A 72,089-nucleotide genomic window follows, 5' to 3' on the forward strand; every position below is an offset into this window, starting at 1 on the left:
AGAAATAGAAGGTGAATGTACCTATGTGGGAGATTCTACAAAAAGGGAAAGTAATACTTATATTGAGAAAATCCATGGTTATAAGCCATGCATATTATAGAGAATTTCTTCCAAAAATGGATTGAAGAAAGGTAACTTTGCATGGGATCATGGTGAATTTGTTTGAGGAATTTATAGTTGAGATTATGGGACTTCCCTTGGAAAGACTAAAATTTAGCAAGGAGACAAGTATCTCGACTGTGGCCTTTAAGAAATTCCTAAAAACTAATGAAGAAGAGAAAAATATGGAGAAAAGCAATGACTTCTATGACCTAAGATAGATCAAGGTAATTTGGAGGGATGTTTTGTCATGCATTTGCAAGTATTTTATCCTTAATGGTAGAGCTAAGAGGGCCCATAAGTTTAACTTTATTTTCCTAAATTATTTTAGGTATAAAGACAGAATCGCTTTCCTATTTTACTTGAAATATGTTCTCCTTCAAAGCCTTCATGCCCATAGGAAGAAGGAGTCTCATCCTATGCTTCATGAGGGCTTAATATTACTAATAGAGAATTCATTTAAAATAAAGGCTATTTAAACCCTCTCTAGTTAAGGTGAAGAAGTGGAAAGTGTCCAAAAATGATCCCCATTCTAAGAAAATTAAGGTCAAAAGTGAGGAAGGAACTAGTGATAGTAAGAGTATCAAAAAGTGTAGCTAATAGGAGAGTAAAAAGAAAAATGTGGAGGAAGTTATAGATTCTAAGAACTCTATGGACAATGATAACAAAATGGAAATGGGGGACTTCAACTCCAACTTGGATGGATATTTAGGGAGTAAAGGAATTTCAATAGGCAAGGATAGAACAACTAAGTCTAAGGCTAGGTCGAAAGCTTTAGGGGATGATGAGGAGAAAAAAGTGTTCAACCTCCTCCTCCTAAGTGGAATGACAATGAGGAGAAAATGGAGAAGGATACTAGAATGGAAAATTAGGGTAATGTCGTTTCATGATGAAAAATCCCGAGTAAAGACAAAAAAGAAGAGAGTACAGAGAAGTGGGATGTTAAGACTGGAATCCAAATCAATATAGAAATAACTATTATTTATTTTAAGATTAGGTTAGATGAAGGGTTTAGGGAAGAGTCTCATGAAGTGATATTATCCTTCCTTTATACTCCCAAGCTTAAAGTAGAGGCACCCTTTCAAGGTTATTCCTAGCTTTACAATGAAATCATGGTGCTCAAGAAACAAGTTGGGGTAAAGCAAAAAGAGCTAGACCATGATCAAGCTATGAGAGCACAACTAGAAAGAAAATTTGATAACATCCATAACAAACTCAAGGAGTATGATTTGGAGCTTCATTACTTAATCAAGGGAAGTGGGCAAAGAATGGAATAAGTTAGTTCTAGTTTGTGTACTATGGCAACTAGTCTGGGTAAGAAGAGTAATATGGAGATTATGTCTCTAGAAAATTTTGGGGTGGCAAATCGAGGAGGACCATGTAAGAGAACCAGGTAGAGCATGAAGAAAAAGATCACTGAGGCTCTAGAGGCTCCTTTTAGCTATGATTGATATTATCTAGAGTACTACAAATTCATGTAAAGAGGAGGCGAATATCATTAAAGAGTTTTTGTAGGTGCTGGTTGTGGGTGTTGGTGTGTTGGTTTCTGGTCCATGTCATTTTTTGTGGTTTTTCCTTCATTTTCTATCTCTATTTAAAACTTTAGGTTCCAAGTCCTTGTAAAACTTTGATTCTTTTATGTATGGTTTAAACTTGTGGTTTTAGGTCCCTATAAAACCTAATTTTTGTGTGTTTTTTGCTATAACTTTAGGTTTCAAGTCCTTGTAAAAATTGGTGGCGCTTAATACTTATCTCTAGATTTTGTTAAAGGGTTTAGGGTCCCTTCAAAAATTGTTTTTACCCTAATCTAAAACAAGAAATAAAGAAAGATTGGTATGCAAAGGATATGCTCAAGAAGGAGTTGATTTTGGAGAAATTTTTGCTCCTATGGTAAGACTTGAAGGAGCTCTTCTTGCATATTTAGCCTACAAAAATTTCAAGGTATATCATATGAATGTAAAATTTGTATTTTTGAATGGTATACTTGAGGAAGAAGTGTACATTGACTAACAAGAAGTATTTGTAGATCCAAATAAGAATAATATGGTATGTAAACTAAATAAAGTTGTTTATGGATTGAAACAAACCCCAAGAGCATGATGTAAAATATTACATAATTATTTGGAAAAGATTGGTTTTAGAAGGATAAGTGATAATGGTAATCTATATTTGAAGAATGGGAAGAACAATGAAGTACTACTATCTGAAATATTTGTTGATGACATTATCCACAAATCATTTGCTAATGAAATGAAGAAAGAATTTGAAATATCTATGTTTGGTGAAATCAAATTCTTTGTTCAGTTAAAAGTATGTCAAATGAAGTCTAGTATTTTCATTATACAATCCAAATACATCAAGGAGATACTAAATACTTGTGGTATGGAACATTCAAGACCAATGAGCACACCTATGTCAACAGGACATAAGCTATCTAAGAATGATGAATCTATTGATGTGAACTAGATCTTATATAGATCCATGATTTGAAAATGGGAATATGTTGTTCATAGTAGACCTACTATTATATTAAAAGTTGGGATAGTTGTTAGATTTTTAGAAAACCCTAAGGAGATTCACATGATGGAAGTGAAAAGGATAATGAGATATATGAAAGATACAAAAGACTATGAATTATATTACAACAAAAGTGATGGATTTGAACTGAAGGTATTCACTAACTCAAATTGGGTAGGAAATATTGATGATAGAAAAAGAAAAAGTGGAGGTACATTCTTTCTATGAAAGAGATTGGTGTCATGGACAAGTGAGAAAAAAAAACTATATTTCCTAGTTAACAACTAAAGTTGAGTATGTGGCAGTTGCAGTGAACTATTCAAACATTATGTGGATAAAGCAATTACTAAAAGGTATGAAAGAGTAAATTACAAATCTAGTAAAAATTATCTATTGTGATATTATGAGTGTTATTAATATTTCAACTCTAGTGATGCACACTAAGACAAAGCACATTGCTATCAAGTATCACTACTTGAGGGAACTAGCTTAAGACAAATAAGTAAAGCTAGAATATGTGCAAACCAAAGAACAAATTTTTGACATATTCAAAAAAAAATTACTTAAAGAATCTCATGAATATCTTAGAGGTAAATTAGGTGTGATTCCCCTAAATAAAGCTACTTAAAGAAGCAAGGTGCATTGCATCAAATATGCTAATCAGAATATCTTACACATTGATGCAACACAACTCTACTTTGGGAAATACTTAAGGTAGATAGTCTAGTATAAAATAATAGATTAGTCATAAATAGATGACAAAAATCAGCCAGATATGAAAAATCTACATAATTTAGATGCATGAAGAGATTGAAACTAAGAAAGATAATTTTCTTTGGCATTTTTGTCAAAGAGGGAGAGATATAAAGAATATCCAATAGAAGCAATTGTTAGGATTAACCATAGACAAAAATAAAAATTACATGCAAATATAAACAATATCATAAAATATTGAATTGCACAAAATAGAATACAAGATACAAAGAGTTAATGTGGTTCACCAAATCTCTAGGCTATGTACACCAAACAACAAGTCCAATATTATTGTGATCCAATGATTACAACTTGATTATAATTTGTAATCCCTTACAGCTCAATACTACCACAAGAAATGTAGTTCCTACCCCTAGGTCACATATTTTGTTATCTTTGTCGAGCGAACTCTTTTAGGGCTAGTTCTATGTTGATGATTATTAGTAACATTGTTTTGAGACTATCAGATATTGTGCTATGGATTCAGTTGATATATGATGAGATTACTTAGACTCTACATTTCATATATGCATGATGATTATTATATTATTCTAGTTATTGATGATGATTAGTTAGATGGTTTATTATCACAAGTATTTTATTATGGATATTTACCCCATACTTGCATGTGTATGGTGTGCGTGTTTGTTCTTATGTATAGCATTTTTGATGTGGTTAAGGAAGGGAGTCATAGTCACCTGCTAGAATTATCACATCACACCTTATAAAAATCCCTAACCCTAAGCACTTTTATACAATTATTTTTGCCCCAAACAATTATGAAGTATTTATAGTACTTCCTTGATCAATCACCACAAACTAAAAATCTCCCACTTGGGGACTGATCAGGCTCCACACTAAACAACAATCTCACACTTGGAGTCTAATCTTGTAGCAATATCGCTACCACATGAGGCCCCCACTAGATGAAACCACTCTAGACTCTATTGTTATATTATTATATTATGTTTAGAAGACCAATTGAAGCTGAAGAGAATTTTAGCTTCTCCCTTGTCACTACCTTTCTAAACATATATGTTAGATTTTCATTTGTATGTATCTTCTCTAGCTTTAACTATCCATCATCCAAAATTGACCAAATGAAATGGTACCACAACCTAATGTATTTTGTCTTTAAATGCAAAGAAGAATTCTTCACAAGAAGAATGGCACTCTGGCTATATATAAAAAAATAATTATCCCTTTGTGGGTGTCCCAATTCTTCGATGAAGAACTGAAGCCATATCATTTCCTTGGAGGATTCCTCTATAGTAGCAACACATTATGTCTTTGTAGTGGATAAAACATCAACCTTCTACAATAAAAAAACCCATGTCACTACTACCCCACCAATAGTAAATACATAACCTATAGTACTCTATCTAGTAACAATATCCCCTGCCAAATCTGAGTCAATATAGCCTTATAAATTAGTATTAGAGCCCACAAAATGTAAATATTTACTGGATGTTCCACTCAAATATTTGAGAATCCATTTGATTGCATTCTACTACTCAATTCCTCGATGACTCATATACTTGCTAATGACTCTCACTGCATGTGCAATATTTTGCCTCATATATACCATAGTATACATCAAGATTCTTACAACTACAGCATAAGGTACCTTCAGCATATTATCCTCTTCTTGTGTCTTTGTACAAATATTCTTAGTCAACTTAAAATGACCAGGTAAAGGTGTGCTAACAATTTTAGCATTCTCCATAGAGAAACATTGAAACACCTTTGCAATATAATTAGCCTGAGATAATTTCAATTTCCTATTCTTCCTATCTCTGGAAATATTCATACCAAGGATTTTTTTTTCTACCCTGAAATCCTTCATAAAAAATGAACATTCTAACTATTCTTTTAACCCTTAATGTGATCCATGTTAGACCCAACTACAAGCATATCATCAACATATAAACATAAAATAATGTATTTGTTATCATCCAACCTCATAAAAATAAACACAATGATCTAAATGACACCTACTATATCCACACTCATCCATAAAACTGTCAAAATTTAGATACCATTGTTGAGGTGCTTGCTTCAAGTCATATAAATGTTTCTTTAATCTACACACTACGTTTTCCTTACCTTTGACCTCTCTATGGTTGTTCCATATATATATATGTATATATATATATATATATATATATACCCAAATCACCATGAAGGAAGGCTACTATAGCATCAATGTGCTCCAAATGTAAATCTTCAATAGCCATAATACTTTAAAAAGTATGAATAGAAGTCACTTTAACAATAGGAGAGAATATCTCATCAAAATCAATGCCTTTTTCTATGCAAATCCTTTTGAAACTAACTTGGCTTTAAATATTTTCTTACCTCCATCCTCCTCTTTCAACTTGTAAACCCATTTATTTTGTAAAGCTCATTTACCTAAAGGTAACTTGCTTAAATCCCAAGTCTTATTTTTTAGCAAGGAGTCCATTTCATCTACCGTTGTAGACTCTCACTGAATCTTAGCATCCACCTGCACAACTTCATCTTAACATTTAGGTTCACTAGCACTTGTTAGTAAAATAGAGTACAAACAAGGAGAAATATTTTTGGAGGTCTACTTAGCCTTTTTGACCATCTAACATTCACTAAGGAGTGTGCTATTTTCTATTAAAATTTTTGCTGATCATGAGGAATTGTTGGAACATCATCTTTTGGAGTATCATCTAGCACTACATAATTATCTTCTTTCTTCTCATGTTGCTGCAATAGATCTTTTCACATCACTTTCTCATTGAATATGACATCCTTGCTTTTTACAATTTTATGATTTTCAAAAATCCCAATTCCTATAACCAAATCCATCAATGCCATATCCAAAAAAAAACACATTTCTTTGACATAGCTTCGAGTTTGGTTCTATATTCGAAATCTATATAAAAAAATGCTTCACAACCAAAGGTTTTGAGAAAAGAATAACTCACCTTCTTACCAGTCCATGCTTCCTCTAGAATAGCATAGCCCAAAGGGGTAGAGGGACCTTTATTAATTAAATATACAATAGTATTGATAGCCTCTTCTCACATTTTTAAGGGCAACCATGCATGCAACCTCAAGCTCCTTGCACGCTCCATTATAGTCATACTCATGCATTCACCTACTCCATTTTTCTATGGAGTCCTTGGAATAGATTTTTGTCTATGAATACCATTAGTAGAGCAATGATATTCAAATTCATGATGGCAATACTCATCACCATTATTAGATCTAATACATTATTATTTCTTACCAGCCTCATTTTCAACCAAGTATTTACATTTCATAAAAATTTGAAATACATTAGTTTTCTATCTAAGGAAATGAAACCATAGTTTTCTAGTTGCATCATCAATCATTGTGACATAATAATAAGAGACACCAAGGGAAGATGCCTAAGCTGGTCCCCATACATCTATATGCACAAGCCCTAATCTCTCACTTTTGTTTTCCTTTCCACTCTTCACAAAACTCACTCTCTTTTGTTTTCCATATACACAACTTTCACAAAAATCCATATTAACATATTTTAGACCTAATCAAAATTTATTTGAATGAAGTAATTTCATGCATTTCTCACTTTTATGCCCAAGTTTATTGTACCATAGCTTTTTATTAGAATCTACAACAACTATCTGTTCTCCCTGCTCAACTACAACAACTATTCCTAAACATTCAATTTTCTTTGAAATAATTAAAGTAGAAGGAATATTATGACTTGTACAAAGATATAAGGTGTCTACATTCATACCTTTTTCTACTACAAGGGAACCTATTGAAACCTTCCAATTTTTATCATTAATTGTAGCTACACAACTCTCATCATTGGGTTGCCTAGCTGAAATTAAATTCTTACTCAGCCTCAGAACATGTCTTACCTCATATAGTAGCCAATGATTTCTATTTTACAACTTAATCTTAACTTTTCCCTTTCGAATAATCTAACAAGGTTCACTATCCCCCAAATAAGAAAGCACAAAATCCCCTTGGACATAATCAATAAAATAACCTCTATGAGTTGTAGCATGAAATGAAGCACCATAATCTAAAACCCATGAATCATCAACACTTTCTAAAGAAAGAAGCAAAGCATCCTCTTCAAATATTTTACTTACCACATTAGCCTCCTTGTTCCCTTCTAACTTATCTCCTTTATTGTTCTTTTAAGTCTAAAAATATTTCTTCTTATGCCTTGGTTTACCATAGTACCAACAATCTCTTGGTCCTATGGATTGAGACCTCTTTCCTTTTAACTTTCCTTTTGATTTTCCATGATTTTAGAATTATTTCCTCTTAGTTGTTTTGGCTCTGCTTTGTGTGTTTAAAGCACTTCCTAATGTAGATCTATCTAAGGTTTTCCTATGAGTTTCCTTTAAAAAATACCAACCACATCATCATATTTTAAGGTGTTAGATCCAGAAAGATAATTACTCATAGTCATTACCAAGTCATTCCAGCTTTCAGGCAAAGAACACAAAATCAAGATAGCCCTTTAATTTCTTCATCAAAATTAATATCAATAGAAGGTAACTGACTATTAATAGCATTAAACTCATTTTTAATGATCTATAATAGATTCACCTTCTACCATCTTCATATTAAATAAATGCTTCATGAGAAATACCTTATTTGGAGTGGAGGGCTTTTCATAAAATTTTGCTAGGTTTTTCATCAACTCTTTCATCATCTTAACTTTTGTAATGTTAAATGTCACTGATGATACCAAGCATAACTAAATGCTTCTAAGTGTCTTTCTATCTAAAATCTCCCAGTCCTCATCTGTCATACTTCCTTGTTTCTTTATTTTTCCTTCCAATGACTTCCATAAGTCCTTTTTGATAATAGTAGTCATCCATTTTCATTTTTCATAACTAAAATTTTTGCCCTTTAAGCTTCTCCACCTTCAACTTACCCTTGTCTACTATCACTCCCACTCAACTGTGAGACTTTTCTATAGAAGATAACTAAAAGAAAACCTTACTCTAATACCACTTGTTAAGATTAACCACAGATAGAAGTAACAATTACATGAAAATATAAACAATATCATAAAATATTAAATTGCACAAAAGAGAACACAAGACACCAAGATTTAACATGGTTCACCTAATCCTTTGGCTACATCCACCAAATAGGAAGTCCAATATTATTATGATCTAATTATTACAACTTGGTTACAATTCGTAATCTTATATAGCTCAATACCACCATGAGAAACAATTATTGCATCACACCTTATGAAAATCCCTAACCCTAAACACTTTTATACAAGTATTTTTTCCCAAAGAATTATGAAGCATGTACAATGCTTCCTTGATTAGTCACCAAAAACTAAAAATAGCATAACATGGATGGAGACATAGGCAAAAGAAGGAAAACTAGATACAGAGAGAAAGATGTATCTAAGAGGGAGATTTATTATCGTAGAGGGAGAAATTCATTAAAGAGAATAAAAAAGATAGTAATCTTTTAAATTTATATTGTATGGTAACAAAGTGAGATACATTTGATACATTGAGATATTTCTAATATTAACAAAGTAGAGATTTTTCCACTAATGCCAAAGAGGGAGATTTTTGGGAGCTTACAATTAGGGTAAAAAAAAAATTATCAGTAATGTAAAATCTATTTATAAGACATATTTCTACCTAATCTAAATGTCATATCTATTTGATTAATGAAGAGGATTTGAGTAAATTCTCATAACGATAGCACCTAGAGGAAAGTTTGAATTATGAAAAGGAAGCTACAATGGACATTTGATTAGTTATATTTTGATAGGACAAAGTGATTGTTTATATCAAGAAACTTAAGCTAAGACAAGTAATATAGTAAAAGGTTAAGGAATGTCAAGTGATGCTATTGTCAACCAAGCCATAGTAGGTGCTAAGAAAATCTAGTGTTGACCAAGTATCAGTATTGACTGAGGAAGATAATTGATGTTGAGCTAGAAGATTTATAGTGACCAAGTGTTAAGTCATGACCAAGTTTTAGAACATATTTATTGCCGAATAACACTATTGAGAATGAATTTGAGGAAATCATGATCCCCAACCAACTCAGTTGATTTCTTTAGAGATGTAAATTGTGCTAAAGATAAGATTGATGAGTTGGATCATTAAATTCAAGGTGATTATTACGTAAAGACCTAGTAGAAGGATTCTAGAGAAGTTTCTAGAGGAAGATCAAGAAGATGGACAAATATAATGATTTATGTTGAACCTGGTTGTAAACCCTAAGATCTACGATTATCATGGAAAATGGTAAAGCAATAATTTCCTATTTAAGGAGGTATAGAGTCAAATGAATAAGTGCTAGTGCATGTGTGAATGTGCATAAGGAGAGTACAAAATAAGATTGATTAGAGATGCACAAGTTCAAGAGTGAATGTGAGCCTAAAGGACTTTGCTTATGCAAAGGCTACTGATATTGATAAGTAAAATCTAGGAAACATGACTTAAGTGTTATTTAAGGAAGAACATTGATTTCTTGAAGAGTTTCCAAGAAAATCAACAATAGATATGATAGTGGAGAATTTATTAGTGAATCAACACATGAACCGAACAAAGATCAAAACTTGCAAAGTGAGTTGTAATCATATAAATCAAAACCCTACTATTTTCTTTATAATCATTCTAAAAATATTCTATTCATATCCTTTTTTAAAAGAATGATCACTTAGCAATCTATGTAAATCCTTTAACAAGGTGACATTCTAAATAGAATGATCAAAGTCCTCTGACAATGTTACTCCTAATAGGGTGATTAAATCCTTTTCCTAGATCACATTTAAAAGTGTGTACTATAAATCTTTAACAAGGTTGACTCCTAATAGAGATCACTTTGAAAGAGTGAAAAAGTTGTGACATGTCACTGGTGGTTTTTCAAATATTGGGTTTCTACATAAAATCCTAATGTCAAACTTGTATTCAATGCTTTATATTCTTTACATTTTATAATCAGAAAAGTATGTTATGTTTGGGATAGTAATTTTTGTTTATAAATACAATAGAGATCAAGCAATAGTAGGATACATAGAATAGTAAGAGTTGTATATTTAATTTTTCAAATGGTACTTATGGACCTTAAGTAATTGATTCACACCCCCTACCCCCCATCTTAGTTATTCTAAACATTTGTAATAATATATGCACTAAATACCTTTTCTAGGTATGAGTCCTAGCATAAAGACTATCATACTAGAAATAAAATGATAGAAATAGAATTATTCTAAATTCTATTGTAGAGAGTGAAAACTAATATCATCTTTGAGGAAACGAACTGCTCCATCATTACTATCTACAAGAGTAAAAAATAACTGTATGATTTTGTTGGCTATAGGAATAGAGATGTTGAGATGCTAGGAAAATAATAACAGAAAATAGAAATTGTTTAGGGGAGAAAGGGAGACACTTTAATAGGACTATGTCTTCATAATTTCTTGCCTCTAAGTCATTCAAATATTTATGAAAGGGAAAGATGAGAATTTCCAAATATGATTCCACTTATGACCCAAACTAGATTAGCTAGGACCTAAAGAAAGAAGGGTGCTAATACTTAATTTCAATTATAAAGAGGAATATAATACAAGTAAATGTACTATTTTTCCCTTGATAGGATAATGTGAATTGGAATTCAACTAATTACTTAAACAATGTAAATCTAGATTTTATGTAAACATATTTAGCCAAATTAGGATATAGATCTAGGGTAAAGATATGAAAGGAAATAAAATATTAAAGACTCACCTTAAAATATGTAGAGGAAGATTTATTTTAGCTCCAAACCTCGTAGATTTGAATAATTTATAAATATCTATCCACAAATCTTAGAATAAAATGTCAAAAGAAAGAAAACCCATAAAACTTCCTTGAAATGGACACTAAAGGTCGAGGTCAACTTAAAAAGGATCTCTTCTACCAGGTTGACATTGTCTGGCAATCTACAGCTTAATTCTCTAAAAAGCTCCTAAAAAATGGGTTTCAAATTTGTAAGCTCTGACCAATTTATTGCATCTAAACATAGTAAAGAAGAGTTTTGTGGTTGGGGTTTGATGAGGGTTTACCTAGGTTAATCCTAGGTTAAAGAATTAACTATAATTGAGAAATGTCAATGTAAATGACTAAAATATAAGATAAATGTTAGGATTGACCTTTCTTGAAACCCTTGTCAATAAATATTTTACATAAATGTATTGTAGGTTTTGAACTAGGAATGTAGGTTATCTCCATACTTTGAAATGGATTTACCATAATCCCATCATGGTGCCATGGATATAAAAGTGCATAAATAAATGATGAATTATTCAATGTAGACCTCCTCCCTCGATGGACAATAATAAGCTAGATCTTGAAGAGGAAATTCTCACAAAGGATCATTCAATGCTAGATAGAAATATCTTTTCTTAAATGACTGAAAATATTGATTACTTTAACTCCTTGGATGCAAAAGAAATAAATCTCAACTTGATAGCAAGATCTTAGATTACTTTAGTACATGAATGAATGATATATCAAAATTAATCCTTCAAGTCTCCTTATATATGAGTTTTTGAGTAGGAAAATGATACAAAGTAACGAGATGGGTAAAGAAAACTAATTAAACCCTCAAGGAATTTTGGGCCCCAAGCCCCAAAACCTTTAGGAATTTGACCCAATCCTAGCTTACGTTGAACTAAGAGGACTAGATTGACCTAGGTCAACTTGGTCCTAGAGGTTAGGTTAGGTGAGCCATTGGAAGCTTAGGAAGATACTAGGATAAATGAGGTGAAAACAAGGAGAAAAGTGGAGAAAAGGTGATCAAGCATAGAAACATCCATGGTCTAAAGAAGGAAGTATGAGGAGTGAGCTAAAAGGTTTTAAAAAGGAAAGTGCATCAATTTTAAGACTATACATTTAGCCCCCACATTAGTGAGGGTATGAGTTTCCTCAAACTTAGGGTAAATTGGATCAAGACAAAAAGAAATCATCAAGCACCCATGAGACTTGAATATTTGTCACATCTAGATTAATAATAAGAGAGATTGGTGCTACAAAAAAGGGGTTCATTTACTTTCCCAAAAATATTTATGTGCCTTATTGTGAACCACACAAGAAAAAGTAAAAAAGAAAGGGAACTAGTCTCTACAAAAAGGGATTGTGTTGAATGGTCTAGAAAGTGTGTGTGGGATGCTAGTAAGCCAATTATAGATTAATCAAATTGTCTAGCAAGTGCGTATGGCATGCTACTCAGTCCATCAAAGGATTCAACTTCAAGGGAACTCCATGTCCCAAAAAAAAGAATCCAAAAGTGACCTAAGCATAAGGATGTGTGTGATCTTAAGGGGGGAAAACAATTACAGGCTTCCCTAACTATTAGTTGTTAAAAGAAGGGCCAAAACAAGAATCAGGCCTCCCAAACTATTAGTAGTTTAGAGACAGATTCAAAAAGAGACTAAACCCCTATGAATTGTCAATGATTCCTTGAAACTAAAAGGAAAAAGTGAGAGAGCATAAACATGAAATAAAAATGCATAGATTTTGGTATACCTTAGAAGTCATACCAAACACTAAAGGTTGAAGCATCCAATTTATGCACAACATTTGTATGAGTATTTCATGGTCAAGGATGAGCAGTGTATATACCCCACATTAAAGAGATTATAAATACCTTAATCGAAGAAGTGACTTTAATGAAAGCATACATGAATCCATTGAATAACATTTCCACTATGATATGCCCAAGAAGAGAAACATATGAAGCAAATGAGCACATAACAAAAAAGAGAGCATGAATAGATCCACTAACTTTTGGGATTAGTAAGATCATATAATAATATGTAATATTATATTAGGTATGAAAATATAATCATTCCCAAAGGGAATTAGAACTATGATACTATAGGAAATTCCATGTAATAGTTATGAAGAAAAGTCTTTTTGGGCCAATAACATGGAGAACCAAAAGAGTCGATCTTATTATATCATAAGAAACCAAGAAGACTATGCAAGATTACTAGTATGGAGAATAGCAGAAGTCTAACATAAAATAGAACAACATGTAGAGGAAAGAGATACAAATAGAATAATATATATGATAGGGTAATTACTTTATCCTCTTAAGATCAACAAAGCAACTAGGATCGTCTAAATAAATCAAAGAAAAACATATAATAAAAGAACAACATGGAAAAAAATGAAACATGAACACAAAGAATATCATGATGAATGAAGTCCACATCAAGTGTTTTTCCTACTCCCTCCCCCCACCTTGGTCCAAAATGATAGGCAAAGGATGATGACTTGCAAGAGGAATGATATCCATTATAGTAGGAATCACAATGAGCTCTAAGAAAGGACTTTAGGAGTCACTATGTTGATTACTAGAAGTATCAAAAATGTAGAAAGCATGTTAGGAAATTTATTATCCATCTCAATTAATTCTTCATTAATATTAACATGTCCTTTATCTAATGTATCTTCCATATCTATATTAATATAATGTACAATATGAACAAAATATCATGTTTATCTAGTGTTACCTTTCTTAGCTTCCTCCAAAGACTCACACATGGTTTGATCAAAGGAAGGTAAAGGTTGAGATGAAGATGTAGGTTGAGAATCAAGATAACAAGCTTTAGATTTATCTTTAGCTTTATCTTGATGGTTCTTACGATGCTTTCAAGCATGTTTATTACAAATAGTCTTATGAGATACACTAGAAGTATTTGGATTAACTACCATAGGATACAAAGAAGGAACATCAACGAGGCTAGATATAGTGGCTAAAGGGATAGATGTTGTAAGTAAGATAGGTTTAAAAGTAAGATAAGATCAAATAGGCTAGACTAGTGTAGGGGAATAGCCCTTAGGAAGACCAAGTTCCATGATCTTGACCACTTTATGCTTTTGATAGTTTCTATAGAGATGATCCATACAAGTATGTGGTTTTTCAAAATGTGATGACCAATAGGAATCAATCTCAACATAATCTCTAGGATCTAATGGTTTATAAAGAAATTGAGAAATAGTAATAATGTCTCCATCACGAGGAAATTTAAGAAATTTATGAATAGGAGAAGCTATAATTTTTATGGAAGAAGTGTATGTGCACCAAGTTGTGGTGTCAAAAACATGACACATAATTTTTTTTACCTTTCAAAAGTGTGTACATGCTATAGTGCACACACACTTTTTAAGAGTAAGAATTTTTATAAATGGGCTGCAAACCAATGGTCCATTTTATAACTATTGCATTTCTTCTCACAGTGTGCACGTGGATTGGAGAAATTGAAATTTTTTATCTCTCACCTCCTCAAAATGCCTCCTCATCACTAAATTTCAAGATCAAGACCATGTCGTATGTTTTCTACTCTTGTTTTTACATTATTTTATATGTTTTTGCATTTTTTTGTAAGTTTTTAAATTGTTTTGTAGGTTTTTTTTGAATTTTTCTTTAAATTTGTTTATTTATTTAGATTTCAATTGGTTTCTTAATAAGAAATGTGAATAATGAACCACCAAATCCCTAGCTAGATCAACAAAATCAAAATGAAAACCCTCCACAAGATGAAAATCAAAACCTTCCACAACAAGAGTAATAAATTTCACAACCTACATCAATTGGAAGACCTCCTCCTAGCACCCAAGACAACATAATGAATGAAATAGAAAGAGGAAAAAATGAATTAGAAGCACTCATTGGTAAGTTCAAAGCTTGTGGACAAACCAATCTAATGAGAGCACAATTGGCATCCTCCCTCAAATTCATTATGACCCATGTAGCTTCTATTAGTGGTTAGTTGGATATTTGGAATGTTAATAGGGATGAAAAAAGAAGATATTATGCAAACAAATTATCATATCAAGATGTAAAAAAAAAGAAGAAAAAACTAAAAGGTAGCATTTGTGCATTGTTTAAAAAGCCTAGAGAACAAGATATTGTGAAACATACAACTAAAAGGTTCCCCATCCATTGTTGCATACATGGTGGTATTAGAAATAACTTCTGGGATAGATGGTAGATGGTCTTTGATGCCCATCCCTGCAATAATCATGAGGTTCTAATGTATTTCTTAAATAAATTGTATAGTGAATTTGTCCTTGGGGAAATCCCCAATTATTTTGATATATTAGAATCTTAGGGTAGAGGTGGGGGGTCATCATTTGAGAGGCTGGGAGCACATCATGAACCTAATGTAGTTAAGGTACCTATTGTCAAGCTACAAGGTGAGCATGTGATTATTCCTTTAGTTATGAAGGAACATGTAGAAACCAGCACTCTAGGGACTATTAATGCTTTGATGTAGACCCTCATTTATTACATGAGTCCATTAGTTGAGGAGGAGCATTCTATGTGTCATAGTCACATGTGCACATCATGTGGATCCTTATGCACATTTGGTAGTCATGATGGAGATAGTATAGATGATGGGCTATTCATTAATGATTTTCTAACTGACACATTTGGCATTGACACATAGGTAAATCACAGTTATAATAAACTAATTTGATCACATTTCATATGTATAGTAAATGACTAACTAATTAGCATGTATTGACATTGTTCAAAATTTAGAGTAAGAGTGTTGGTAGCCCTAGTACAAATTCCCTTGCCCCACTTTTTGTCCAGCCAATGAGTTGAGAGGTATGTATCAATTTAATCATTTAAATTAATACATATATTTATTTAGTAATCATATGAAGGATTGATAATAAAAATTTATGCATGTGCATCAGTTCTCTACTAGACCATTGACATCCACAAGGAACTCTAAGCCTAGGCATGATATGAGCTTCATAGAGGTACATTTGTTTCATGTTAATTTAATTAGTTTGATTATATATGCTTCATGTTTCATGTTACATGTAAATTGTATTATTTAATATGCAATTGTTGACATCTGAGACTCCTTCTCATCTTCACCAATCCATCGATCATGGAGTTACCATAGTGATGGCTAGTTCAGAGCCATTGATTGATGTATGAAAGAATTTTGTTTTTTTTATTTGTTGTTTATAATAGTTAGTATTGAAATTTATAATGTTATTTATAAGTGATTATATTGATTAAATTGTTGTAGGGCCTTATTACACCCGATTGTCTGCAAGCCTTTGAGGTGGATGTACAGAATGACTATTCGACAATAGTAAGAAAATAATTAATTTTGTGTGTACATATATTTTATTTCAATGTATATTAATTATTGATTCATATCTACTTTGTTTGTATCAACTCGAGTTAGAAAAGAGCCTAAACAAGAGGATGAGCAAGCATGTGAGGAAGACCCCATCATCTCATCATTTCCCTTCACACAATGACAAAAGACCTCTAGGGATTTGTTTCCTTCCCCTCATGGGAAGGAGAAGATATAGTTGATAGACACACATGTTTAGGCATTAATGGACATATAAGTTGGATTTTATGTTAGTGGACATATTTGATATATATTTGATGTATATATGACATTTTATATTTGATGTATGACATATATTTGATGCATAACATTATTAGACATATGACATTATTGGTTAATATATGATATATTTTTTCATGTATGAAATTATTGGTTATCATAATATATTATATGTTTGTTAATGTATGGCATTATTAGTTATCATAATATAATATATGTTTGTTCATGTATTATATTATTGGTTATCATAATATATTATATGTCCATTTATGTATGACATTGTTGGTTATCATAATATATTATATGTTTTTCATGTATGACATTATTGGTTATCATAATGTATATCTTTTTTTTCTTTTTTATGTTTTAAGTACATTTCATGTATTTCATTTTTATATAAATTGCATCCAAAATGATGTAGAGTGCTCACACTAAAAGCTAGTGGATTCTCAACAAGAATACTTTTAAGGAAAACAACATTTCCCACCTTAGTAAGTGTCTTCAAAGAATCTTTCCAACTTGGTTACAAAATTAAAAAAACTTCTACCCAACTTCACAAAACTACTTGATCACTTTCCCTATTCAAGACTTGGGAAGCAATAAGGGGAAAATGAGCAAATTTGAGAAATGGATCATAATCAACTTCTTGCTTCAAACTAACATCTTAGACACTTCAAGAAACACCTAATAATTATCTCACCAACTTTAGTCTATCATCTATTCCATCCTTCCAAGAGATTCTTCAACATCCTATGAGTGAAAACAATCTTCCAACATCCTATGGCTATATTTTCTTTGTAACAACATGTAATTTGCTGATTTTTGGACAACTCTTCACAAAGAGAAGTGATTATGTTTCAAACCCATGAAATGGCTATTAAGAAAACCAAGAAGATCCTTAACCTCTTCCATTAACTCCATTTAGTGATAAGATGAAGCTAAAGTGGTATTTTATTCTAACAAAGTATGAATTTGTTGTTCCAAATAGGAAGTAATGATATTTCACAATAACTTAATGATCCTATCTACATGTTTAACATCAGTAGTGATTACTCACCATATAAAAAAAATTAATAATCACCAACACCTTATGCCTCCTCTAAATTTTTAAAGGGTATTTTTATCATTTGACATTCATTCAATTTGATTATCAGTTAGTTTGATTGGTTACAAGGTTAATTCCAAGGTTTTTCAAAAAAATGCTAAAATTGCCAAAAAGTTGTCAGCAACTTTTATTGCAAAATACAATTTTTACACTAACTCTTCCTAGAACTTAACCAAGTGGATTTTGGTAACACATAGGACCTATATAAGGTGTAATGACTCTCAAAACACTCATTGAGTCAACTTATTAACAAAAAGAAAAAGAAAAATCATTAGGACTAAGACAACTTGGGTTTATAGGTGACCTCAAGTTCCTTGAACTTACAAAAAAGGAACTAACTTATTACCATAAAAAAAATAACATGTTCAAAATGAGGTGTATAATCATCCCTTCACCTTCTATCATGAGTCTCCATCATTAGATGAGATGACATATCCAGTTACCACAATCAAAGATCATTGCCTTGTGGTATTTAGTGATTCTTAGGGACAATTTAGTTTGGCATGCTTGAGAATGTTTGAACACTCAATGAGATGGGAGGATCTTGGGGCTAGAGTTTATCTAGCCACTCAAAGTTAATATAATAGATAGTTTGATCTCATGATGAAAGGTGAGAGAGATTTATCAGTTGGCAACTTTATACTAGCCAACACTACAAGTTTTAGCATCATCCAAGATGGCATCAAAAATAAAAATGAAATAAGATCTCCAAAAATGAGAGATTTTATTTTAGGTCTCTGCAACATGGTCCTATAGCACTTGGAATCACATCTATACTTTGCACGAACTCTGAGATATGCCCCATCAAAGATTGTTGCCCTATGGTTTTTAGTGACTCTTAGGGATGTTTCGGTTCAGCATGCTTGAGGATGTTTGACCACTCAATGGGATGGAACAAGCTTGGGGCTAAGGTTTACCTAGCCACTTAGAGCCAACAAAATAGACAATTCAATCCCATGATGAATGGTGAGGAAGATTTGGCAGTTGGCAACTTTGTACTGGCCAACACTACAAGTTTCAACATCACCTGAGATTGCATCACAAAATCAAAATAGAATAAGATCATCAAAAAGCGAGAGATTTTATTGTAGGTTTACACAACATGGTCCTATAAAACTTGGAATTGAATCGATACCTTACATAAGCTTTGAGATATGCCCTATCAAAGATCACTACCTTATGGCATTTAGTGACTCTTAGGGATGATTTAGTTTGGCATGTCTGAGAATGTTTGATTGCTCAATGGGATGGGAGGAGCTTTGGGATAGCATTTAGTTGGCCACCTAGAGCTAAAAAAATAGATGGTTTAATCCCACAATGAAAGGTGAGAGAGAATTGGCAGTTGGAAACTTTGTACTGACCAACACTACAAGTTTCATCATCACTCGAGATGGCATCACAAAATCAAAACAGAAAAAGATCTCCAAAAAGTGAAAGAGATTATTGTAGGTCTCCATAACATGGTCAAATAACACCTAGATTTGCATCCATACCTCAGACGAGCTCCATGATATGCCTCATCAAAGATTGTTGCCCTATGGCATTTAGTGACTCTCGGGGAAGTTTTGGTTCAGCATGCCTAAAAAATGTTTGAGCACTCAACAGGATAGGATAAGCATGGCTCTAGGGTTTACATAGCCACTCAAAGCTAACAAAAGAGATAGTTTGATCCCATGATGAATGATGAGGGAGATTTGGTTGTTAGCAATTTTGTACTAGCCAACACTACAAGTTTTAGCATCACCCAAGATGGCATCGCAAAATAAAAATAGAATAAGATCTCCAAAAAGAGAGGGAGGTTATTGTAAGTTTGCATAACAAGGTCCTATAGCACCTAGAATGACATCCATACTTCACATGAGATCCAAGATTATGCCCCACCAAAGATTGTTTCCCTATTGCATTTAGTGACTCTTAGGGACATTTCGGTTTAGTGTGCCTAACAATGAGTGAGCACTCAAAGGGATGGGATGAGCTTGGGGCTAGGGTTTACCTAGCCATCTAGAGCTAATAAAATAGAAATTTTGATCCCACAACAAATGGTAAGGGAGATTTGGCATTAGGAAACTTTGTACTAGCCAACATTACAAGTTTCAACATCACCCGAGATGGCATGAAAAAATCAAAATGAAATAAGATCTCTAGAAAGTGAGAGAGGTTATTGTAGGTCTCTATAGCATGGTCCCACAACACCTAGAATCACATATATACCTTATACAAGCTCTGAGATATTTCCCATCAAAGATTCTGCCCTATGGCATTTAAAGACTCTAAGTGATGTTTTAATTCAGCATGCCTAAGAATGTTTGAGCACTCAAAGGGATAGGATGAGCTTGGGGATAGGGTTTACCCAGCCACCTAGAGCTAATAGAATAGATAGTTTGATCTCATGATGAATGGTGAGGGAGATTTGGTAGTTGGAAACTTTGTACTAGCCAACACTACAAGTTTTAACATCACTTGAGATGGTGTCACAAAATAAAAATAGAATAAGATCTCAGAAAAGTGAGAGAGGTTATTGTAGATCTCCATAACATGGTCCTATAGCATCTCAAATCACATCCATACTCTATAGAATCTCTAATATATGCCCCATCAAATTTTTCCCTATGGTAGCTAGTGACTCTTAGGGACATTTCAGTTCGGCATGCTCAAGAATGTTCAAGCACTCAAAGGGATGGGATAAGCTTGGGGCTAGGGTTTACCCAGCCACTTGGAGCTAATAGAATAGATAGTTTGGGATATAGATAGTTTGACCCCACAATGAATAGTGAGGGAGATTTGGTAGTTGGCAACTTTGTACTAGCCAACACTACAAGTTTTAGCATCACTTGAGATGACATTGCAAAATCAAAATGAAATAAGATCTCCAAAAAGTGAGAGGGGTTATTGTAGGTATCTAAAACATAATCTAATAGCACCTAGAATCACATCCATACCTTACACAAGTTTTGAGATATGCCAAGTCAAAGCTCATTGCCCTATGGCATTTAGTAACTCTTAGGGACGTTTTGGTTTGGCATGCTTAAGAATGTTTTAGCACTCAAAAGGATAGGATGAGCTTGGTACTAGGGTTTACCTAGCCACCTAGAGCTAACAAAATAGATAGTTTGATCCCACAATAAATAGTGAGGAAGATTTGGTAGTTGGCAACTTTGTATTGTCCAACACTACAAGTTTCAATATCACCCAAGATGGCATTGCAAAATTAAAATGAAACAAGATCTCCAAAAAGTGAGTGGTAATTGTAGGTCTCTACAACACAATCCTATAGCATCTAGAATTGCATCCATACCTTCCATGAGCTCCATGATATTCCCTATCAAAGATTGCTACCCTATGACATTTAGTGACTCTTAGGGATGTTTTAGTTTGGTGTGCTTGAGAATGTTTGAGAACTCAATAGGATAGCTTGTGGCTAGAATTTACCTAGCCACCTAGAGCTAATAAAATAAAGAGTTTGATTGCTCAATGAATGGTGAGAGAGATATGAGCAAGATATATATGCCTAGGCTACTTTCTGCAAGATATGAGCAAAAGTTGCTAATTAGGAAAAATTGGGTCTTTTTGAGTTTTTAGTAAAGATAGAATAGGATTAGGTGTTTTTTATTTGTTTTTAAATAGTTTGGAACCTTATCCAAGTCCTAGAAGTGAAATCTAGTGAACCTTGCAAAAGTTGTAAAAGTTGCTTTAAAATGTAAATCTTACTAGAAACCTTCTAACCTTCAAAAAAATGTTTCGGGTATGCTCATATACCCAAGCATAGATAGTTAAAACTTTCCAAACTTTCATTTGTAACTTTTTTGCAAAAATTGCAAAAGTTGCTCAAGCAACGTTTTGAGCAACATTGTAACTTTTGAGCCATTTTTGCTCTTTACATATTTAGGTCAAATGGGTCCATCTAGGACTATTCTAGGACCCTAGTTAAGATTCCTAGGACTTATTACATAACCAAATACCTTAGTTTCTCATGAATATTGAAAGGAAATGAATAAGCAATTGGATGCCAACTACAGATATTTCAAAGACATTGAAAATAATATATATTATTCTTTCAAGAAAAATGAGGTAGCGATTCTAAAATAGGATTGAAATTATTCCCATTAGTGGCATGGCCAAGAACTACCTTGTTAATATAGTGACAAAAAGTTTCCCTCACTCCCCCTACCTCCTCATTCCTGCGGAGGAGAGCTTAATATACAGAGGAATATATATATAGAGGAATTATAGCTACATCTATTAAATATACAACGAAAGATATAGAAAAATTTCTTAATAGAGAGATTAATCTAAGAGAAAAGGAAATTTTAGAAGAAAATGGTTAGCTTAGTGCCATCTAGGATATGCCAATTACTTAGGATAAAGAGAAAAAACCTACAACTACTAGGAAAGAGTGCACATGTACACCAACACAAAAATTTTAGATAGAGAAGTAACAAGTGCTATATAATTGTCCATGAAACAATGTGAAGTGGAGCCTCAAATTGGCTCATTAGTAGGCAAAGAATCTAGTCACAGACTTCCTTCTAGCACCACAGATGTTTCAATTAAAAATTCCTATTCATCAATGGCCTTGCATTTATAAGACTTGGGAAGCCATGATACTCAAGCTAGGCATGATCCCTCAAAGTTATCATCAAAATATATTAATGATCTTAATAGAACAACAAAAAGCTCATTGCCACCTTTAAATGGAGACTTGAGTTTAAATGGAGATTGTTAGTTGCCAAACATGTCCTAGTCAAGTAGATGATTGGTGCAAGAGCACCCATTCTAGACTCTTCAAAGAAAGCACCTAAGGATCCTAGATAGTTCACTTAGGATAGGTTGTGATGTAGTAGTGCATGGTGGAAGGTTCTAAAAGGCAAGCCACTAGGAAATTAGACATGGTTGGAATCCTCTAAATTTCCCAAAAGAGTTTAGTGTTGAGACACTTATCACAAGCATCAATAATGAACTTATCATAGGTTATCACAACCCAAACAAGGCAAGGAACCTAATCACTAGTCTTTCCTAAGTTCAAAAATACCAAAACATAAGGACTCTCCAAAATCCTAATGAGGGAACATACCCCCAAACATGAATGGAAAGAGAAAAATGACCATGGAATGGAATACAAACACTCTTTAGACCTATTAAGGTTTGTATACAATACATAAAGTGATTTTTTTGTGTCCAAACAACACTAATATATAGTTACAATAGTTTTTCCATTGAAAAGGCTAGTATCCCTTCAAACTATAAATTGGACATAATATGGAAAAACCCTACATGAAGACACAGTTCAAGGTGAGATTCAAACACCCTTTTAGGACATATAAAACATATGTAAACCTCACAAACTAGAAGATACTAGAAGCCACTGTTGTAACAACATTTCAAAACTATTAATAGGTTTAATTAGGTTGCGCTTACACTACAGGTACCCTTTCACACATGTCAATCTGAAATTTTTTTATTAGAACATCTAGGGGCATGTGAAACAAGTCCAAATCCAAAGTTATAGACCTTGGATCACTCTAGAGAAAAAGTTATAGTGACTAGTGAAATGTTGAATGGTGTATGTATGGAGCCATACACCTTGGGTATGGTGGAAAAATTCATTCCTTGCTTGGCCATCTATAAAACCTATAAAATCATGAAGTATAGTAATAGGGCTTGCATTCCACTAAGAGGCATCAAATTCCCATGGTAGAAAGTGTCAAAACAACAAGGCCCTAGGTGAAACCTTTGGTTTAATGTTGATTTATAGGCACCTTCAGAAAAGCTTAAATAACTTGCAAACTAAAAAGGATCAAAACATGAAAACAAGTGCAATTTAAAATGTAACACACCCCTCTAACCCTTGGGGTCACTGGCACATGTCCCAATGTCTGTATTGGTCCATACAATGCTCTAAAACATGGAATTTTATAGGAAAAATAAGTTATTTTATGGATTTCTTGCAAAAATAAGTACATCATACCTATCAACCACCTATAAGGGCTAATATAGGTTGTCTCCAATATTTTTAAGGTTGGTTTGAACCAACTAGCCCTTTGGAGAAGAGTTTTTGAAAGTTTAACAACTTTTTAAGAAGTTGCTCAAAAGTTGTCAAGCAACTTTTTGAGCAACTATGAAAAGAAAGACTATCAAACCAAACTTCCTAAAAAAAATTTGTTCTAAACAACCCTATCTACCATGGAAACTAGTATATTCTATAGAAACAATGTCAAACATGCCTTAAAATTTAGAAACTCAGTAATTTTTCCTTCAAATATCATGCTATAGCATGCTGACCGTACACAATGATATTAACTTCTCTCATTTTAGGGTTTAGCAAGTCTTTATATCTCCTCCTAGATATTTCCCCTTCATAATTATATTTTTCATTGGCCTCCTTCAAGTTTTAAAAGGAAAATCCAAATTTTCTTGCAAAATCAACATTTTGCAAAAATTGCAAAATTGCAATATAACAGCTTTTGGATTTTTCTTGCTTTCCCTTCTTAACACTTCTAACTTTTTATTTAGGCTATCCCTTATCAATTCCATGCTAGGGACCCTTCCTTAAGCTAATGACTCATCCCTTAGTTTAATTATTTTCCTATGGAAATGTATGCCCTAATTTTTAGGCCAAAATAGTGACTCTTCCAAGGATATTAAATGGCATCCAATACCATAACTACCACACCTAGGTCCAATGAACCTTATTCTACTTACAAGGCTCACTTGGATCAAAACACAAAAATTTTTTTTTAAAAAAAATTGACAGCCCTATGATTCAAGCCCTTGCACCACTCTCTATCTCTCTTGCTCTCCTTATTCAATCTAATGAACCAACTAGATTTGCTCTACATTTTAATGTCTCAAGTATTGTCTTGTGGTCTGACTTGAAAACTCTACAAAGAGTCTTATTATGTGGTTTTCCACCATATTTTATCAAGTGAATATTTGATGTGACAATAATATTTGAATAATGAAGAATCCTCCTATCTATTTTCCAATCCTTGAATAACCACAAGTTAGGGTTCTTCATAGAATATCATCTAAGCCATGTGCTAGTTACAACCACCACACTAATATAGTACTCTAAACCTTCACCATCTATAACCAAGTGATCCATTTTATTTTTTAGCTTGGACACAATGACACAAATAATAATCTATCCCTTCTTTATTGTATTTAGATGCAATAACAACAAAAACATGGCCTGCAATGATAAATATACAAAATATGGTCATTAATTTAAAAAATAATTAGGTAAAAGTTATAAAGTTAAATATTAAAATTACAAAGATATATAAATACATACTATCAGGTTGTACTAGATTAGATAAGCAGTCAAACTCAATGGATGAATCCATCTCTACCATTTCAAGTTCTTGTAGGGGATGATAGGTGTCAATTGGGTCTAAAACTTGTATATCCCATTTGTCCACCCATTTAGTCAACTCACAGTCATTCCAATTTTCTTCTGTACATGATGGACAATAGCATGCCATTTTTCATATGTGGATACTCCATGAACCTACATTAGAGCTTCTAAAAGAATACAACTCATTTGATCCTATTAGTGTGCAACAATCCTCATATGGTATAGTCTTAGTATTATCTATCAACCAAAAAAATTTAAGAACCATAGACTCACCTTCCTTACCTAGACCCATTATAGTGTTACACTATTAGATAATAGATTTTGCATTTATAAATATTGCTCCATCTTTATACTTTAGTTCTTAATGAGCTAAGGCTCTTTTGATGCATGCACTTGCACCATTGTGCTATCCCTTTCCATGGCTGGCCTCTATGAAATTATACATTGAATTCTATACAACTTGTGCATCCTACTCAACCAATAGAATATCCATGCATTCTTGAATTGAGATGCTCAATTGTCTGACCAAATAATGTGCTTGCAATATGGTATGCCCCAGTTAACCAAATCTCCATAAAATAGTTGAAAACAACCATGTAAAAGCTTTGTAGAATGTGATCGATCATCACTGATGTAAAAATATTACTCCCTCAAAATTTTCCTATCATCCTCTGTACTTGTAGGTGAATGCAAGAATGTTATGTGAACAAATATGAAAACTTGTTGAGAAGTATAATACTTTGCTTGCACCTCATTTTGTGGTTGTAGTTGTAGTTCTCTATGAATTCTACAACTAAAACAATGGTATCTACTAGAACTGTATCCTTCCACAACTTGAATTGCAAATCTAGCCAATGAGCTCTATGTGTATACCTTGCATACTTGTAAATAATCTTTTCACAATTTTTTTTCATGAACTCATACAATAGAATTTTTTAATGACTAAATCACATCTTTTACCCTATTTTGGGCATCTTTTAGAGCATATGTTATTATCTTATATTTTCTATAATCTACTATTTCATTTCCAATTGCATGTGTACTATCCATATGTTCAGAAGTTGATAAAAGTTGCAAAGAACCACAAAATAAGCATGTAAAATCCAAGCATGATGTCTTGTAAAATTGTTGGTTATCCCTTATTTCACATAAAATTTTGTATATGAATTCTCTTGAAGATCTAGGTGACACATTTATGTCACAATCTTACAAAACAAACTTAGAATGCAAAAACACACATATATGTCTAAAAACATCAAAATGGTTAGAAAATTCAATATGCATCCTACAACAACAAGTTGTGTGTGTGTGATTTATCTTCATATAAAAAGGTTTACCCATCTCAAAAAATATTTGACTTATTCAAATTTGACAATAAATACTGATAAATTTGTCAAAAAATTGTGTCTGAGTTGAGTCCAAAAAATATTTTGCATGTAGGTCACGATTTTGGCTACCAATCCTCCTTACAACATATCTTTTATTAGGAGAAACATGTGTGTTATTTGTCCAAAAATATTTGATCAATGATTTCAAAGCTTCACTAATTTATTTATCCTTTCATGGTAGTCTACCACTAAATTTCCAAAACTCATTTTTTGTTGGATCTTCCGATCTCTCATTCCTTAGCATACTCTCCTTAGAGTACCTCTACTGATTTTCAATGTTTTGCTTGTCTTTCTCATGACTCAAGCTTTTTTCATTTTTGTACTTACTATTGTCAATGTAAGTACTTGTCTTGTGATATTACTATCTTTGGTGCATGATTTAGAACCCACTTTGTCATAAGCCCTCATTAGATTCATTACAATGCTTTTTTTTCATTTGAATCGCCCATCAGTCTTAGCCTAAGAATCTTTATGATAGGCCTAAATTTCAAATTCCTCATCATTTCAAAAAATAATTGGCATTGACCTGTAATATTTATTTGTTCAAAGAATAATCTCTACATATGATTAATCTTTCTTTGATAAGTACGCTTCCTAATCTTGTTAGGCATAAGATGCGCAATTGTCTAACCAAATAATGTGTTGAAGATATGGTATGACCTTGTTATCCAAATCTCCATAAAATAGTTGAAAACAACCATGTACAAAATCCATAGAATGTGATCAATCATCAATGATGTAAAAATGGTACTCCCTCAAAAGCTTCCTATCATCCTTTGTACTTGTAGGTGAATGCGTGAATGTTATTTGAACAAATATGGAAACCTATTGAGAAGTATAATACTTTTCTTGCACCTAATTTTTTGGTTGTAGTCTATAGTTCTCTATGAGGTCTACAATTGAAACAATGGTATCTAGTGGAAACATATCCTTCCACAACTTGAATTGCAAATCCATCCATCAAGCACTATGTGTATTCCTTGCATACTCATAAATAATCTTCTCATGAAAAATCTTCATGAACTCATACACTGGAATCTTTTCAATGAATAATCACATCTTTTATCTTGTTTCCATCTTTTAGAGTATATGTCACTATCTTATATTTTTTGTAATCTACTATTTCATTTCTAATTGCATGTGTACTATCCATATTTTTACAAGTTGGTAAAAGTTGCAAAGAACTACAAAATAATCATGTACCATCCAAGCATGATGTCTTGTAAAATTGTTGATCATCCCCTGTTTCACATAAAATGTTGGATATGAATTTCCTTGAAGATATAGATGGTTCATTCATGTCATAATCCTACAAAACAAGCTTAGAATGTAAAAATACACATATATGCCTAAAAATATCAAAATGGTTAGAAAATTCAATATGTATCCTACAACAACAAGTTGTACATGTGTGATTTATCTTCACATAAAAAGGTTTAGCCATCTCAAAAAATATTTGACTTATTCAAATTTGAAGATACATACCAATAACTTGCAAAAAAATGTTTTTGAGTTGAGTCCAAATTTTTTTCACATGTGGGTCAAGATTTTGGCTACCAATCCTCCTTACAACATCTCTTTGATTAGGGAAAACATGTGTGTTATTTTTTTCAAAAATCTTCAATCAATGATTTCAAAGCTTCACTAATTTTTTTATCCTTTTGTGGTAGTCTACCGCTAAATGTCCATAACTCATTTTTTTGTTGGACCTCCTAATCTCTCACGCCTTAGCATGGCTCTCCTTAGAGTACCTCTACTAATTTTCAATGTTTTACTTTTCTTTCTCATGAGTCAAGATTTCTTCATTTGGGTACTTACTATTGTTGATGTAAGTACTTTTCTTGTGATATTACTATCTTTGGTGCATGATTTAGAACCCAATTTGTCATAAGCCCTCATTAGATTCTTTACAATTTTTTTTTTATTTGAATCATCCATCATTCTTAGCCCAAGAATCTTCATGATAGGCCTAAATTTCAAATTCCTCATTATTTCAATAAATAATTAGCATTGACCTATAGTATTTCATTCTTCAAAGAATAATCTCCACATACGATTAAGTTTTCTTTGAAAGTATGCTTGTTAATCTTGTCAGGCATTAATTTCAAAATGTTAGTATCATTATCAATCAAATATTTTGGTCTTCTAAAATGAGTTCTAGAAGATGTTATAATCTCTTCCATTCCCTCAACATTTTGAACACCAACATAAAGTTGAGTGCTTTGTGTACCTTGAACCAAAAATGATGTGCTTTGGCAATAAGATACAAAAGATGGAATATCACCTACTTGATATGTTGATGTTGTGTCTTCAACATGACATGATGGAGTGTGTACATCGTCAAATCTACAAATTAGTGTCTCTTCAACATGAGATGATGATATGACTCCAACATTGAAAGATGGTGTAGGTTCACAATTCAATTGTCTTTTGGAGCATAATAGTCTCATTTGTTCTCTTTGTTTCTTGTTATCGATGATTCTTGTTCCTCTTTGAAAGTCAATTCTTCATTATTTCCTTGTAATTTTCTTTGTTCAAAGGGTAGTTTCATTTTATCTCTTTTAATTGCCAAATCTCTCTCCCTCTCTTCCATTGTTTGAGTTTTTGGTTTCTTCCTTAGCATGATGATTTCTATATGTCAAATTATTCAAACATATGAATTACTTACAACTTGTAAATTACAAATCATTCAAATACATATACAAATTACAATTATTTCAATGAATACAAAATATATATTAAACAACTTGTCAAATTTCTAACCATTTTCAAATAAAAATTCATTCAACCATAAAAATTTCAATATATTCACTATATATTAAACAACATGTGAAATTATAATCAAATATGTCTCTAGATAACAACAAAGAATATTTAAAAAGGACTGCACTAACCTTTTCTATAGAAATAATATCTAAAAAGACTTCAAATAGTGTATAAAATGATTGAATTTGGTGTTTGATAGCTTCAAATAGAATGAAAGAATGTTCAAAAAGCCTTCAAATTGTGTTTTCTAACTTCCAATAGCTTGAAACCCATGTTTTCTACCAAAACAATAGAATACACAATGGACAAAAAGTAGAATATGGATTAGCAGGGATCCAAACTTGCGTTATGACCATTTTTTGGTGTTTTCATATAGCATGTATGCACTATAGTGCATACACACTATAAAGTGCATATGCACTATAGCGTGTATGGGCTATGTTAAAAATAATCTCTCCCTATCCCTTTATCCTCCATCCCCTACTCTCTCTCTCTCTCTCTCTCTCTCTCTCTCTTCCTACTCTCTCTCACTCTCTCCTCTCCCACCCCCTACTCTCTCTTTCTCTCTCTCTCCTCTCCCATCCCCTACTCTCTCTATATCTATCTCCCTCTCCCACTCCCTCTCCCACTACCTACTCTTTCTCTCTCTCACTCTCTCTATCCCATTCCCTACTCTTTCTCTCCTCTCCCATTCTCTACTCTCCCATACCCTATCTCTCTCTCAAGCTACTCTCTATATCTATATCCCTCTCCTACTCCATCTCCCACTGCCTATACTCTCTCTCATTCTCTCTCCCATCCCCTTCTGTCTCTCACTCTCTCTCATCGCCTACTCTCTATCTTACACACACTCCCATCCCCCTATCTCTCACTCTCCTTCTCACACTCCCTCCCCCACCACTACTCTCTATCTATCTATCTCCCTCTCCCATCACCTACTCTCTCCCCCATCCTCTACTCTCTCTCTCTCACTCTCCCTCTCCCACTCCATCTCCCACCACCTACTCTCTCTCACTCTCTCCCTTCCATCCTCTACTCTCTCTCATAGACACACACTACCATCCCCCCTCTCTCTCGACCTCCCTCTCCACACCCATCTACCCTCTCTCTCTCTCTCACTCTCCCTCTCTCACCTTTACTCTCTCTATATATCTCCCTCTCCCACTCCCTCTCCCATTGCCTACTCTCTCTCCCATCCCCTACTCTCTCCCTTGATCTCCCTCTCCCACTGCCTACTCTCTCTCACTCTTTATCTCTCCCATCCCCTAATCTTTCTTGCTCTCCCTCTCCTACTACCTACACTCTCTCACCCTCTCCCCCATCCCCTACTCTCTATATCTCATTCTCCCAACCCCTACTCTCTCTCATAGACACAAACTCCCATCCCCGTCTCTCCCTCTCCCTCTCCCACTCCCTCTCCCACCACCTACTCTCTCTCTAACACTCACTCTCTCCCATCCCCTACTCTCTCTTACAAATACTCCCATCTCCCTTCCCTCTCTTGCTCTCCCTCTCCTACTGCCTACTCTCTCTCTCTCTCACTCTCTCCCATCCCCTACTCTCTCTCTCCCTCTCCCATCCCATACTCTCTCTCTCTCTCATAGACACACACTCCCATCCCCCCTCTCTCTTCCTCTCCCACTCCCTCTCCCATCACCTACTCTCTCTCCCATCCCCTATCCTCTCTCTTGCTTTCTCTCTCCCTCTCCTTCTCTCACTATCTACTCTATCCCTCTCTCTCTCACTCACTCTCCCTCTCCCACTCCCTCTCCCACCACCTACTCTCTCTCTTACTCTCTCTACCATCCCCTATTGTCTCTCTCTCACTCTTTATCTCACTCTCAATCTCCCCCACTCTAATCTCTATCACATCCCCTACTCTCACTCTGTCTCCCATCTCATACTCTCTCTACCGTTTCCTAATCTCTCACACTCTCTCACTTCCCTTGCTAAGTCTCTCTCAGGATACTCTCTCTCTCCCTTCTCCCATCCCCTACTCTATCTTTTATACACATACACACTCCTATCCCCCCTCTCTTTTTCTCTCCTCTCCCATCCTCTACTCTCTCTCTCTCACTCACACACTCTCATCCTCCTCTCTCTCTCACTCTCACTCTCCCACTCCCTCTCCCACCTACTAATCTCTCTCTCCCATCCCCTATTATCACTCTCTCTCCCATTGTGTAGTCTCTCTTTGCCAACCCCTACTCTCTCTCTCTCTCATACTCTCATACTCTCTCCCTCTCTCTCTCCTTCTCCCACTCCCTCTGCCACCACCTACTCTCTCTCAAACACACTCTCTCCTATCCCCTACTCTCTCTCTCTCTCTCTTAAGCTACTCTCTCCCCCCCCTCTCCCATCCCCTACTCTCTCTCTTTCACACAAATACACACCCCCATCTCTCCCTCTCTCTTCTCCAATCCCCTATTCTCTAGATCTCTCACACACAGGCCCATCCTCCCTCTCTCTCCCTCTCCCACTCCCTCTCCCACCACATACTCTCTCTCTCATCCCCTACTCTCTCACTTTCTTAGGATACTCTCTCTCCCCTCTCCCATCCCCTACTCTCTCACTTTCACATACACATAGTCTCATTCCCCCTATTTCTCTCTCTCTCTTCCCTCTCCCATCCCCTACTCTCTCTCACTCTCTCTCCCTCTCCCACCACCTACTATCTCTCTCTCTCTCTCTCTCCCTTCCCCTATCTCTCTCTCACTCTCTCTCACTCTCACTCTCTCCCTCTCTACTCTCTCTCTCCCATCTTGCACTCTCTCTCTACCACCCCCTACTATCTCTCACACTCTCACACTCTCTCCCATCCCCTACTCTCTCTTACACACACTCCCATCCCCCTCTCTCTCCCTCTCCCTCTCCCACTCCCTCTCCCACTGCCTACTCTCTCTCTCCCATCCCTTTGTCTCTCAGGCTACTCTCTCTCCCCTCTCCCATCCCCATATTCTCTATCTTTTACACATAGACACTCCAATCCCCCTCTCTCCTCTCCCATCCCCTACTATCTCTCTCTCACTCACACACTCTCATCCTCCTCTCTCTTGCTCTCTATCTCTCACTCCCTCTCCCACCGCCTACTATCTCTCTCCCATCTCATACTCTCTCTTTGCCACCCTCTACTCTCTCTCTCTCCCTCTCTCTCTCTCACTCTCACTCTCTCTCCCATCTCCTACTATCTCTTACACACACTCTCCCTCTCCCACTCCCTCTCACACTACCTCTCCCACCACCTACTCTCTCTCACTCTCTTTCCTATCTCCTACTCTCTCTTTCTCTCTTATACTGCTCTCTCTCTCCCCTCTCCCATCCTCTACTCTCTCTCTTTCACACACACACACACACACACTCTCATCCCCCCTCTATCTCTCCTCTCCCATCCCTTACTCTCTAGATCTCTCACACAAACTCCCATCCACCCTCTCTCCCTCTCCCACTCCCTCTCCTATTTCCTACTCTCTCTCCCTCTCTACTCTCTCTCTCCCATCCCCTACTATCACTCTATCTCCCATCCTGTACTCTCTTTCTACCAACCCTACTCTCTCTCACATTCTCACGCCCTCTCCCATCCCCTACTCTCTCTTACATAAACTCCCATCCCCCCTCTCTCTCCCTCTCCCACTCCCTCTCTCACTTCATATTATCTCTCTCATCCCATACTCTCCCTCTCAGGCTACTCTCTCTCCCCTCTCCCATCCCCTACACCCTCTCTCTTTCACACACACACACACTCCTATCTCCCCTCTCTTTCTCTCTCCCCTCTTCCATCCCCTACTCTCTCTCTCTCTCTCACATCCTCCTCTCTCTATCTCTCTCTCACACACTCTCCCTCTCTATCTCCCACACCCTCTCCCACTGCCTACTCTCTCTCTCCCATCCCCTACTCTCAATCTCTCTCTCCCATATCATACTCTCTCTACCACCCCTAGTCCCTGTCTCTCACACACTCTCAGACTCTCTCCCATCCCCTACTCTCTCTTACATACACTCCAATCCCCATCTCTCTCTCCCTCTCCCACTTCCTCTCCCATCACATACTCTCTCTCATACTCTCTCTCACATCCCCTACTCTCTCTCTCCCCTCTCCCATCCCCTACTCTCTCTCTTTCATACACACACTCCCATCCACCCTCTCTCTCTCTCTCTCCCTCTCCCACTCCTCCTCCCATTTCCTAGTCTCTCTCTCTCTCTGCCTCTATACTCTTTCCCATTTCCTACTCTCACTCTCTCTCTCCCATCCCCTACTCTCACTCTCTCCCATCCCCTATACTCTCTGCCACCCCCTATTCTCTCTCTCACACTTCCTTTCTCTACCATCCCCTATTCTCTCTCTCTCTGTCTCTCTCTCTCTCTCTCACACACACACACACACACACACACACACTCCCATCCTCCCTCTCCTCTCTCTTTCACTCTCACTCTACCTCTCTCCTTCCCTCTCTATTAGAATTTAAGTCTTAATAGTGTGTGCACAATAAATTATGTACGTACTAAAGTACACACATGATATTAAGACTCAAATTTAGAAAAGCTTTAAATAGTGTGCATGTACTATTTAGAGCTTTACATTCTGCCAAGCCTAAGGCTTGGTTTTGCCTTGGGGATCCAACTCAAAGGTTTGGAGTTGTGACATTGGCGTGAGATGTTTTTTTCTTGCAAACATACAAAAAATGATTTATTTTTCTTGTGTGCTCTCCTTCAAGTTTCCTTATGGTTAAGAATCGATAAAATCAAGTTACATGACTTTGTAGGTCTCTGTGTTAGCTATATAACCATATAGTTTTTTTTAATTTGAACTATTTCAAACCTTTCAACTATAATTTCTTTTGAATGTATGTCCATTTTTTGTCAAAACCCAACATGTACTAATTGGGTTGTAGATTTTAGCTCATTCATTGAATTTTGCATCAACTTAGTTTCTTAGAAACTAGACTCCATTCTACACATTTTATAAAAAAAAAGATTTCAGATTAGTTTTCAATCATTTCTAGGGGAAGCACATAGATTTTTCACATTTTTGGGATGTCTCCAATTAAAAAATTCATAAAAAAATACACACTAAAAAATTACCAGAAAAAATTGGGATAAACTACAAAGTGTTAGGTAAATTTTTACTAGAGCGATTAAAGAATTTCAAAAAAAAGTTAAAATTTTAGGGGGGGGCACACTTTGTCTTGTGTTATTTTTTGAATAAACAATACCACTTTCTATGGCCCCCTTTTTTGAGGACCTAAAACTAAACCATTTTAAAAAAAATTAGTAGTTAGAAACTAGATTCAAAGGACTACTACTTTTGTTTTTTTCATATCTTAAAATTGTGAGCGTAACTATCTTTAAATTATTGTTGAAGTTTAGAAATTGTTGATTTTAGAAAAAATGTGTCCACTTATACCCTCTTTTGGCACCACAACTTGGTGCACTTACCCAAAAAAACCATGGAATACCAAGATTAATGTGAAATTGGTTAGTAGGAATAACAACAAAAGTAGTAAAAACAAATAATTAATATAGTGATTGTTGCCATTTTTGCCTCCCCGCCAAATTCAAATTTGAATATCCGGCCCATCTAATGGCTACCCACAAAATTTAATGATATTTTAATGCCCAGGGTATTTTAATATTTTACCCCACTAGCCCACAACTTTCCTCACCGTCAGATCTTTCCAAATCTACAGTGAATTCTTCCCCACAAGATATAGATGCAAGTGTTTTAAGTATTGTGGGCAATCCCTTTTGCACCACGTGGCAGGTGGATTTGTCTTCCTTTGGCTAACTGTAGAGATGCAATTTTTTATCTGTCGCCAGATCTTCCTTGATCAATGATCATTGCATGCTCACAAGATGAAGATGTAGTGGAGTTAAATCATGTGACAATTTCCCTTTCTAATGCATGGACAACATGACATCATGTGAAGTCTTTGTCAAGTTTCAATGCGCAAGTTATGGGCACCATCAGATATCCCCAGATCAAGGGCTGGCGCTTTCCCACTTGATGGAGATACAAAGTCTTTAATTATTGTGGGCATGCACCCTAGCAACACTTGTCTCAAAGGACATCATGGACTCGTTCTTCTCATAGGGTGATTCTTGAAGGATTCTTGCCGTCAGATGTGAGTAGATTTACGGCTGGGGCTTTCCTACAAGGACAAGATGCAGGCAAGATAGATAATGTAGGGAAGCACTTTGCTGCCACGTCTCTCTGTGAGACCAGTTTCTTTATGGGTCACTAGTTGGATGCCATGTGTTGCCAGGAATGGTATGGATAATGCCAAATGTGTGCCAAGTGTTATGGGCTCAGGGCAAGAACAAGGCACAATGCATGAAGGATTTTCTCAATCGTTGATCTTGTGGAGATCAACAATTAGCACTTTCCTGCAAGATGAAGTTGTGGAGGAATTAAGTAATGTGGGAAGGTGTGTGGAGGACACATGTCTCGATGGCTCAAGTAACATTAATAGTTAATGATAGTGGTTAAAATAATTACCACAGTTAGGGTTTTAGCAAGACCACCATGGTCAAGGTTAAGGTGGTGTGGTTAGTCCATAAGGCATGGTCAAATTTAACAGGACCCATGGGGTGCCAAAATGAAATAAGATCATTGGTCCACGTGGTTTGTCCTGCTTGCAATTTTAGTTTGACTCATTGACTTGCTGATTCATGAGCCAAAATGATGGAAAAATAGGGTTATCTTACAAATCTGATCTCTGTAATCAATCCCAACCAACCCAGAATGAATGTAGAATGAGAGGGACACTCCACTACCCATTTTTTGATCCATCTACCTAGTCAAAATGGCTTAATGGCACCGTTTCTGTCCTCTCAAGGCATTATTTGACATAGAAGATCATATATCATTGCATCAGGATTTGTATCCAGATAAGATTTTCTCCATGATTATTCTCTGTAGGACTCAATGGTAGGTTGTTGCAAAGTGATTATAGTTGGAGGACATCCCAATTATGCTTGAGCTATAAAGGCAAAATTTTATGAATTTTGTAAGGGTCGACCTTTCTCTATTTTCTCTATTATTGCTCTGCAAATTTTTAGTGTAAATTCCCTTTGCCTCTGAACCAAATGATATTCCACCTTATCTCCTTCAGCCATTGGTGTGAAAGTGTAAGAACTATTTGCCTCTCATTGGTGTTTTGTGGATATTTGCAATCTGCATGACTGTATCTCTTCTGGCCTATGGATGATAATATAACTGAATCTTCTCTTTCCTTGTCTCATTCATCTTGGTCTTTTGATCTACATGTGATTATTAGATTAAAGCAAGTCTAAACATGTATATCCTTAGTTTCATTCTGGTTCAATAGTGCATGTATGGGTAGAGATTGGTCGGAACACTCTATTTTGGTGCATCACCCCCTTAGATTAGAATAGGTAGATTTGCTTTCTTGCATCTCCTTCTTCCTTTTCCCTTTCAAGAGTAGTTAGGTGCACCATGATAGTAAGAGGAAGTCAGCCTTCTTCAGAGACTCAACCTCATAGTTCAAGTCCCACAACTTGGAGGTTGTTTCCATGTTTCACTAGGTTGTCCTCATGCATAATCTTTGGACAAGGGTGCAAACCTTAGTGACAATAGTGATCATAAGAAGAAGGTTGATTAATAACATTTTCTAAGTGGGAAGGTATAGGATTAGTGTAAATGTGCAAATTTTGACTAGGTGGCACAATATATTTATTCATATTATTAACTTGAGCATCAACATATATAACCTTAGAATCAATAAGGTCTTGAATAACATTCTTCAAACCATAATACTTTTGAGTATCATAACTTGGTTGATGGTGATATTGATAGAAAAAATTTGAATCAAAATACTTGGGGAATGATTTACTAAGATCAATATGATGAATTAGAGGAAGGTTAAGAATTTGAGCTTGAATCAATTTAGTCATGATCACATTTGAAAAAGGCTTAGATAATTGAGTATACTGACAACTAGGATGACATACATAGAAAAATGTAGGCATACCTCTAGATATAGTAGCCAGTTGATCATCAAATGTATTTGTGGCCTTGATTTGGATGAAATTATTGGGTTTAGAGAACATGTTTGAATTTCTAGTGGTATCACACTTATCACCAGAAACAAGATCCCTCAAAGTAGAGCTCTCAAGTTGACTCAATTGCAACTAGTAATTGTGACTTGGCTATGAAAAGGAAGTATACTAAATAATTAGAATCTTATCCCTAATGTCCTTTTATAAATTAGAAATAAAGATTTTTTATATATCATGATTAGGTAGAGGATAAGAAATCTAGACATACAAATGTTTAAATCTACAAATAAATTTAGTAACTTTCTCTTTAACATCCTAGTCATAATGCATTAAATCAGTTTAAAAATTTTGTGAACCAAAATTATTCTAAAACTTTTGATCAAAGAAAATAATAAATAGAATAAGAAGGTAGAGGTAAATGACATTACATGGCTCTATCCCTAAAAGTGTGTGGAAACAACTTGGCCATAAGCCTATAGTCATGAGAAAAATCACTACCTATAGTTTGGAAAGTTTTAACATGAATTATGCGATCTCCCTTACCATTATAAGTCTCAAGGTGAGGTACCTCAACATGTTGTGGTATAACATCATAAAGGATATCGAAGGAAAGGGGATTATCAATTTCACATGTAGGAATATTGTACTTAGATTGAGTTTGTTAGGATGTATGCTGATGCTATGGGGGAGTATTACAAAACATTGATATGATGTATAAATATGTTTTTCATTGATGACAACATTATAATAAGTTATAAAAATGTTTGGCATAGTAGTAGATTAAGATTCTTGTATTAAGGATAATAAATTGTGTATTTTCTTATGCCTAGTTACAAATATATACTATAGCATGTATGTGACATATGGGCAAGTGTGCAGAACCTAATTTTACAACATAAAAAAGATATTGATGATTTAAGGAGAACTAAAGGTAAAGAGGGAATTGGGAAAATATTTTCTATTGTATGATCAATATAGTAGATTGTACTTGGAATGAAGGGTTTAGCAATTAACCACAGGTAGTACACTAACCATTGATGATGTTAGTGGGTCCACTGGTAGACAAGTCACATGTGTGAAAGTTTTTGTATAACTGTGAGCCAACAACATTAATTAAATATTTATTTCATTTAATTAACTTATAATAAAGTTTGAAGCCGACTCAAGGAATTATTATTGAGTATGGTATAAAGGAAAGATGTTTTTTGAGTTTTAGATGTCATGATTGGAAATCAAGAAGCAGAGAAGAGTTACAAATTGTGAAGTAGAGGAGTAGAGTAATATGCTAATGCATGACCTCAAGGGTTACTATTGATGGGTTCAGAGTCCTAGATTTGATTGCATGATCTGAAGGTGAAGAAGTTTGACATACTAGATAGACAAAGAAGTGAAAGATTATCTCACATCTATTATTCTAAAAGGAATAGTATCAAGATCAATTGGAACTAGGGTTCATTAATCTAATCTTGAAGTTGTTTAGATAGTTAGTTTAGCTACCTTCTACAACTCCTAATAGGGTTGGAATCTCCTAACAATGATTCAAAGTCTCCTAACAAGGATTCTCTATACTAAGTATTTGAATAGAATCCTAATAGGGTCCATCTTCTAACAAGGAATATTCAGATTAGTACATTATTTTGTGGAAATCATTCTCATTGGGGTTTTCCCTTTGATCAAGGGCTTCCCTAGTCAACATATCTGGTGTAATTGTGTATGTGAATTTCTATATGCTTGTTGTTTACATAGTCAAATATTTAAGAATTACTCAAGATTAATATATAACTGATTCACCCCCTTGCCCCCCTCTCAGTTATATTGGTGGACTACTATTTTTAACAATTAGTATCAAAGCTTCAGGTCCTTGAAGGGAAGTTTAACAACTTTGGGAGATCCATGGAAAATCTACTTAGAAAGGAAAGTCCTAGATTCAATGGCATAAACTATGATAATTGGAAGGATAAAATGAAGACTCATCTCTTGTGCATAGGTTCAAGATATTGGCTTGTAACTAGGACATCTAAAATATATTGTGGAAGAGGACAATCTTGAAACCTGTATTGAGGAATAGATCGAAGTGTTTATGTGCAACATAAGGACAAGAGAAGAAATACTATTAGCATTTCCTAAAAGTGAGTAAAATTAGGTAAAACTACTGAAAAAATATTATGAAATTTGGAAAACTTTGGAGGCTAATTATGAGGGTGATACACACGCAAAAAAGTGCTAGATTGCAAAATGTGTATTTCACTTTCCAAGATGCTAGAATGATGGAAGATGGATCTATAAGAAGCTATGTTAGGAGAATATTTGAGATTGTTGTAGGAATCACATCTCATGATGGAAAGAAATCTGATGATGAAGTGATATGGAAGATTTCAAAAGGTCTGACACCACCTTTCAAGATAATAGCACAAATGATTCAGCTAATGATACCCTGTACTACTAATTTCACACAAGTGATATTGCTTGGTAGATTAGAAGCTAAATTTTTTGATTTGAACCATTCTGGAGAATTGGAAAAAGTCGAGACAATATTAATTGCACTAAACATCAAACCTAGTTTAGCAAGGAGCACAAAAGAGTAGGGAGACACTGCTAGTAGCAACAAGTCCATTAAAGAAAAGATCTAAGAGGGAGTAGCTCTTCTTGTGGAAAGAGAAAAATATGGTAAAAATATCTTCAAATGTTGGACATGTAATGAATATGGTCATTATGCATCTCAGTGTCCTAAAAGAGAAAGAAAGTATAAAGGAAGATTCAAGTCTACAAGACCTAGAAATTGTTTATATGCTGATGAAGAAGAATAAGAGGAATTTGATCAAAATATGAGTGAAGGTGAATTAGGGTTCATAGCTATAAAGTAGGATGATCTTGATAGAGAAATTAGAGAATAAAGTATGCTGATTTCACAAGTTGAAAAGAAAGAATGGATCATTGATAATGGTTGTTCACATCATATGACTAGAGGTATGGGCAAGTTTGTCAAATTGAGAAGCCATGATGCAAGAATTTTCAAAGTAGGAAACAATGCAACCTATCATATTATAGGAATTGGATCTATCACACTAGATGGTAAAATATACACTAATGATCTTTACTTTGTTGATGGATTGAAGCATAACCTGTTGAGCATTAGACAACTTATGGAAAAGGTTACCAACTGTAGTTTGGTAATAACACATGCATTATCAAAAAAAAGGAAGGAAAAATACTTGGTACTAGAACAAGAACTAGAGGTAATGTATTTTAGTTAAACTCCAATAAAATAACATGTTTGGTGGCTAAGATTGACAACATCTAGCTATGGCATAGAAGATTTTGTCACATTAATTTTGATAACATTGTAAAAGCTAGTAATACACTTGTTGTAAGAGATTTACCTAAGATCACTATGCCCATTGATACTATTTGTAAGGAATGTATTTTGGCTAAGAAAAATAGATTCTCATTTACTTGCAAGAAATCTTGTACTACACAAAAGCTGAAATTGATACATATAGATCTGAGTGGTCCTGCAAGAACAAGAGAATACTATGGGAAAGGTACTTTATGATTTTTTTTGATGATTTCACTAGAATGAGATGGGTAGCTTTTCTTAAAGAAAAATTAGAAGAATTTGAGAAATTCAATATATTTAAGAACAAAGTTGGAATGAATTTGGCATTAAAATCAAGAGCTTAAGATCAGATAGAGGAGGAGAATTCACCTCTAGAGAATTCAATACCTATTGTGAAGAGCATGGTGTCAAAAGATAACTATCTCCACCCCATACAACTGAGCAGAATGGGATTGTTGAAAGAAGAAACAAATGAATTTCTGAGGTAGAAAGGAGTATGTTATTTGAGAATGATGTACCAAAGACCTTCTGGAGAGAAGTAGTCAATATAGTAGTATACACACTGAACAAAGTGCAGATTAGGAAAGGTATGGACAAAACACCTTATGAGTTATGGTTTGGTCACTCATCATCAATCAAGTACTTGAGGATATTTGGAAGCAAATGTTACATCAAAAGAGATGATGATATTAGTAAGTTTCATGCAAGGAATGATGAAGGTATGTTTCTTGGCTATTCATTAAAAAGTAAAGCCTACATATGTTTCAACTATAGTAGAGTGTGCAAATGCTAAAATTGATGAAAAATTTTGCGCCAAGGAAAAAATAATGGATTATATCTTTGATGGAGACGATTACTCTAGAATGAATAATGAAAGTAATGAATTATTTCTCAAGACTAACAATGACATGGAGAAAAATGTACAAATTGAAGATGTAAGAGAAGAATAGAGCTCAATGCCTAAAATAAGAGTTGAAGCAGCAACTCCTACTCCAAATAGGAACCTGATAAGACATCATCATCCTGATTAGATAATAAGAAGTAAAGAGAAGGGAGTAATGACAAGGAGAAGAATTAATGAAGAACTATATTTGATATATCAAGTAGAACCAAGAAGCACAGATGAAGCAATCAAAGATGATCATTGGTTAAGAGAAATGGAGGAAGAACTCTTATAGATAATTAAAAATGACACACGAGAATTAGTTCCTAGACCTAAGGGAAAAAAATATGATTGGCACAAAATGGGTATTCAAAAATAAAATGAATGAACAAGGATAAGTAATAAGGAATAAAGCAAGACTTGTATGCAAAGGCTACTCTTAGCAAGAATAAATTTATTATGAGGAAACATATGCACCTGTAGCAAGGATTGAAGTGGTTAAAATGATCCTGGCATATGAAACAAACAAGAGTCTTAAGGTATATCAAATGGATGTTAAATCAACATTCTTGAATGGAGAACTTGAAGAAGAAGTTTACATTGAACAACCAAAGGGTTTTCCTTTAACAAAAGAGAAGGATATGGTTTGTAGACTAAAGAAATCATTGTATGGATTAAAGCAAGCTCCAAGAACCTAGTATGCAAGGTTGGACAAATACTTAGCAAAGCTTGGATTTTCTAAAGGAACAATAGATAGTAACTTGTACTTGAAGAGAATAGGAGATTATATGCTAATAATCATTGTATTTGTTGATGACATCATTTTTGGTGGAAATGATGAAGCCAGTAAAAAATTCTTAGAAGACATGAAAAATGAGTTTGAGATGAGCATTAGAGGAGAAATGATTTTTTTCTTGGGATTGTAGATTGGTCAGAATAAAGAGGCTATATTTATATTTCAGACCAAGTACTTAAAAGATTTGCTGAAAAGATTTGGTCTAGAAAATTGTAAACCTATTGGAACTCCTACAGTAATTGGTCACAAATTATCAAGAAAGGATGAGACACCTATTGTTGAACAAAAGAAGTATAGATCTATAATTGGAAGATTTTAGTATTTGACTCATAGCAGACCAAATATGGCCAATGTAGTCAGAATTGTGTCCAGATTTCAAGTTGATCCTAAAGAATATCACTACATTGTAGTAAAATGGATATTCAAATATCTGAAAGGAACATCAAATTATGACATTTGGTAAGATAGAAGAAATGGATTTACTCTTTGTACTTATACATATGCTAATTGGGCTAGAGATAGGGATGAATAAAAATCACTAGTGGAGGAGCATTTTTCCTTGGAGGAAGACTAGTTTCTTGGCTTAGCAAGAAGAAAAATTGTACCTCACAAAGTACTATAGAGGCAGAGTATGTTGTAGCAACAAACAACTGTAATCAAGTAATATGGATGAAGTAGATGATGAAGGATATTGGAATTACATTCATAGAACCTATTATCATTTACTGTGATAATACAAGTACTAGTAACATGTCTAAGAATCTTATTTTGCATTCTAAGACTAAACAAATTGCCATAAAATATCACGTGTTGGGAGAAAAAGTTGCTAAGAAAGAAATTAGACTGGAGTACATTAGTACTAAGGAACAAATAGCTGACATTTTCACAAAGGCCTTGCCAAAGGATAAATTTGAATACTTGAGAGGTATGCTTGGGGTTATGCCCTTACTTGGCTCAAAATGGAAGATGCAAAAAGTGCATCAGTCTAGGGTATATAGTACCATTGTTAGACTAGACTATATGCTGATGTTCCCTCAATGGGGGAGTATTTGTGATGAACAGAGTCAATCAAGGACTCTTGGAAATAGGTAATTGGTGTGCAATAGTGTCTTTAGACACTTGTGTTGTTTACAGAACTATATGAAAAAGTTGTAAAGAAATAGAATGGCTTGTGGTAATGCTAATATATTTTTGTATGTTCAATTTTTGTATAATATTTGACATTGATGTCAATGGGGGAGAGAGCAACATGAAAAACATTAGAGAAATTTTGTACTATGGGGGAGAAGTATTGTAATAAAAGATTCACATGAAGATTTCAATGATGAAGACACTTGTTGGTATTCTTGGAACTAGATGCTTTTCACCTATGTTGCTATCAATGCCAAAGGGGGAGATTGTTAGCATGTATACTGATGCTATGGAGAGTATTGCAGAAAATTGATATGATGTATAACTATGTTTGTCATTAATGATAACATAGTAATAACTTAGTTAAAAGTTGGTAAAGTAGCAGACTGTGATTCTTGTATTAAGGAATATACTTTGCATATCTTCTTATTCGTAGTTACCAGTATATAATACAACATGTATGTGGCATATGGGCAGGTGTGCAGAACTTGAATAGAAAGTGTATGGAAGATATTGATGATTTACAGAGAACTACATGGAAACAAAACATTGGGAAAATAGTTTCTATTGTATGATTAATATAGCACATTGTATTTGGAATCAAGGATTGCATTGCTAACTAGAGGTAGTACATTGACCACTGATGACATTAGTGAGTGTGTAGGTATAGAAGTCACATGTGTGAAATTTTGTGTATAATTGTAAGCTAAAAACATCAATTAAATATGTATTTCATTTAATTAACTTATAAAGTATGAAGCTGACTCAAGGAATTCATATTGAGTATGGTATAAAAGAAAGATGATTTTTGAGTTTTAGAGATCACAATTAGAAATCAAGAAGTAGAGAAGACTTTCAAATCGTGAAGTAGAGGAGTAGAGTAATCTACTAATGCATGACCTTAAGGGTTACTGTTAATGGGTTTAGAGTTCTAGATCTGATTGCATGCTCTAAAGGTGAAGAAGTCTAACATACTGGGAAAAGGAAGAAGAGAAAGATTATCTCACATCTATTATTCTGAAAGGAATAGTATAGAGATCAATTGGATAGTGGGTTCCTTGATCTGATCCTAAAGCTCTTTGGATAATGGTTTTAGCTACCTTCTACAACTCCTAATAGGATTGGAATCTCCTAACAAGGATTCAAAACCTCCTAATAGGGACTCTTTATACTAAGTGTTGTAAGAGACTCCTAATGGGGTCCATCCTCTAGCAAGGAATATTCAAATTAGGACATTATTTTGTGGGAATCATTCCCAATAGGGTTTTCCCTTTGATCAAGGGTTTCCCTAGTCAACATATCTGGTGTAATTATGTGTGCACATTTTTTTATGATTATTGTTTACTTAGTTGAATATTTAAGAATTGCACAAGATTAATATATATCTAATTCACCCCCACCCACCCCCCCCCCTCCCCAGTTATATTGGTAGACTACTATTTCTAATAGATTTAAATGAGCAAGTTATTATTGTATAGAAGTAACAGTGTGAACCAAGGTACTAACAGTAGGATTAGAAGAAACACTAGTATGCATAGGTATGCTAAATGGATTAGAAATTTTTAAGAAGCAGAAGGAATATGTAAAGATGTTTGCAATAGATTACAAGGAATGGATAAAAGGTTCAACTAAGTAAAAGGAACTGCATTATATGAGGGAATACTTAAATGAGAAGAAATTTGTATAGAAGTAGTTGTAAGAGGCAGAGCATATGTTGTTATGTTAGAAAGAGGTGTAGAAATTAGAATAGAAGGTTCAACTATTGTTGAAGGAGAAGTATATCCTATCTCTTAAGCACATTCTATCAAAGACATAACATGAGTATTAATAAGGTGAGATATACCACACAAGATAGAAAAATTATTATCATTGCTATTAACAAGATTCTTAAGAGAATCAATAGAAACAACACTATCAAGATTATAATTTTCTTAAGAAAGTCAAATTTCTAATTAATAAAATTCATTATAAATCTTATAAACTTGCAAAGGATGAACTCTCATTTCATCATTACTATTATGGGATGAGTGAGATGAGGTATGTGTTGTTGTCTTCACAATACACACCCCATTCCTTACTAGGAATGGGGACCCCTTACTTTTTTCGACTCCCAGACTCATAGCTTAGGAGTTAGGAGAACAAAACTCGATTAAATAAGTTAGAAAGTTGAGTCCAAAAAATCACAAAAAAAATAAAAAATTAAAAAAAAAAGAAAAATTAAAAATAAATAAATAAATAAATTGAAAAAAAAAAAAAAGCACTATGCACCCCCAAAGGCCACGTGCACACACTGCCAGAGGGGAGCACACGCACGTTGCCAGAGGGGAGTGCACGTGCCCCCAAAGGCCGTGCCCATCACTAGAGGGGAGCACGCATGTGTGCCCCTAAAGGTTGCATGTGCGTCGTTAGAGGGGAGAGCATACACCTGAGCGTGGGCACCACAAAGGGCTAAAGGCACGCTTACAAGGCACCATGTGCATTGCCAAGCCACCCTTTCACCTCCAATTTTGCCTAAATAGCCATAAGAGGGGTTTAAAATATATTTTTTAAGTATAAGTTGACGTATATTTAATTCCTTATACTTAGGATATATTTTAATATAAGTTGACATATATATTTAATTCCTTATACTTAGGATATATTTTAATATAAGTTGACATATATTTATATGTCAACTTATATTAAAATATATCCTAAGTATAAGGAATTAAATATACATCAACTTATACTTAAGATATACTTTAATATATGTGACGAATCTTTTGAGATAGATTTTAGACCTCCCCGAGATAAGGTAAAGATTCTAGAAAATTTTAGGGCTTCAAAAATCTAGACTTAGCCAAATTTCAGGGCTTCAAGAATCTAGACTTAGCCAAATTTTAGGGCTTCAGGATTTTAGACTTAGCCAAATTTCAAGATTTAGCTCTAGTTTTGTTTGAGTAGCTAGTGTGTCTTTACTAAGCATTGTTAACTCTATGGACTAATGTTTGCTTCTTTTGTAGGTAAAAATGGCATCCTCAACTTGTCGAGGTCATAACTTTTGACTCAGGCCTCGAAATTTAGAACCACTTACACCATTAGAAAGAAGAACTGAAGATCTAATTTCAATCCCTAAAATAGTGAGCCTTCAACTACCCAATTTTAGGGACTGATGAAGGTTTCAACTTGAAATTTTGATCAAAAGACCTCCAAAAAGGTCATTTAAAAATGCCTAGAAAATTTGTGAAAAAATATGAAAAAGTTGCAAATATTTGATCGTCTTGGATAATCTGGATCACGTGGTTTCTCATCGAGAAGGATTGGACAGGTGGAGAGAAGAAAAAGGTCAAAGATACAGAGGTTGGAAACATAAAGAAAATCAAGTTCCTCATCTTAGGCATGAAGTGTATACAAAAAGTGATCTAAAACCTGATTTGAGAAAAACCCAGAAACCCTTTTCAAAATTGAAAACTTTGATTTTTTGGTGAATTGAGCTCCACAGATACGCAGCTCTGCAGGTCCATAGGTACGTAGGTCTACAGCTCTGCATTTTCATGTAGCTCTACAATTCAGAGGTACGCTGACAGTTGACTGCCAGTTCCAAAAATAGTAGTTTCCATGCATTGGGAGCACATTTTGATGGCAAGTTAACTCCAACACACATCAAGTAAAGGGCCAACTTCTATTTTTTGTGTCTCCATGCACTTCTACTTCAACTGATGGCTTCCTCCTACTTTCTCTCTCATGCTTTCATTTTTATTGACATGTAAATGACTCATGCATCCAATTAATGAATAAAATATGGATGGAGTTCCTCTAAGCACCAGTTAGATTATTAGTTTGTATATATTTAGTTTGTTTAAATATTTTAAAAGCATTATATTGCATCAAGATGTCTCTCACTCTCAACACAAATTGAGGAGATGATTTCTTATAAATAACACATTGTAAAATGTAAGAAGGGTCGCCGTTATTATGCAATAAAGTTATGCTTTTGGTGCTAGCATTTGGAGTGTAGTTATTCTTGCCTGAATGTGTCATTGTTTTGTGAATTTTATTCATGGAATTGTGATTGAGCCAAAGGTTTATCGCATTGTTTCTAGTTGTGTGATCTTTTAGTTTTGGTGTTTTCTATAGATATATGAATTCTGTTCACGTAACGAGCTTGAGAAGAGATCACCCGATTGTGTCTGCATAGATTTTTGTCTCACATGAGTCTACTTTCCATGGCCTTGTGATTTGATGAAGAGTGAAACATCATTTGATTTGTTAAAGATTCTCACTAATGATTACATTAGTAGATTCTAGGATGCATTGCTCCTATTTTCATTGGTTTCCTACCAATTTCTTCGAAGGTTTAACTCGCATCATGTTGTGTTCTATAGCTTATGTCCATTTAGGAATTTCAATTTCAAGTTATTTGATTTCATGTTATTTTCTTTCAGTTTTGTTATTTGCTTTGCTAACCCCCTGTCAGAATAGGACCTCATAGTAGTTGCATTGTTAGAATTGCATTCATCAAAAAAACATAAAATACAAAAAAATATTGTTCTTTTGGTGTGATATTTTGAGACAGAAAATAGATTTTACTTTGATTTCAAGACAAAAGAGTTTTTTAGAACTAGCAAAGGCCTCCTTGTGAAAACTCACATTTATCTTCTACTAAGCAGATTTTGGTATGTTGCAAGACAAACACTGAACCTTGGAGTGGATCTTTAAAAAGATTTTCTTTTCAAGAGAGGAATTACACTATGGATTCCTGCCATTGACCTCATGCAAAAAAAATGCCCAATAGTATGCTACATTATAGGATAAAAAAATTAAAATCATGAGTAAAGATGTGAGTTTCATCATGAGTTCTAGTAAGAAAAGAGGAATTATGATCAAAGGAACCCATACATATATGACTTTTCCTAATGGGAATGCTATATGTTGGATTTTATGTAATTAAGCTCATAAAAGAGGAGATCACAAAAGAAAAACCTAATGAGATATAACCATGAAAATATAATAAAGAGACATGTAACCACACACAAGATGTCCATATCTAACTCTATGATAAATAAAATGGGGTTCACCAAAAGGAAGGTAAACACCAAAAATAAATAGACTGACTCCAAAAAGGTAGGGGCACAAATTAGGTTTGCTAAAAAGGAAGGACAAGTCAATATCACATAAGGGAGATTAAGGGGTCTAACTCTAAAATTAAAAAGATGGGAATTGTTGGGCTCATCAAAATGTTTAGAGGGAAAACAAAGACACATTAATAGTATTGTAGGTCCTCACAATTTTGAGCCACTAAGCCATTCAAATATATATGAAAGGGAAAGAGGGAAATTCCAAATATGATTCCACTTATGACCCAAATTAGACTATCTATATTAGTACATGTGGGGATCATTTTAGACCAATATTTTTGATAGTAGGCCAATTTGGCTTGTCAATTTTTTTTTTTTAAAATATGATCCTGATAACATCAAAATTTCAATGTTATCATAGATATAAACAAAAAAAAGAAAAAAACAAGTGGAACTTCATTTATTCATGTGGAAAAGTGTGGGAGGGAGGAAGGCTTCATAAAGATTTTTACATCATCATCCAAGGTAAGGGTTTTCATAAAAAAATTTGCAAGGCTTATCTTATTTTAAACCAAGTTCATTTTTTCTCCATCTAATACTCTTATATTTTCTTAAGTGCATTCATCACATTGTCTAGGACGAAATTAGTATTTCATGATTCATGCTATTTGCAAGTCCAATTGAAGGTTCTATCCTTCATGTCTTATTTACTTAGCTATAAGTTATGCCTAGCTTCTCAAAAATTGGATTTTCTCACAGACTAAAAATCCCATCAAAAGGTTTATTGAGAAAAATTAGACTTGATAAGGAACTAGATTTCCATTATTTCTCCACATCTTTGGTGTCTTTATAAATTGGTCATTAGAGATTCCCTTGAATGAGATATCCTTGTCTTTATAGACTAGCTATTAGAGGAACTTGATTCATTCACATAGCAATAGTCTCTAGAGACTGGCCATTAGAGATACCCTTCAACAAGATCAAATCTCACTAGTAAATTTGGGCATAAATTTTGACCAATTTTGGTCAAAATTTTGACCCAGGGTTGTCTCTATTTTTCTTGTTGATATTTTGACCAACCTGCAATTTGTTCAAAATTTTGATGAGAAAAATAGTGATAAAACTAGGTCAAAATTTTGACCATAATTGGTCAAAAATTGGGTCCAAATTTACTAGTGTCTCTTCAGCATGTAAATATTATTAAAATACATTAAAACCCCTATAGTGATTGATTAGGGTTTTTAGATGAATAATAAAACTAATGATGGTTCACCAATTTCAAGGATTGGTTATAAACTTGCATGATATTTACATGAATGACAAAATCTAATAAGCCTACAGTTGGCAAAATCTGTTAGACCATGAAATTTAAACGAGACCATGATATTTGTTAGACCCAAGACTACAAAAGACATAAATTTCCTTAAGAAAATTGACATTGAGGCTTGAAATGTACACTTACCTAAAAATTGAAAATTGATTCAAAAAATGGAACAAGACACTACTATACCCTTAATGTTTATTAAAGTGTTCTTCCAAGGCTACTAAACAGAGCATCCTGAGAAATGAGCAGACATAGAAAACTCATCAAAAGGATTCATAAATTTCATTAGGGAAAAAATAAGTAATATTTTCCCACATAGGGCCATTTGGACTAAAGAATAGCAATCCAAACATATTTGATTAAAAAAATGATGAAATAATCTATATTGCACATGATTTATTAGGAAGAGTAAAGCATTTCTTGCATAAATTTTTAGTAGTAAATATCTTATTTTGAAAGAACAACTAGTAAAAAATATTTATTTTAGGAATTAGAGAGTTAATCCAAGCTTTAGACCAAAATGAACTCTCAAAGTCTTTAAATTTCATAGATAAAATAGAGGAAACAAAGAACCTTCAATCAAAATTGTGATTGCAAAACATATTATCATTAAGATTTAGTCTAGTAAAATAGGAATTTGGATTTTAGTTAATAGGAGGAAGAGTAGGATTCACATCCTTAATTATAATTCATTAACTATTTCTCTAGTAGTTTATAACTTTAATCCCTAATAAATTCTTGCATTTTTCTACATGGTAGAAGAAGATAAGATCTTCAAAAATAGGATTTTCCATAATCCAACTATCATCCCTAAACTTGATCCTTCTTTCATCACCAAGATTCCATCTTTTTCCTTGCTTAACATGTTCTTATCTTTATGGATATATTACAAATCTAGTAACGATTAATCCAAATATCTAAATAGAGGTAATCCTTAAGGTTACGAGCTACAAAGATATAGTTTTTCTTAATTAGAGAGTTCCATTCCTTTTCCTCTTCAACTATTCCCTAAATTTTTTCAGAGAGGAGAAATTTTTTAATCATTCTGATAGTGTTGATGCCAATACATCCATTCTTAATTAGTTTGCAAGCATTTTCCTAAGACACTAATAAAAATGAACCTTCTCCTCTGTGTCCATCCAAAGAAACTTCCCTAGATTTTTCAATTATATTAGCATACTTAGCAAGAATAGAGAAAATGCTTAATGCATACACATCCATATTTTGGTGAATAGACTTCAAAAGTTGGATTTTCCTAGTGTTGGGGTTTTAAAAAAACCAAGCAAAAAAAGACTAATACCAAGATGTAGAGGACAAACTTTAGCCTAAGGGTTAGCTGCTTCACATCTTGAACTAAGAATTCTTTAGATCTAGATCCAACTTTAACAAAATCATTAGATTCTCTACTTTTTAAGCTCTATAAAGCTTATGCAATTGTACCTTAGGGATTGGAATAATTGGGTTTTTTATATTTTCTTCAAAATTTGGTAATTGATATTATTTTCTTCAAAAATCTATCCCTTATAGTAGAAGTAGTCACAATTCTTCTTGAATTTGCAAATAGCTCTTGATTATAGTAGCTAACTATAACACACAAAGAACTATTCTAAATAAAGGTTGACTAATAGTTTTAATATTCAAACAATAAAGTAATAATTGATTTGATTTTTATTTTATGCTTCATGCAATCTTGTGACTTCTTCAATATGCAGTTGAATAAATGATCAATGACCTATCCATTGGTATTTAGAGTCTACCTAGTAAAACTTTGACCTAATTAATTACCTTACAATTAATTTTATCATTAATTAACCTTAAACCCCATTCTTATGAATATCCTTCTTATGTGACTAGAAATCCTACCAATTTGCTAAAGTATTTACTTAATTCCTTAAATTAAAAGACACATAAAATTGATATACAACAAATCCTAGTTGCATTAAATTGCATGAACCTTGTTCATTCAATCCCAACACAACCAACACATAACAATGGAGGTAGAATCTAGAGAAAATAGATATAGCAAAACATTCCATTTGTATTAATTCTTCTTGAAAATCATACAATACTAGTGTAAAACTCAAAAATACTTCAATACATGACAATTTATCATTCAATGTTCACTTGTATTATGAGATTTGTAGATAAATAGATCGCAAAAATCTACACAAAGACTGACTAGACTAAATATAAAATAACACACTATAAATTACATGAATTTTGGACTTCAACTCCTCATCTTGGAAATCATTTTATAGGAATGATTGCAATAAGATTCAGATGGGAGGAAACATGTCAAAAAATAATTGGAAAGTAAATCCAAAGATATTTATATTTAGTTACATTCAAATATTCTTTTTATTTGGATCAAAACTTTGGATGCAGTTACAAAATTGGTAGGTGACACTATCATTAGGAATCTTGTAAAAAATTTGTTTATCTTCAACTCCTATCACCATCCTTGCCATTTCTCTATTCCTTTTGCTTTGAATTACATCCTAACTACACCTTTTTTTATACTAGTCACTATCACCAGATGGTAGTGTTGGGATTAAACATAGAGTAATTGAGAGGAGGGGTGAATTAGTTACTCACAAAAATTAATCCTAAAATACCTTAGATGTCTTAAAGATCTAGTTGATGTTGATACTTGGTAAACATCACAAAATTTTGTAACTCGGTAAATTAAACTATTACTTATCTTCAAGCAATCATGCATGCAATTGAAAATAAAATGAACATAAGAGACACCAAATTTAATGTGGAAACCCAATATGGGAAAAACCACCAAGTAACTAGTTACTAATTTTCACTCTTCTGAAGTGAACCCTATTAGGAGCCAACCCTGTTAAAGGTTGCAATACACACTATTAGGTGTGACCGTATTAGAGGATTTTGATCAACCTATTAGGAGTGGCCTTGCTAGAGGTCTTTAGAAGAATTCAACTAAATTGTCACCTTGTTAGAGGATTTACAAAATGGATGTTAAACCACCTCTATTAAGAGGTTTGAAATCACTGCTACAATTGTTAGAAAGAAACAATGAATTGACCTAAACAAGATGCAACTAAATTTGTCGATTACAAGTCTCTACTCTGCATCATTAAATCCTCCTAGGTTAAATATGGCTTTTCTGATCCTCAATGATCTTTGATCATCCTTCAAATTCACACCCACAATAATCAATCCTCATATCACATCAATTCCTCTTCCACACTTAGAATTCACAACTTGGCCTCTTATTTCTACCATTTAGGTTATCAAGTCGACTCATTCTCATGTTACATTTTCCAATAATCCATACAAAAGTCGGCTACAAATATTACTTTAAACAAATAAATGTTATTTCATAAAATAATGAAATCTTTCACTGGCTGACCCTGCTCAGTAAATATTGCTTCTAGAGATTTCTTGAGTTAATCATCTTAACTTAGTTAACATTGCATCATCTGCAAAATCCTTTGGCTACCAAGTTTTCTTGGTAAGAATTGAATTCCTTTTCTATTCATGAGAGCTCGGTAAGAACTGCTTTTGCCACATTTCCTTTGATGACCAAATGAGCTCGGTAACAACTAAATTTCTTTGATTAACCTTGAAAGCTTGGTAACAACTGTCTACTCGGTAGACACTACAAATTTTCTTTACTAACCTTATAGGCTTGGTAGACTCTATCTTTTTTCTTGCTGACCATCTGAGCTCGGTAGACTCTATCCTTTGTCTTGCTAACCATCTGAGTTTGGTAGACACTATCCTTTGCCTTTCTGACCATCTAAGCTCGGTAGACTTTGTATTTTTCCTTGTTGATCATCTGAGCTTGGTAGACTCTATCTTTTTCCTTGCTGACCATATGAGCTTAGTAGACTCTATCTGATGACTGATATGACATTTGTGTAACATCAAAGACAACACACAATTGAACAATTGTATCCAACAATCTCCCTCTTTGGCATTGATGGCAACACAACATGTCATAGTAGAATGAAATTTAAAAACAAGTCTTTATTGACATAATACTTCACTTTATTCTTTAAACACAACAAACTCTCTCTTTCATAATAATCTCTCCCTCTTACACAAACTCTTATTATTTTGCAAATTTCAAAAAGATATGATAGTATACTCTCCCTCTTTGACAGAACATACCAAAGACAACACAAATCAAATGAATAGCATTGTACCTAATGTACTGATTCATATACAATGTCATCATTGGTTTGCTACATCAACTAATAGATCTTCAATTCTGTTCCTATTGATGCATCACTAAAACTATATTTTAGTGAGCTTTAGATAGGGGAATGACCCCTAACTTACCTCTTAGATACAAGAATGTATCCTTAGGTAAAAGCTTTGTGAATATGTCTGCAATTTTTTAGTTTGTATGGACATATTCCAATCTGATTTCCTTTTGTTGTACCAATTCTCTAACGAAGTGATACTTTATGGCAATATGCTTGATCTTTGAATGCATTATTGGATTCTTGGAGATGTTAATTGCACTTGTGTTATCACAAAACATAACAATAGGTTCTTTGGTTTCTTGCTTCATACCTTCCAATAATTGTTTGAACCACACAATGTTTGAGCAGTTTATTGCTGCTACAACATATTCAGCCTCTGCTGTGGATTGGGATGTACAATTTTACTTTTTACTTGTCCAAGAAACCAACCTTTTTCCAAGAAAGAAAGCTCCTCCACTTGTCCTCTTCTTGTCATCAACATTTCCTACCTAATCTGCATCAGTGAACACCTTTAAATCCAAATTTCCTCAAAGTTTATACCATAATCCTTAATCTTTAGTTCCTTTTAAGTATCTCATGATCCTTTTGATTGCCATCATGTGATTTTCTTTTGGTTTTGCTAAGAATCTTGCTACAATTCCTACTGCAAGGGAAATGTTTGGCCTTGTGTGCACCACATATTGTAATTTTCCCATCATAGATCTATACAATGTCTGATCTACTTCCTTTGATTCATCATCCTTGGTAAGTTTTAATCTAGTACACATAGGAGTTCCAACTAGTTTGCAGTCTTCCATACCAAAAAAATTTAGTATCTCCTTGATGTATTTGGATTGAGTAATGTAGATACCATTCTTACTTTGATTAATTTGAAGACCAACAAAGAATTTGATTTCTCCAAACATTGACATTTCAAATTCCTTGTTCATTTTTTCTGAAATTTCTTTGCAAAGATCATCATTTCTTGTGAACAAAGTATCATCTACAAATATTTCTATCAAAAAATCTTATTATCTAGTCCTTCCTTTATGTGCAAACTACTATTGTCATTAGTTCTTTGAAAACCAATCTGAATAAGATAGTTATGTAGTCTTTCATACCATGCTCTGGGTGCTAGCTTTAGACCATCCAATACTTTATGCAATTTGCAGACCATGTCCTTCTTGTCTGGATCAACAAAAACTTCAGGTTGTTCAAAGTAAACTTCTTCATCCAATATGCCATTGAGAAATGTTGATTTGACATCCATCTGATAAACTTTGAATCATTTTTATGCAACATATGCAATTAAGGTTCTGACACCTTCCAATTTTGCAACAGGAGCAAAAATTTCTCCATAGTCTACATCTTCTTCTTGAGAGTATCCTTCGCATACCAATCGAACTTTGTTCCTTGATACCTTACCATCTTCATTTAGCTTGTTTTTGAATACCCACTTAATTCCAATCACATTCTTGTCTTTAGGTCTAGGTACAAGAGTCCATGTTTTGTTTTTTCCTATCTATTCTATCTCTTCATTCATAGCTTCAATCCAACTTTCATTCTCTAGTGTATCTTTGACATTTATAGGTTTAAAATCATCAAGTAAACAAGTTCTTTTCAACTTACTTCTTGTCATTGTCCCTTTTAAATTATCTCCAATGATTTGATCTGGTGCATGATGTTTCCTTACATAGTTGGCTAACATAGGCTCCTTGCCTTTTAAGCGACTTGCTTTGTTAAACTTTTGTGCTTCAACTTTTGGTTCTAATTCTAGTTGCTTAGTCTTGGTAGATGTTGACTTGGTAGCTTCTGTTTGCAACTCAGGTTCTTGCAGCTTGATAGGTACTGACTTGGTTTGAACTTCTTGTGACTCGGTTAATGAAGACTCGAGAGTTGAAGATTCCTGATTGACAAATGTATTTGGTATTGTATCAGGTTTAATGTAAACAAATCTCCTATAGTTTTCAAGCTCCCTTTTGCTTTCTTCTTCTATTCTTTCTAAAAATTCATTAACTTTCACATGTGCACTTTCTATGACTTTGAGATTAGATAAGTTCAAACATCTATATGCTTGACTTTTGCTAGAGTATCCCAAAAATATTTCTTCATCAACTTTTACATCAAATTTACTTTTTCTCAATTCTTTCAAAATATAACATTTGTTTCCAAATACTTTTAGGTAACTTACATTAGGTTTGTAGCCATACCATAATTCATAGGGGGTTTTGAATGAATCTTTTTTTAGTTGTACTCAGTTCAAGGTATGAATTGTAGTTCTAGTATTTGATAGCAATGTTTTTCTCAATCATTAAGGTTCTTGCACAGTCCATGATAGATCTATTCCTTCTTTCTACTATTCCATTTTGTTTAGAAGTTCCAGGTGCTAAAACTTGTCTTTTGATTCCCCTTTCAATACAAAAGTTATTGAACTCATGTGAAATGAATTTAGCTCCGCTGTCAGACATTAAGCATTTTAGTCTTTTGCCTATTTCTTTTTGTACTCTGGCCAAATACCACTTGAACTTTTCAAATGCTTCTGATTTCTCTCTTAGGTACATGATAGTCATCATTCATGAATAATCATCAACAAAAAGAATGCAAAATTTCTCACCAGTATAGCTTTTGATGCCAATAGGTCCACACAAATCAATGTGTACAGTTTTGAGAACTTCTTTAGTGTAATAATTCTTATTTTTAAAACTAGTATTTCCCATTTTACCAATTTGACAATTCTTGCATAGACCAACCTCAAGTTATCAAAGTTTACATGACATAACCTTTTATGCCATAACCAACTCTCTTCAATTTGAGCAGTAAAACATAAACATTCACCAAGTTCAAGATAAAATAAGTTACCTTTTGTTTGAGTGCCTAATCTAATTAGCTTACCTTTGTCATTCAGAAGTCTTACTTTTCCTTGCATGAATGCTACTTTAAATCCATTATTGAGTAGTTGTGCCACACTCAACAGATTATGCTTTAGTCCTTCTACCTAATATGCATTATCACATACAAGTTCCTTGGTCAGAGAGATTCTTCTTTTTCCTTTTCTACAACAAGGTTCATTGTTACCAAATCTTACACTACCACCATCATAGTCTTCAAAGTGTTCAAACTTAGTTTTATCACTAGTCATGTGATGAGAACAACCACTATCTATGATCCATGTATCATTTCTACTCATATGAGAAATGTGTGCCATTTCTTCATCATTATCAGACTCATCTTTCATAACAATGTAGACAATTTCATCTTCTCCTTCATCATCAAAATCATTAGAATCTTTAGCCATGAAACATATTTTCTTACCTTTATCCTTGAATGATTTGAAGTCTTTCTTTCCATTGTACTTGTGACCTTTCTTATCATCCTTATTCTACTTATTTGGGCACCTCGAAACAATATGTCCAATTTCTTCACAAGAAAAATAGATTAGAGGAACCTTACCTTTGTATTTTCCTTTGCCTCTTGAATATTTCCTTGCTAGTAGAGCTTCAACCACCTCAAGATCACTGTTCGAACTTTGTTTTGATTCTTCATCACTGTTTGACTATGGATCCTTTATCTTCTTCTCTTTTTCTTTGAGTGAAAGCTTGGCTTCAAATACTGATTTAATGCTCTTGGCAGCTGGAACATAATTATCATAGTTGTCTAGCTCAAATGTAGTCAATCTTCCAACTATGGCCTCTAAATTTATCTTATGATTTTCTTCACATCTTCTTTCTTGAATTGTAGGGACTCTGATTGCATAGATAAGAAGTAGAGTTCTAAGAACTCTACTGATAATTGTCTCCTTCTTGATATCTCCTCCAGATGCTTTGATAGCACTAACACATGCTTTGACTCTTTCACCACACTTTGCAATGTTTTCATCTTCTCTCATCCTCATTTGATCAAATTGACCTCTCAAACTTTCTATTTTGGCTCTTCTCACATTATCATCTTCTCCATAAATCTCTTTTAGCTTGTTCCACATTTCAAAGGTAGTTTTTCAATCTTTGATGTCATCAAATTCTTCATAACTTAGAGTGGATGCAATATCTATCATCATGTTATTGTGAGTCTTCTTTTCAGCAATATCATTGACAGATAGTGTACCAACAAGTTTTGCATATTTTTCATCAAGATACTTCAGTCTTGAATCCCCAATAGAAGCCAGATGAAGTCTCATCAATCCTTGCCATGTTGAGAAGTTGTCCCTATTATGTCTTGAAATTTCCCTCTTGTAAGACATCTTGATCTTTGTCTTAGATCCTTGAAATCTTTTGCTGTAAGCACCAAATGCTCTAATACCAATTGTTGGGATTAAAGATAGAGTAACTGAGAGGGGGGGTGAATCAGTTACTCACAAAACTTAATCCTTAGATCCCTTAGATGTCTTAAAGATCTAGTTATTGTTAATACTCAGTAAACATCACAAAATGTTGTAACTCAGTAAATTAAACTATTACTTATCTTCAAACAATCATGCATGCAATTGAAAATAAAATGAATACAAGAGACACCAGATTTAACATGGAAACCCAATATGGGAAAAACCACCAAGTAACTAGTTACCAATTTTCACTCTTCTAAAGTGAGCCCTATTAGGAGCCAACTTTGTTAAACGTTACAATACACACTGCTAGGTGTGGCCCTGTTAGAGGATTTTGATCCCTGTTAGAAGTGGCCTTGCTAGAGGTCTTTAGAATAATTCAACTAAATTGGCACCTTGTTAGAGGATTTACAAAATGGCAACTAAATTTTCTGATTGCAAGTCTCTATTCTGCATCATTAGATCCTCCTTGATCAAATATGGATTTGTTGCTCCCCAATGATATTTGGTCATCCTTCAAATTTACACTCATAATAATCAGTCCTCATATCACATCAATTCCTCTTCCACACTTAGAATTCGCAACTTGACCTCTTATTTATATCATTCATATTATCAAGTTGGCTCATTCTCATGTTACATTTTCCAATAATCCATACATCAGTCAGCTACAAATATTACTTTAAACAAATAAATGTTATTTCATAAAATAATGAAATCCTTTACTAGCCAACCCTGCTTGATAAATACTGCTCCTAGAGATTTCCTAAGTTAATCTTCTTAACTCAATTAACATTGCATCATCTACAAAATCCTTTGGCGACCAAGTTTACTCGGTAAGAATTGAATTCCTTTTTTGTGCATGAGAGCTCGGTTAGAATTGCTTCTGCCACATTTCCTTTGATGATCGAGTGAGCTTGGTAACAATTAAATTTCTTTAATTAACCTTGAAAGTTCGGTAACAACTATCTACTCAGTAGACATTGCAAATTTTCTTTACTAACCTTTTGGGCTCAATAGACTCTATCTTTTGCCTTGCTGACCATTTGAGCTAGGTAGACTCTATCCTTTGCCTTGCTGACCATCTGAGCTCGGTAGACTCTACCCTTTGCCTTACTGACCATTTGAGCTTAGTAGACTCTGTCTTTTGCCTTGCTAACCATCTAAGTTTGGTAGACTCTATCTTTTGCCTTACTGACCATCTGAGCTTGGTAGACTCTATTTGATGACTAATATGACATTTGTGTAAAATCAAAGACAACACACAATTAAACAATTGTATCCAAAAAGTAGGGCTTTTATGTCTACAGTGACTTCCTATATAGTAATATATGTATGTACATCTAGGTAGGTTGCATTTTGAACTGCATCTAATTCATCTAGGAATTTTATCCACTTGGCATCTGTCATTGCCTTAACCTTAGCAGTTCCTTTAGACATGTTTGCCTCTATTTTGTAAAGCACACCAATCATATCATAAACTATTGTAACACTTGCCTCATTATTTCAATAGGCTAAAAACCTAGGATGATCAAGAATATTATCAAGAGAAGATGACAACTCTACCCAATGTTTAATCTTTCCATCACTATCCAAAATTATAGGGACAAAAATAGGTGTACCTACAACAATTATCTTCATCTTATTTTGGATCAGCTACATTTTTCCACCAAAGAAACCATTTAGATCCTTTACTTTATTGATCATTTTTCAGGTGTTTATAATGGTTATCTTTGGAAAATCTTTCTTTTGTGGTAGCATGTCCACCAAGTTATCAAAAAATGGATTATCTGCCCCCCATGTAGTGCAAAGTGGAGATAATAGAGAAATAGCCTTTTAACATCTATATTGTGCTCCCTCCAATGCAAGGTAACTATTATACACATTCTAAGAGATTGTTTTTAGTGTATTTATTTTGTGAATTAGCAAGTTTTTGATTGTTTTGGTTCTTGTATCCTTGCTTGCTTTCAAATCTTCCTGATCAATATCTATTGCACGACCTGATGTCTCTCCTATTTTAGGTGCTTGGTCTTCTATCTACAAAACTTTGTCATGGACTTTTTTAGCGATTCTAATAGTTTTCTTCAATGTTTCTATCTCCATTTCTAGCTTGATGGTCTTTTGTTCCAAGACATATCTTTTCTTCATTTCCTCTTCATAACTCCTTCTAGTATTGATGAATCTTTTTTAAGCTTCTTAAAGCTATACTTTGAGAGTGTCCATTTTTTTTTTACCCAATAGGGTGACTGAAGTATGCATTCCATAAATATAGTCACTAGAAGTAGAGTGTATATTTCAAAATATAGCATTCCCTCTAGGGGACTCTTCGATCTGTATAAGAGTAGGCTTCTGGTCTTCTAGAGATAAACTCCATATTGTCATTGTTTGGGCATTTATGTTATACCCAAAACCTCTCAATTCTTGAAAATTTGGCAAAATCTATGTTTTTTCATATTTTTGTGCATCTAGCTCATGTTCCTTTTGCCTAGCTTAGACATGGTCTTTTAAAACTACTTTTATGCCTTAAAACTAACATTTATGATGGTGCAATTTCTAGTTGATCACTTGTTTGCCATGACTTATATGTTTTTCTTGTTTCTAGCTATGAATATGTGAAGTGGGTTACCTTTTTAATCTTTTGAAACCTTGTATCTTATCTCTTTAACTATTGAGTTTGGCTTGTGATGTTGTGATTTCCTTTATTCTCTCCTTTGTAGCTTCATTTTACTTTACTTTTCTGATTGATGCGATCTAATGATGAGCTCTTTATCTAACATTTTGCAATTTTTTTGTTGTTTATCCCTTAACAAATTTCATGCATGTAGTGTTACAATGCTTCACATTTCATTACTATCAGTTCCTCACAACTACTAGACAAGATGTCCATTCTAACCATGCAATATTGCACCAAACATCTTCTTTAACATTTTTTTCATCTCACAACATCACAACTTAATACTCTAACTGTCTATGGAACTATGTGATAGTGCAAATAAACACTTTTAACTATAGCAAATTCATTGTTCACATGTTCACATCATTATTTCATTACCTTAACTAAGCCCTTGTGAAAATGCGCTAGTCTTTACCCTTAACTATTCTAAACTCATTTTTTAGGTTCACAACTTCAAGTTTACAACTGTTGTTAAACATTGCAATAGTGTGATTCATAGAATTTTCCACTTTGCAACTCTGAGTCAACCATTAACTCAAGCAATATTGTGATATTCTTAAAAAAATTAATCTACATGATCAATTGATCACTACATTAGAACTTGATTTGTCACTTTGCATCAGACCTTTGTGAGCTAGCGATAAGCATTTCTTCTAACTATTGGGAACCTTTCACAATTTTGCAACTTAGAAATCACCTTCATGACTTACCATGTGATCATGCAAATATGGCTCTAACTTTATTATCTTCTTTTCATTGTTGCTTTATGGATTAAACAATTAACTCAACAAGCGACCCTATGAAGATGCAATTATAAGCTTTCATAGCCTTGCTCCATTAACTTGAGGTTTCCTTAACTTACTTACAAAGATGCACTTGCTATTAACTCTTAACCATCATTGTCTTTTCACATCCTCACAGCTTAATCTTCATAGTTTATCTAATCCTTTGTGATGTTGCACTCACATTCCTACAAACTATCTCCTATTTGCATGGTTGCAACTTAAGATATCCTTAATACTTTAGGACCTATGACCTTGCAACAATTGTTTGAACTTAAACTTTTCCTTTTACCACAACATCACCACTTGAATTTCCTTAAGTCAAAATGTCTTGTGATCATGCACTCTTCCTTGTTTTGGTTAGTCACACCTTTGACACTAATGTTTTCATTAACTATTGTGAAGTCATGCTAAGCTAAAAGATAGAGCATTTTGCCTCTTTTTAATATTAAAAAGGGTTAGTGAGAAGAAAAAAGTGTTGTTGCAATCATAGAGACTTCATAACATTTTCACTTAAAAGACATAAGAGATTATGAAATATATAATCAATATTGGCTCAAAAATTAGGGATATAAAGATATAACATAAAAGTTTTTTCACATATCCTTTTTCTAAATTGAAAATTGATTTTGAATGAACTTGATCAACCTTAAAAAAAAGATTTTTCCCTTAGGGTTTTTCAATGAGGGTCACACAAACTTCAAAATCCCAAAGCTAGGATAAACACAACCCTTTTCCTAATTTTTCATAGATTTTAACAAGATTTCAAGCAAGCAAAAATTTTAGGCGAACACCTAGCTTGACTTAAAAGTGCTCCTTTCTAACTAGTCAACTCTCTATTAATTTTGTCAATAATCTAGATTATTGATAAAGAAAATGGAACTTTTGGTTCAATTAATAAGTTGGCCCATAGAATTAAGTATAGGAAGAAAGAGAAATATTATTATTTTTTTTCCCTCTTTGACAAAATCCATTCGCATCATGATAGTGTCATCAAAAAATTTCTTGTGAGAATAAGGAGACAAATTAGAAAAATGTTGGAGACCTTAAATCTTTCCATCCTGAAAAAATCTTCCAATACATCTACCCAAAGGTTCCAGCATGATATAAAAAAGATAGGAAAAATGGTCTCACCTTTTTCAATACTACATGAAGCTTTGAAGAAATTAGAAGAGGTGTCATTTACTAACACAATAGTAGACAAATTAGGGAAAAATAATTTAATGAATTTCTAACTAAAACTGAAAACCTTTAAAACTTTGCATAAAAATCCCCAATCAAATCTATCATAAAATTTTGATAGATTGAATTTCATTAAAAAACCTTGTTTGTTTGAGACTTCTAGTGAGTGGATGTTCTCATGGACACTAATGATTGAATCCCAATTTTTTCTTCTAATAACATAACCTACTTGTTGGACATAGATAATTTTGGGGAGAAGAGTTGAAAACCTCAAAGTTAGGACTTTAGAAATAATATTCTATAACAAATTGCAAAGAATAATTGTGTTTAATCCATCCACAAAATAAGCTCTTGGTTTATTCTAAATAAGGGAAATAAATGCACAATTTATTTCCTCTAGTAGAGATGGAGTGCCAAATAATTCTTTGACAAAATTGGAGACTTTCTTAGAAATAATATGCCAATACTTGTGGAAAAAGAGTATAGGAAAAACGCCCAACCCATGGGACTTCTCTCCTTCAAATGAGAAGGTTGTTTCCTTAATTACTTTGGAGGATAAGATAAAACTAATATATTTATTAAAAATATCATCCATTCTAGAATAAATAAAAGTGATAAGATCATTTTGATCAAGAGAGTTTAAGTTATTCTCAATTGATAGAAGATTAGAGAAATACCCCACCATTTCTTCCTTGATATCTTGACCCTTATGTAAATTTTCTTTGTCACGCTGAATAATATTTATTCAATTTGTTACCTTATGCCTAAGTTCTATCATATAGCAATATTTAATATTTCTATCTTTGGCCTTCAACCATAAATATGTTGATCTTTCCTTTAGAATGTTTACTTTTTAGATGTTTTATTGTGGTACTTGACTAGAATGACATTCTTAGAATTTATTAGATGTTCAGTGTAGCCCTCTTCTTAAATTTTATCCTACATAATTTTAAGATCATTTTGGGTTTCCACTTTCATTTAACATATCTCTCCAAAGACTTCCTTATTCAAAATTTTGACCCTTTCTTTTACATGTCCATGTTTCTTATCCACTTTGAACATAGTTGTGCCTTCAACTTTAATGCTTCACCATTCATGTATGTATTTTTCAAGATTTGAATGAGCCAACCACATTCTTCTGAAAAAACTTGAAGGTGTGTTAATCTTTTTTTTTAAAGGTTTTCTTGCAAAGGTTAGAGGAAAGTGATCTGAACCAATACAGGTACAAAACAAAAAAATACATGTATAATATCTTTAAGCACATTATACACTAAGCCTTCAAGATAAATAAATTTTTCAAGTACATAAGACACTGCTAATTTTTTTTCACTTGGATAACTCCAACAAAAGAGATTAGTAACATACATCAGTCATTAAACCAATATAGTACCTTGTTTGTAAGCAATGTACATATGTAAGAGACCTTTATAAAACTTAGAGATTTAAATGGAAGAAAAAAATAGTGTTATCAACTCTTTGAAATGGAAAGTTTATAACTATAAAAATATTGTATTGAATGTATCCTATTTAGGCACAAAAGTATAGAGAGATAGAGGCTATAGTTATTTACAGTATGATATGACATAGGAAATATGGAACCTATCTCTTAGAAATTGGGCATCAAATGATGAAGAGAACATAGCATTCTACAAAATAGTTTCCTAAAATTATAAAACAGCCTAATTTGTAGAATTTATTCTATTTTTAAAAAATGGTTTTGATCATGAGGTTAAATCCATTTCACATGAACCCAATAACATGATTGAGACTTCCTATGTTCATACTCAAGTTGATAGTGGTGCACATGAGATATATATTGTGGGCTCAAGGCATAAATGTCATGATTTTGTTCATCGCACTATCAAAGATTTTAAAAGGACTAAAGGTGGTTACAAAAAGTTGAGAAGGCCAAATTTTTTATTGCCCAAGCAAGGCAACATTTACAAGAGATAAAAGAAAGATGCAATAATCTAGACAATACATTTGGATGCATTTGTGAGGATTTGGAGAATTAACTTATCAAAATGTATAAACCTAAATGGATTTTTATAATTTGTAAACTTTACATTCACAATGTTAGATTCCTACAATTGGCATTTTAATTAACATATTCCATTGGCAAGTGTAATTATTATACTATCTTGACATTAGTTTGAGATTTTATGGGTAGGTGATATTTTTTGTATAGGTTGGTTGAAGCCCTTGACCACTCTTAGGTGTTTCCCTACACTTATGATTAATGATATCTGCTCATATTGGTCACCATAGTGTAGATATATAGTTATCTCAATTTTTTTGTGCTAATTTGTTTATGTATAATGGAACTATATTTTTTTGGATTTGGATCTTGCATATACGACATTGTATTTTTGCATATCTATAGGAATTGGAAAGCTACTTCCACAACCATATTAGTTTAATTTAAAGTCTTTTTTTTTTATAAATGTTTTGAATTCTACTTTTGATGCAAGTAATGGGTGTAATAACATTGTTTGGGATTCTAAGACTTCAAACTTGAGACCCACATCAAAAATGTTTCCTCCATCACCAAGGGAATCCTTCCACATTGCTACTCACCCAATCTCAAGCACCCATGATCTATTCTTTGTCTTCTGCAATGTTATTTCAAACTGTTAGCACACCAAGCATACCAGATAGTTAGCCTCAAATATTGCCAAAATATCCCAAGTAGGTGGGTGGTGGTAAAACAAGAACCACAATGGAAATATCCATCCTAATACCCTTCTACAAACCAATAATTAGGGTTTTCCACTATGGGAATTAGGATGGAGGATCCATTTTTGTTAAAACCCTAACTATAGTATAGGTTAAACAACAAACCCAAATAAATGAAAATCAAACACATACTAATTCTATTTGATATAAACTAATTAGTACACTAAAAAATGATCAAAAACACAACTTTTCACCATAAACATAGGTACATATTGAACACTTCAAGAAAATCTTAGATTTGTACTTATTTTTTGCACATCTCTTTCTCACCAAAGCACTTGTTTATTTGATTCAAATTCCATACAACATAGTCCAACCTTTTTCTAGGTTGAAGATATTCACTTTATAGGTCAAACCTCTTGACCTCCCAATCATGCATTTTTTTTTATGCTATGCATATTGGAAAGAATGTAATAAAGACACTATGGAAAGTATTGGATTGAAGGCATGAAAAAGAAAAAATTGGTCAAAATTTGCATTGGCATTGATGAATCCAATCATGCATTGAAGTTTTTCCTTGAATCATATAGAAATGGAAATAGGATTAATACAAGCATCATTCTTTGGTTATTAATGTAGCAACAAATTGATGTCATATATGAAACCATTAAAAAAAAAAAACTAAATTTCCCATAAGATTTAATACAAACATAAGTAGTCTCATATCAAAAAAGGTGATTTTGGTTCAGGGGTGTAAATGCATGATTGAAATGCCTTCATCAAGGTGAGTTATGTTCTTCTCTATTTACCATAAATTTGTAAAACATTATGTAGTTTTGATTGTTTCATTTTATAATATATTCAAAAGATCATTCTATTATTACTGTAGTACATTCTACCTCTATCTCTCCCACACAACTTTTTCATCATGAGTGTGAAAATTTTTATATATGATATTGGGAAATACATGTGGTTAGAAGTGTTATTTTCTAGATTTGTTGTATAGAAATATTATTAGTCTCATTAATATATTTTTGTGTGATTAATATCTTCTAGGTGGTTGTCATCCAAATAAATTGATAAAAAAGAAATTAAGCAATGGAAGAGAAAAATTCTTCATCTTTTGTGTGAGTTGTAAACGTGTCTACCTTTAACATTTTTCAATGCACAAGAACGCTACCTCATACATCTAGTTGAGGAGATCAAATTGTGTGGACCTATACCAACTAGGTTAATGTGGATGGTTGAGAGGAACTTAAAATTTTTGAAGGGCTTGGTTCAATAGAGAGCACATCCTAAGGGTTCCATGGTTGAGGGATATATGGTCTACCAAACCATAGTGTATATTAGTGAATACCTTCCTAGTTTTCATCAAAGATCCATGTAGATCACATTTGGGATCCCAATTCTATGAACATATTTGAAGGAAGTACTTGATGGGGAAAGGTAGATTGAAGAAAGTGAGAGGTAATTATAAGATTTTATTTTAGTTAATTAATTCTTATCCATCATCAATTTAAGTTATTTCTAACTAGTATATTTATTTTATATAGTTTCTTGTGAGTGGGATGCACTTCATTTGTATATTACAAACAATCTTGATTGAATGATGGTATGGATTGAACGATCTCAACAAAAAGCTCACTCATCAAGATGGGAAGTTGTTGCTTTATTGGTAAAAGAATCTTATTGTAATAGAGATCTCAACATTATGCCAATGGTAATTGATCTAGAAAATGGTTGAAGAGGTGGAAAGGTACATATAATTCAATCTATAATGACCCATTTATTTAATATCAACCCCGTTAGTTTGTGATGATTGATCAGGGAAGCACTGTACATATTTCATAAATTCTTTGGGGTTAGAGGCATCGTCTCAAAAAAAAAAATTGGGCCATGGTTGATGTTGTGGCTAACATATGGCCGACATGTTGTAACCCTAAAGAAACATAGAATTAGTTGTATAAAATGGCTTAGGGTTAGGGATTGTTTTATTTTATTGATGAAAAAATTGGTTCTTGTGATAGTAATGAGTTGTAAGGGATTACAAACTATAATCAGGTTGTAATCATTGGATCGTAATAATATTAGACTTGTTGTTTGGTGGATGTAGCCCAAGGATTGGGTGAAGCATGTTAAATCTTGGTGTCTTGTGTTCTTTTCTATGTGAGTTATTATTTTTGATATTGGTTATATTTGCATAGAATTGTCATTTCTATCTATAGTTTAATCCTAACAAGTGGTATAAGAGCCTAGTTGTGTTTTAGTTATCCTCTATAGGAAAGTCTCACGATCAAGTGGGAGCATCATGGTTGAGTGGGAGTGATGGCAGATGAGGGTAAGATAAAAGTTGATAGGTCTAATGGGTAGAACTTTCAATTATGAAAGATGCAAATGGAAGACTATCTTTATCAAAAGGATTTATGGAAGTTGTTGGAAGGCAAAACCAAGAATCAAAGATATATGTCAAATGATGATTGGGATCTTGTAGATAGAAAGGAACTTGGAAGTATTTGATTATGCTTGGTAGAATTGATGGCATTTAATATTACAAAAGCAAAGACAATGAAAGAGTTGATGCAAATCCTAGCAAAATTATATGAAAATCCCTCCAATTCAAACAATGTATTTCTCATGAATTGTTTATTTAATATGAAAATAGTAGAAGGTGGATCTATTGTAGATCATTTAAATGATTTTAGTACTAATTCTAGTCAATTATCTTTTGTGGGTATCAATTTTGATGAAGAAATTAGGGCTCTCTTGATTTTGTGTTCCTTGCCTAAATGTTGGAATGACTTAGTAATGGCTATGAGTAATTCTGTTCCTGGATCTAGTACCCTAAAATATGATTATGTGATCAATATTATTTAGAGTGAGAAAACTCATATGAAATCCTTAGGTGGATCTACATCAAGAAGTGCTTTGAATGCATAAAGTTGAGGCAAAATAACTGAGAGAGGAAGTGATTCTAAAAATCATGGGAAATCAAGAGGAAAGTCAAAGGGGAGGAGGTCTCAATCAAGAGGACTGAATGACTATTGGTGCTATGGAAAGCCAAGGCATAAAAAGAAAGATTGTTGGAATTAAAAGAAAAATGAGGGAGACAAACTAGATGGAGACAAGGAGGCAAATGTGGTAAATAATGAATCTGAAGAGGATGCTTTGCTTTTATCTTTAGAAAGTGTTGATGATTCATGGATTTTAGATTTTGGTGCTTTATTTCATGCTACATATCATAGAGGTTATTTCATTGATTATGTCCAAGGGGATTTTGGACTTGTTTATTTGGGGGATAATGAACCTTGTCAGATTATTGAAAAGTTAAAAGTTAAGATTAAGTTGCAAAATGAGAATCATTGACTATTGCATGAGGTAAGACATGTTCCAAGGCTAAGTAGGAATTTAATTTCATTAGGGTAACTTGGTGATGAGGGTTGTGTAGTTACTTTTAATGATGAAAATTGGAAGGTTTCAAAAGATTCCCTTGTAGTAGAAAAAGGTGTGGAAGTAGGAACCTTATATCTTTGTATAGGTCATATTGTTCCTTCTACTTTAATTGTTTTAGAGAAAAATTAATCATAAGGAATAGTTGTTGCAGTTAAGCAGGGAGAAAAAATAGCTGCTATAAATTCTAATATAGTGTTGTGGCACAAAAAACTTCGGCACAAGAGTGAGAATGGTATGAAAATACATCATTCAAAGAAATTTCTACCAGGTCTAAAATGTGTTAATATGGATTTCTATAAAAGTTGTGTGTATAGAAAACAAAATAGAGTGAGTTTTGTGATGACTGGGAAGGAAAATAAAAGGGCAAAATTAGAGCTTGTGTGTATTGATGTATGGGGACTAGATCAAGTATCTTCCCTTGGTGGCTCTCATTACTATGTTACATTCATTGATGGTGCAATTAGAAGAGTATGGGTTTATTTCCTTAGACAGAAATGTATTTCAAACTTTTATGAAATGGAAATTTTTGGTTGAAAATGGGACTAGCAAGAATTTAAAATGTCTCTGATCTAATAATGGTGGTGAGTATTGTAGTCATTTAAATTTGAAGACTATTGCTCCACTAATGATATTCATAAATAGAAAATTGTTCCAAGGACTCCACAAGAAAATGGAGTGGCTGAACATATGAATATGAATATAATGGAGCATGCAAGGATCATGACGTTGCATGTTGGGCTTCCCTTACACATGTGGGCAAAGGTTGTCAATACTATTGTATATTTGAATAATAGAGGTCCCTCTACTCCTTTGGATTGTGCTATTCTAGAGGAAGTATGGACTAGTAAGAAGGTGAGTTATTCTTTTCTCAAAACCTTCACTTGTGAAGTATTTGCTCATATAGATTCTAAAAGTAGAACCAAGCTGAAAGCTAAGTCAAAGAAATGTGTATTTGTTGGATATGACATTAATGAATTTGGTTATAGGCTTTGGGGTTTTGAAAATCATAAAATCATAAGAAGTAGGGATGTCATATTTAATGAGAAAGTGTTGTACAAACATTTGTTGCAGCAACATAAGAAGAAAGAAGATGATTATAATAGTGTTGAATGATACTCCAAAAGATGATATTCCAACTATTTTTCATGATGTGCAACAATCACAACAAAAAATACCACCCACACCAGTGAATGTTAGATGGTCAACAAGGAAAATTAGACCTCCAAAAAGATTTTCTCTCTCTTTGTATTCAATTTTACTTACTAATGCTAGTGAACCTGAATGTTAGGATGAAGTTGTGTAGGTGGATACTAAGATTCAGTGGGAGTCTACAATGAAAGATGAAATGGACTCTTTGCTAAAGAATAAGAGATGTGATTTATGCAAGTTTTCTGGGGGTAAAAGAGCTTTTTAGAATAAGTGGCTTTATATTTAAAAGAAGAGGATGGAGGTAAGAAAAGATTTAAAGCCAAGTTTTTTGTAAAAGAATTTGCAAAGAAAAAGGGCATTGATTTTGATGAGATATTTTCTTCTATTGTTAAAATGATTTCTATTCGTACTGTTTTAAGACTTATGGCTACTAAAGATTTACATTTAGAATATCTCAATGTTAAAACATCCTTCCTTCATGGTGATTTGGATGAAGAGATATATGGCTCAACCATGGGGATTTGAGGTCAAAGGTAAGGAGAACTTAGTGTGTAGATTGAAGAAAAGTTTATATAGCTTGAAGCATGCACCTTAGTAATGGTATCTAAAATTTCATAGTTTTATTCATGAGCATGGATATAGTAAGTATCATTTAGATCATTGTGTTTACTTTAAGAGGTTGGGTGACGATAGCTACATTATTTTATGTTTATATGTTGCTAATATGCTTGTAGCAAAGTCTAACATGGATCACATTAAGGGGCTAAAATGTCATTTAGCACATGCATTTTCTATAAAGGATTTGGGCTAGTGAAATAAATTCTTGGTATGAAGATTTGTAGAGATAGGAAGAACATGAAATTGACACTATCTTAGGCTAATTATGTTGAGAAAGTGTTGCAATGTTTCACTATGGAGAATGCTAAAGTTGTCAGTACACCTTTACCTATTTATTTGAAGTTGACTAAGGAGATTTGTCCCAAGACACACAAAGGGGAGGATAAGATGGCAAAGGTACCCAATGCTTTATCTGTAGGAAGCTTGATGTATGCTATGGTATGTACAAGGCTAGATATTGCACATGTAGTGGGAATTGTTAGCATGTATATGAGTCATCCAGGAATTGAGCATTGGAATGCAATTAAATGCATTCTCAGATATTTGAGAGGAACATCGAATAAGTGTTTACAATTTGGGGGCTCTAATAATAGTTTATAGTGCTATATTGACTTAGATTTGGTAGGGGATATTGATACTAGGTGGAGTACTACATGTTATGTATTTACTATTAGTGGGATAGTGGTGCATTGGAGTCTAATCAATCCCCAACTTAGAGATTGTTAGTTTGTGGCGATTGATTAGGGAAGTATGGTTTACATGTTGTAACCCTAAAGTAGCATAAAATTACTTGTATAAAAGGGATTAGGATTAGGGATTGTTTTGTTTTTGTGATGCAAAAATTGGTTCCTACGGTGGTATTAAGTTGTAAGGGATTACATACTATAATCAGGTTATAATCACTAGATCATAATAATATCAGACTTGTTGTTTGGTGGACCTAGCCTAGGGATTATGTCATGCCTGACCACTACTTGAGTTTTACTGCATATTATGACTTTGTGGTTATAAGTTTATTTTTTGATGTTATGATCATATTATTTGTAGAACATGGTTTTTATAGTTTTTGGAACATGTGTTTTATGTCAGAAC

Source organism: Cupressus sempervirens, chromosome 7, assembly GCF_028749045.1.
Source record: "Cupressus sempervirens isolate cs-2001-9-10 chromosome 7, ASM2874904v1, whole genome shotgun sequence".
NCBI lineage: Eukaryota > Viridiplantae > Streptophyta > Pinopsida > Cupressales > Cupressaceae > Cupressus > Cupressus sempervirens.